General features: G+C 37.2%; 1 protein-coding gene across 1 annotated transcript; it reads left to right on the forward strand.

Moving 5' to 3' along the window:
• The first annotated feature begins 15,704 nt into the window (after positions 1-15,704).
• IRAK1BP1 (interleukin 1 receptor associated kinase 1 binding protein 1) lies at positions 15,705-52,326 on the forward strand. The gene is made up of 4 exons (XM_029224315.1): positions 15,705-16,044; positions 35,819-35,884; positions 51,699-51,829; positions 51,937-52,326. The coding sequence occupies exons 1-4, from the start codon at positions 15,730-15,732 to the stop codon at positions 52,205-52,207; spliced, it is 783 nt and encodes a 260-aa protein (XP_029080148.1). The 5' UTR covers positions 15,705-15,729; the 3' UTR covers positions 52,208-52,326.
• Positions 52,327-72,089: the final 19,763 nt, after the last annotated feature.

Here is a 72,089-nt window from a genome sequence, read left to right on the forward strand (position 1 = left end):
GTCTCCCAGAACAATAAGAATAATGCTATCCTCTCTCTACAAAGAAAATGTAGCACATGACTTTGAAGATTTTTTTTCAGAAGTGGTGATAGGTCTTTTCATTTGCCCATTCCCGAGCTGTCTAATATGGCAGCCATTATGCAAATGTGGCTATTGAACACTTGGAATCAGTCTAGTCTAAATCAAAACAGTCTGTTGGTGTAAAATACACACTGATCTCAAAGAATCAGCATGAAAAGAAGAATGCAAAGAATACTGATTACATGTTGAAATTTTAATGTTTTGGATATACTAGGTTAGATAATGAATTATTAAAATTAATTTCACCTGGGTTTTATTAAACTTTTCTAATGTAACTATCAATACTAGAAAATTTTAAATTATGTTTGTGGCTTGCATTGCATTTCTACTGAACAGCACTAGTCTAGTCTCTCTCCCCTGGATCCTAAATGGTATACAATCACAGTATAAAACATGTGACTTAAGTTAGGGGTATCACATGGTACAATGACAGAGAATAAAATGAACAGGCCAACAAAAGGATTAAATATGTGATGTCAAAATCTATAGCTGGATGTTGATTAGATGTATCGTGGTGATTGTTTCAATAAGTGCAAATATCGAATCATTTACATTGTATATCTGAAACTAATATAATGTTATATGTCAACTATAACTGAATTTAAAAATCTATAACTAAATGAATTAATCATTTATAATTCCAAGGAATCTGAGAAATATCAATGGGTCTAACTGTAAGAGTAGCAGCAAGAAGTCAGTCCTGCCAACTCAGATCCTGTCGGTCTGATCATTTGGGGGAATCCTGGTACCTGCAATGCCTGAATACTCACATGCTTATACATGTAAAGGATGATGGTGACAATAACTGTCATTTACTGAACACTTAATTTATGTCAGATACTTTATAAAGATTCCTCGTGTAATCTTTATAATAATCCTAAAGGTGTATTAGTTGGGGTAGGCTAACTGCTGAAACAAACATCCTCCAAGTTTCAGTGACTTACCAAAATAAATGTTATCTCTTGCTTATATCTGATGGGGTGGCAAAGGAGTGGCAGCAGGCTCTGTTCCAAGCTCCTTCTGTCTTAAAGTTCTTGTTTCTCATAGGTCTCTGGAGTCCTCCCCAGTAAGCCAGCAGATGGAGAAAATAAGAGAAGAGCGCACTTGGGGGATTTTTATAAGCCAAGCAGGAAGTGGTGCTTTTTCTTTCCATTTCAATCCATTGCCAGAATTCAGGCCTGGACACACCAGTCTGCAAGAGAGGCTAAAAATATTTATTGTGCCCAAGAATAAAAGGGAAACATTAGCAGTCTCTGCAGCAGGTCCATATTACTATCTCTATTTTACAGATAAGGACACTGAGTCTCTGAAACATTCAAATAAATTCCCTAAGGTCACAGATCTAGAAAACAACATTCAACCACAGGTCTGTAGGACCCAAAAGCCCATGCTCTTTCTAAGTAACACTGCAGAACTCACAGGAACTGTCACCACCTCAGTATACTGACCTCAGTGGGATGATTAAGCAAATGGTAAGGACAGAACATGAAGTGGTTAAGATGAAAGCAGAGTATTTTCTTCATAGGCAGATGCCTAGTGAGCTGGCTATGAAGGGTAGATAAAATTGTTATCTCCGTATAACAATTTTTATATATTTCTGTATACAAAAAGATATATATGGAAATCATTAAGCTAATTTGGCTATAAATGAGATAGAAATCAAGACACATCAAAAGATTAGATAGGCAAAAACTACTAGAACTACAAATAAGAAACATGGAGGTTCAAAGACTTGAAACTTGAATTTGATATGAAAGATCAGGCTGGGCTCTAAATTACTGATGCAAGTGAACAAATTTCTTTTAGTGGCCATTGAATTATGCAATTGGTTTGGGTGAGAAAGTCTAGAAGCAAACAGACAGGAAAGTTATCTAAAAGGATGGTAACTATGAGAGTGAAAAGGGGAAGAGCCAATAGTGCTAGTCATTTGCTATGTTTTTTTTCTCTATTTCTGTATTCATTGCATTTAGGAGCACTTCCATATCATGTTAGTCAGTATTCCTGACTCTACTAAATCTTACGAACACGTTTCTGAGAGAATATAATTTGTTTCCTTTTTCAGTTCTGTTGCCATTCTCAGAAGGTTACTTATCTAACCTTAACCCTCCTTGGGACAATCTTTTACTGTTCTCAAAAATATGATACTTTCTAAGCTTCATGTGACTCTACCATGTTTCTACAAATCTGGAAAAGGAAAAGATTACATGTCTTAATTCTATTCTTATGGGGACATGACTTGGGTTAGACCTTTTTCTGTATCTGGGTGAATGGCATTTTCAGATAGGCAATTTTCTGCCATGCTCTGTTAGGTACCGGGTAAGAGTTTTATTCCATCAGAGCTTCCCTACTACCTTACTCAGAGATAATCCTCAAAGCCAAGGCTGTCTCAGCTTGAAAAGTGAGGCAGGACTATAGAAGACCGTTGGAAGTTGTGTGTTTACTTAAATTTTTACTACCGTGTGTGCTGCACACCTTCAAATATCCCCATAATCGTCCTGTGAATCCAGTCATCTGATCTGTCAACTGGAACCTCATCCTCTCTTTGAGAAAGGCTCCTATGAGAAATTCCATTGCCCTTAGTCCCATGTACTTGCTTTCTTATGGTCAACCGTAGCTCTTACTTCTGCTGAACTACTGATTTCATACACCTCACCTCTTAGAGATGATTGCTTCTCTTTGTTCTGTACAGAGCTTCTTTCCTTGATTTCCCCCAAATCACATAGACACTGCAATGCCATGAGCTGTTACATTGTCAAAAGGCCTTTAAAGTTCTCAGCTACCATGCCACCATAGTGGCATAGGAATTTTTCTTTCTTTCTCCACAGATTCAGCCTGTTACCTATGTTTTATGGCCTTTTTTCTAACTCCATCCTCCCTTGTCTTTCTTCCTGGCATTCCTCCTCCACATCTATGTTCACTTCTTTATGCATAACTGCTTAGTTCTCTCTTTGTATTGCACTCTCCTTCTACACCTCACTGAAAAGGCCTCACCTTCCACAGTCATGGAAGTTTATCAAGACATTTTCCTAAATGAAGACAGTTCCCTAAGTGGAACTCTAGTACCAGTGGTTATTAATATTTTCTGAAATATATACATATATTTATACATATAATTCATTTAAATATAAAGCAACTAAGCTTCAGAGGACATAAATTTCCAGTTCATATCCTGACAATACATGTCACTTTACCCTAAATACCTTTGCCTTTTAAAATACTGTCAACACAACGCTGTTTTTCATTTTAATTAATCAACTGTATTTCTAGAGCAGTTTGAGGCCCAAAGCAAAATCATGCAGAACATACAGGGTTCCCATAGAAAGTCTGTCCCCATACACACACACAACCTTCCCATTATCGACGTCCTGCACCACAGTGGTAGATTCATTACAATTGATGAACCTACATTGACACAACACAATCACTCAAAGTTCATAGTTTACATTAGGGTTCACTTTTGGTTTTATACGTTCTATGGGTTTTGAAAAATGAATAATGACATGTATCTACGATTGTCTTATCATACAGGATAGTTTCCCCTAAAAATCCTCTGAGCTCTGCCTATTCATCCCTCCCTCCCTCCTAATCCCTGGCAACCACTGATCTTTTTAGTGTCTCCATAGTTTTGCCTTTTCCAGAATGCCATATAGTTGAGATCAAACAGTATGTAACTTTTCAGATTGGTTTATTTCACTTAGTAATATGGTTTCTCTGTATCTTTTCATGGTTTGGTAGCTCATTTCATTTTAGCACTGAATAGTGCTCCATTATCTGGATGTACCACAGTTTATTTTTCCAGTCATATACTGAAGGACATCTTGCTTGCTTCTAAATTTTGGCAATTATGTATAAAGCTGCTATAACATCCATGTGCAGGTTTTTGTGTGGACCTAAGTTTTTAACTCCTTTGGGTAAATACCAAGGGGCACAATTGCTGGATCATATGATAAAAAATGTTTAGTTTCAGAAGTAACTGTCAAACTGCCTTCCAAAGTGGCTGTACCATTTTGCATTCCCATCAACAACGAATGAGAGCTCCTGTTGTTTCACATGATCATCAACCCTTGGTGCTGTTATCAGAGTTCTGAATTTTGGCCATTCTAATTGGGATGTAGTGGTATCTCATTGTTGTTTAATTTGCAATTCCCTAAGGGCATATGATGTTGAACACCTTTTCATATGCCTACTTGCCATCTGTACATCTTCTTCGGTGAAGTGTCTGTTCAGACAATGCTGGCTTTTAAGATAAAAATTTATGACATCCATCATTTTATATTGTCATTGACCCAGCTTTTAAAAGTGAAAAAGAAGCTACTCTGGTTCTCTCATTTTACAAATAAGAAAACTGAGTCAGTAAAAGTGAAAACTGAATACATGAAAATAGTTACAAATTTAGACAGAAGAAGTAGGCTGAGGACTGAGTCAGTCAGAAAAAGAAGTCAGTAAAGTATACAGTATAAAAATGACCAGAGAAGGAAGTAAAACAAGAAGAATAGAGTGTTATAGAAGTCAAGAAAGGCTAGAGATGAAGCAGATTATTTGTTCATTTGCTTTGAAAAAGAGCTTTTACAATAGCAGTAGGCCTCTATGTAGCGCAGATAATCATTGATTGCTGGGAAGCAGCAAGGCACAGTAGAAAGATCATTAGATTGCCTCCACCCCATAATCTGGGGTATGTAAATTTAAACACTTTTTGGTTTGTTCTAGTATGTCCATCTGTAAAATCAGACTATGCTTCTTCTAGCTTCCAAATTCTGTGTTTTCTTTCCCATGGTATTTCTCTCTCTTACTTTATCAAATTTTTTACATCTTTTTTCTTTGATAATTGTGATGACTTTTTAGCATCTACCTCACTGTGCCCTGTTAGATCTCTAATGATTGACCACATCATAATCAAAACTTGTTATTTGTTGTCTTTTGGATAAAAGCCACTCTGACAGGTGTGAGGTAGTATCTCATGGTGGTTTTTATTTGCATTTCCCTGATGATTAGTGATGCTGCTCATTTTTTTATGTGTCTGTTCGCCACCTGTATGTCTTATTTGGGAAAATGTTTATTCAGTATTCAGGTCCTCTACCAATTTTTTTATCAAATCGTTTCTTCTTTTGATGTTGAGTTGCATGCATTATTTGTATATGTTGGATATTAACTCCTTATCAGATAAATCATTTGCAAATAACTTCTCTCATTCAGTAGGCTGCCTTTATATTTTATTGATGGTTTCCTTTGCTGTGAAAAACTTTTTAGTTTGATGTAGTCCCATTTGTTTATTTTTGCTTTTGTTTCTCTTTCCTGAGGAGACACATCCAAAAAAATATTGCTAAGGCTGATATCAAAGAGGGTGCTGCCTACATTTTCTTCTAGGAGTTTTATGGTTTTAGGTCTCAAATTTAAGTCTTGCTCACTTTGAGTTTATTTTTTTATATGGTGCAAGAAAATGGTCCAGTTTCATTCTTTTACATGTAGCTGTCCAGTTTTTCCAACACCATTTACTGAAGAGGCTGTCTTCTCCCCACTGTATATTCTTGCCTCCTTTGTTATAGATTAACTGACCATAGACATGTGGGTTTGCTTCTGGGTTTTCTGTTCTGTGCCATTGAGATATGTGTCTGTTTTTGTGCCAGTACCACTGATTATTATAGCTTTGTAGTATAGTTTGAAATAAAGGAGTGTGATACACCCAACTTTGCTCCTTGTTCTCAAGGTTGTTTTGCCTATTTGGGGTCTTTTCTGATTCCATACAATTTTTTAAATTATTTGTTTTAGTTCCATGAAAACTGCCATTGGTATTTACATAGGGATTGTATTGAATCTGTAAATTACCTTGGGTAGTATGGACATTTGAAAAATATTAATTGCTCCAATCCATGAGCACATTGTATCTTTCCATTTGTTTGTGTCATCTTCAAGTTCTTTTATTTATGTCTTACAATTTTCTAAGTACAGGTCTTTCACCTCCTTGGTTAAATTTATTCCTAGGTATTTTATTCTTTTTTGATGCGATTGTGAGATTGTTTTCTTAATTGCTCTTTCTGATAGTTCATTACTAGTGTATATAAATGCAACAGATTTCTGTATATTGATTTTGTATCCAGCTCTTTTACTTAATTCATTCACTATTCCTAATAGTTTTTTTGGTATGTACTTACAGTTTTCTACAAATAATATCACTGCAAACAGTGACAGTTTTGCTTCTTCCTTTCCAATTTGGATTGGAAGAACTCCTTTGGAGTTCTCCACCTCCTGACCTGCAAAGTTTCTGCTGAAAAATCAACTGGTTTTCTTATGGGTGTTCCCTTATATGTAACTAGTTGCTTTTCCTCTGCTGCTTTTTAGATTCTCTTTTATCTTTAATTTTTGCTGTTTTAATTAGAATGTACTATGGTGTGGCCCTCATTGGGTTCATCTTGCTTGGGACTGTCTGTGCTTCCTGGACATGAATTTGTTTGTTTCCTATATCAAGTTAGGGAAGTTTTCATCTATTTTTTCTTCACGTAAGTCCTCTGCCCCTTTCTTTCTCTCATCTCTTTCTTAGACCCCAATAATGCAAATGTTAGTATGCTTCATATTGTCACAAAGGTCTCTTAAAATGTTCTCATTTTTTAGAAACTTTTTTCTCTTCAGCTTGGGTAATTTTCACTACTTTGTCATCCAGTTCTCTGATCCATTCCATTATATCATCTAATCTACTTTTGATTCCTTCCAATGTATTTTTTTTTATTTCAGTTATTGTATTCTTCAGCTCTGTTTTCTAACTCTTCAGTAAAATTCCCACTATTTTTATCCATTCTTCTCCAAAGTTCGGTGAGCAACTTTATGATCACTACCTTGAACTCTTTATTGGGTAGATTGCTTATTTCCACTTTGTTTAGTTCTTTTTCTGAGGTTTTGTCTTGTTTCTCCATTTGGAACATATTCCAATGTCTCCTCATTTTGCCTAATTCTCAGTGTTTATTTCTATGTATTAGGTGAGTCAGTTACATTCTCTGATCTTGGAGAAGTGGCCTCATATAGGAGATGTCCTGTGGATCCCAGCAGCACACTCTGCTCTGGTCACCAGTGCTACATGCTCTAGGGGTGCCCTTTATGTGGGCTGTGTGGGCCCTTTTATTGTGGCAGGGCCAACTACTACAAATAGGCTGGTAGGTGGCTGTCCCACATTCCAGTTGGCTGCCAGACCCTGCCTTGTACTGTGGCTGCCGGCCCACTGGTGGGAAGGCTTCGGTCCTGGCACAGCTTGGCTAGGGGCACCTTGGGGCTAGTGCTGGCCTACTGGTGGGTGGGGCTTGGTCCTGGGGTGGCTCTAATTTGTAACTTTCAAGGTGAAGATATAATCATTAGACTTGGGAACTCTGTGTAAGTTGGGCAGGGGAGACAAGTAAATAAATATGACTGGCAGTAATCTCCATGGACACAGCACACACTATGCCCACTATCCTGTTCTACATATATCATTTCAGGTACCAGAAGATAAACATCTGCAACCTCTAATAAAGCAAAAAACAAACATGGAAATAATGAAAAAAGACAAAAAGGAGAGCTATTTGAAGTGTCTGGGGTATTTGTGAGATAAAATAGGATATTATCTCCCTTCATTTCTGGAAAGCCTGAATACAATTATTTTTTCTTAAAAAAGCAAAACAGAAGGCAGTATTAACTTAAGATAGTATTAACAAATATTTACCTTTTTCTAGTCACTCACTCATCCCTTAACCCTTGTCATTCAGTTCCTAGTGAAACAATCCTTTGAAAGTCACTAATGATCTTCTAAATATTATATTCAATAGACTTATCTCCATTCTCAAATTTTTTCCCATCTGTACCATTTGACGTTATTAAGCACCTTTCCCTTTTTGAAAATTTTATATCCTGTGGTTCTACTCACACAGAGATAAGAAATCCTTTTTAATAAGTAATTAATTTTCTCGACATATGTTATCAATTTCTGTGTTGTTGTTTCTTCTATGCCATGCCTTCCCTTTGGACTTACTAATTTTTTAATTAATTTATTTATTTATTGGCTGTGTTGGGTCTTTTTTGCTGCATGCAGGCTTTCTCTAGTTGTGGCAGGCAGGGGCTACTCTTTGTTGTGGTGCTCGGAGTTCTCATTATGGTGGCTTCTCTTGTTGCAGAGCACAAGCTCTAGGCACATGGGCTTCAGTAGTTATGGTGCATGGGCTCAGTAGTTGTGGCTTGCGGGCTCTAGAGTGCAGTCTCAGCAGTTGTGGCACATGGGCTTAGTTGCTCCACAGCATGTGGTATCTTCCCAGACCAGGGCTCACACCCGTGTCCCCTGCATTGGCAGGCAGATTCTTAACCACTGCGCCACCAGGGAAGTCCCTGGAATTACTAATACTACAGAGGCATATTCTATGATAATATTTTAGTGAGAGACTGTAACTGGTAAACTCCCTAAGTTTTTGTATGTCTGAAAAAATCTCTATTTTTCCCTCATTCTTGAGGGACAGTTTAACTAATACACACTTCATGTTCAATTTCACTTTTACCTCTGCATTTAGAATATACTACTCCATTCTCTTCTAACAGATTTTTTTTGAAGATGTACAGAATTGCCCATCTAAAGATGGGTCCTGTCAGACACTCCAAAACATACAATCAGTCCAGCAGAAATCCATCAAAAGATAAAAATAGTATATCTGGGACACCAAGCATGAGCAGGACAAGAGGCTCTGCCCCTTCATCTCCAGCCCTACCTCCTACCAAGGTGACAGCTTCCAGCAAACCTTGGGGAAAGACTGACTCATGCTCATGTCAGATCCAGCTCTTCCAACAAAGCCACTGGATACATACAGACAGTACAGGTACATTCCCATACAAGGACACTCCTTCAAGACCACAATAGGTTAACTGTTTGAAAAAATTTCACAGAGACAGAGAAAGTTAAGCAAAATGAGAAGACAGAAATTTTTCAATTGAAAGAACAAGAGCAAACTCCTGAAAAAACAATTAATGAAACAGAAATGAAAAATTTACCATATAAAGAGTTCAAAGCATGAATAATAAGAATGCTAGCTGAATAAGGGAAAATAATAGATGAACACAATGAGAATTTTAACAAGGAACTAGAAAATATAAAAAAGAACCATTCAGAACTGAATACAATAATGGAAATGAAAAACACACGAAAAGGAATTAACAGCAGACTAGGTGATACAGAAGAACTCATAAGTGATCTGGAAGATAGAATAATGGAAATCACCCATAAGAACAGCAAAAAGAAAAACAAATTTTTAAAAATAGTCTAAGGGACCTGTGGGACAACAACACAGTACCAATATTCACATTATAGGGGGTCCCAAAAGGAGAAGCAATAAAGGGCCAAAAATGCATTTGATAAAATTATGGCTGAAAACTTCCTGAACCTGAAGAACAGATAGTGAGGTACAGGAAACACAGAGGGTCCCAAACAAGATGAACCCAAACAGACATCATCAAAGACATATCGTAATTAAAATGACAAAAGATAAAGAGATAATTTGAAAGGCAGCAAGAGAAAAACAGAGTCATATACAAGAGAAGCCCAATAAGGCTATTTTTCTGCAGAAAATTTGCAGGCCAGAAAAGAGTGGCATGGTATATTTAAAGTGCTAAACAGGGAAAACCTCCAACTTAGGAAAATCTACCCAGCAAGATAATCACTTAGAATTGAAGTAGAGATAAAGAACTTCTCAGACAAGGAAAAACTAAGAGTTCATCAATATTGAACCTACCATAAAAGAAGTGTTAAAGGATCTACTCTAAGTGGAAAAGAAAAGGCTATAACAAGAAATATCTGTAGGAAAGGAAAAATCCCACCAGCAAAGGCAAATATATAGTAAAGGCTGAGGATGAATCAGATAAATAAGCTAGTATTAAAAGACAAAAAATGTAAAAATCAACTATAATTACAACAAATAATACAGGGATAAACATGAAGGTTAAAATATATCAAGAACAAAAAATGTGAGGGAAGGGAGTAAAAATGGTAGATCTTTCAGAATGTGTTTAAACTAAAATGACTACTAGTTTAAAACAAGTAGACATATTTATAAGTCAACGTATATGAACCCCATGATAATCTCAAAAACCTACAATAGATACACAAAAACAAGACAGAAAGGGACACAAGCATAGCGCTAAAGAAAATCATCAAACCACAAGAACCTAAAGAAAAGAACAGTAAAGAACTACAGAAACAACTAGAAAATAAGTAGCAAAAGGGCAATAAGTACATATACCTATCAATAATCACTTTAAATGTCAATGGACTAAATGCTCCAATCAAAAGACATAGGGCGGCTGATTGGATAAATTTTTTTAAAAGACCCATTTACACACTGCTTATAAGAGACTCACTTCAGAACTAAAGTCACACACAGACTAAAAGTGATATAATTGAAAACGATATTTCATGGAAATGACAAGAAAGAAGCAGGAGCAATACTCATAACAGACAAAAAAGACTTTAAAACAAAGTCTATAACAAAAGATGAAGAAGGGAAATATATAATGATAAAGGGATCATGATAAAGAAGAGAATATAACATTTGTTAACATATATGCACGTAATATAGGAGCATCTAAATATATAAGGCAAATATTAGCAGACATAAAGAAAGAAATTGACAGTAACACAATAATAGTGGAGGACTTTAACACCCCACTTATGTCAACAGACAGATCATCCAGACATAAAATCAATAAGGAAACATCGGTCTTAAATGACATGTTATAAAATAGATAGTTAGTGGGAAGCAGCCACATAGCACAGGGAGATCAGCTGGGTGCTTTGTAACCACCTGGAGGGATGGGATAGGGAGGATGGGAGGGAGACACAAGAGGGAGGAGATATGGGGATATATGTACATGTATAGCTGATTCACTTTGTTATAAAGCAGAAACAAACACAGCATTGTAAAGCAATTATACTCCAATAAAAATGTTTATAAAAATGACATATTAGACCAACTGGACTTAATAGATATCTACAGGACATTCCATCCAAAAACAGCAGAATACACATTCTTTTCAAATGCACATGGAATGTTCTCCAGGATAGATCACATGCTAGGCCACAAGACAATTCTCAACAAATTTAAGAGGATAGCAATTATATCAAACATCTTTTCTGACCACAGTGATACGAAACTAGAACTCAATTATAGAAAGAAAAATGGGAAAAACACAAACATGTAGAGACTAAACAACATGCTACTAAAAAACTATTTGGTCAATGAATAAATGAAAAAGAAAATCAGAAAATACCTGAAGATAAATGAAAATAGAAACACAATTTTCCAAAATCTATCAGATACAGCAAAAGCAGTTCTAAGAGGGAGGTTTACAGTGATATAGGCCTACCTCAGTAAGCAAGAAAAATCTCAAATAAACAACCTAACTTACTATCTAAAGGAATTAGAAAAAGAAGAACAAACAAAGCCCAAAGTCAGCAGAATGAAGGAAATAATAAAGTTCACAGAGTAAATAAAATAGAGACCAAAAAAAAATTGAAAATATCAATGAAACCAAGAGATGGTTTTTTGAAAAGATAAACAAAACTGATAAAGTTTTAGCCAGGCTCATCGAGAAAAAAAGAGAGAGAATCCAAATAAACAAACTGAGAAGTGAAAGAGGAGAAATAACTGATATCAGAGATCCAAAAAGTCATGAGAATACTATGAACAGTTATACGCCAAAAAATTGGACAACCTAGAAGAAATGGATAAATTTCTAAAAACATACAACCACTCAAGACTGAATCAGGAAGAAATAGACAATCTGAACAGACCAATCACTAGTGAAACTGAACTTGTAATAAAATAAATACATAAATAAATAAATAACACAACTCTCAGCAAATTCCATGACCAGACAGCTTCAGAGGGGAATTCTACCAAATATAAAAAGGAGAGCTAATACCTATCTTTCTCAAACTAGTCCAAAAAATTGAAAAGGAGGCAACACTCCCATTTTCATTCTACAAGGTCACATTATCATTAATTATTATTAATTAATTACCATTACCCTGACACCAAAAACAAAGACACTACAAAACAGAAAATTACAGGCCAATGTCTCTGATGAATATAGATGCAAAAATCCTCAACAAATATTAGCAAGCTGAATTCAACAATATACAAAAAGGATCATACACCATTGTCAGGTGGGATTTATTTCAGGGATGCAAGGATGGTTCAATATCTGCAAATCAATCAATGTGATACATCACATTAACAAAAGGAAGGATGACCAGGACCAGAGGACATAAGCAAGCTCAATGAAGAGGTTACTCAGACTCCCATGCCACTCACCAAGGTTGCACTATAACACCATTCTCAGCTCATACCAATGGTTATATAGGGCTTCTTGTATAAAATGCTAAAGGAAGAGGGAAAAGCCTGTGGTTTTATGGATAGGTTTATGGGTAGGCTGCCTAGATAAACAGGTTCTAGTTGGAAATGCAAAATAGCTGCATGACAATCATTCAACTGAATGACAGTGAAAAGCAAAATTTTCTCCAAGAGTGAAGCTTTAAACTGTGCACCTAATGATCCACTTTGTGTGGTGCTCTATAAATTCCTTATGGCTGAAAGCTATATAAGTGTTCTTTGAATTCTCCTCTATTATCCACTGTTATCAGTCAAAATGCTTAGTTTTAAGATAACATAAAACTCAATCAACCTACTTATGCATTAAAAAAAAGGCAGGTGAGATTCTACGATAAGGATACAGGAATATTTTATAGAACTCCAGGAATGAAGACAGGACTAAGGAAAATTCTATAAACATAAATTGGAACTGCATTTGGATTCTTAATCTCATCTCTGCTCCTCTCTGAGTGACTTCCTCTCTCTTTTCTTTCCTTTTCTCTATACATTGACACACTGACATTTTCTGCTTCTGTACTAGAAATGGTATGTGAAAAATGGCAAATCTATTATCTCTCAAAGTTATGTGTGTGTGTGTGTGTGTGTGTGTGTCATGGTCCACCATCTGAGAGATTGAATTTTTAAAATTTGGTGTAAATATAGATTCCCATGAATAATAAAAACAAAAAACCTCTAACTGGCCTAGCTGGAATCAAGTGCCTATTCTGCATCTAATCAAATTGTGTAAAGTACATCTAATCAAATTGTGTAAAGTACAAAGTCAAGAGTCATGTTATTAAAAATGATTGCTAGAGGCTCAGCATTGACTCTAAAGGAGAACTAGGTCATTGTTAGCTGAACAATGGACATACTCTTATCATTCTCATTTTCCCAGTTCTCCTGACTAGAAACCTTAGTCAGCTTTGGTTTATCCTTCTCTTTTATTTACTATATAGTTCTTTCACCATGAACTATTCCATTCTTCTTTCAAAATTAATCTTTTATCTATTCCATCTCCATTCCTACTTCTTTTGTCATTTTCCAAAATGACAGTCCAACAAAAAGGATATTTATTGTAAAATCTGCATTTTTTAACTACTAAATTTTTTTTCTCGTTATAGACTACTGGTGTTTCTGCATTACTAGCTTGTGTTTTAGACTGAATTGTGTCCCCACCACCACCCAAATTCATACGTTGAGGTGCTAACCCCCAATATGATTATTTAGAGACAGGGTCTTTCAAGAGGAGATTAAGGTTCAATAAAGTCATTAGGGTAGAGCTCTAATCCAACAGAACTGGCATTCTTATAAGAAGACAAAGAAACAGCAGGGATGCTTGCACACATAGGAAAGGCATGTGAGGACACAGTAAGAAGGCTGTCAGCAAACCAAGGAGAGAGGCCTCAGGAGACACTAAACCTGTCAACACCTTCATCTTGGATTTCTAGCCTCCAGAGAAAGCAAATTTCTGTTAAGCCATCCACTCCATGGTATTTTATTATGGCAGCCCTGACTAACCAGCGGTTTGCCTCTGTGTTCATTATGCAGTTTTCTTTCATTTTATTCTGGTAAGAGCTCACTAAACATTGACTATTCGCTTTTTACACAAATATTTTCCCCTATTTATTTGCCCCCTCATCTTTTTGTTTTGTTTCACATACTGAAGTTGTTTCAGTGTAGTCAAATTTTTCAGACCTTTTCTTACAGTTGCTGCATTTGAAATCATTCCTAGAAAGTTCTTCTCATTTCCAGAATTATATATATATTCACCCATGTTCTCTTACTATTTTTTTGTCATCTGAATTTTATTTTTAGTGCATGATGTAAGATCCAGATCAATTCTTTTTTCACATAGCCAACCAATTATCCCTGTACCACTTACTCATTTTCCCATTTATTTAAAACCTACTTTTATCATACCCTAAATATTTATATGCACTTAAAACTCCTACTGCTTCTTACTTATGACATTCATTCATTCAATAGTTCATTTTGGAGATTATATTTTTCCACATTTATCATTAAAGAAAAAGAATTTTCTACGAAATTCAAGAAACATTATTTTGGGTGACCCAAATTACTTAAAAAATTATGGTGGGAAAGTTTTTAAATTAAAATACTAACATATAATTGTTTTTAGCTAATAATAAACATCAAAATAAATATATACAAAACTACTTCACCCAGTAATGAGCCAAATGAAGGTGGGGGGGTACCATCTGATTTAATTGAATTATACTAATTAGAAATAAAAGAAAAATGATAGAAAGGAAACTACCTGAAGATTGTCAGTTGGCTTGTTCAGGCTCCTTTCAAGAGAACAGTTGTCCTTTTTTTTAAATTAGTTATCCAAAAAAAAATTTTTTTCCTCATGGTATAGGAGGTCTATTTTTGTACATCATTACTTATTGATAAGAAGAAAACCTACTTAATGCAGGTCACTGGGTTAAGGATTCTGTTGTTGTGCCAAGCAAAGGGTATTGACAAGAACTAAGTAGTACAGGCCCTGTAATGTCCATGTTGTATGTGCTTTGCTACCGCTTGAGTTTCGCCTCTCCTTATTCAAGGCCAGAACCACTCCAGGAATTTTAGAGAAAATTCAAGAGACTTGAAAAGCATGCCAAAGCTTTAGCTATTACTACTATCCATTATTTTCTGCTTTCCATATGGCAAACACTTTATAACCACACTGCAAATGTGAATGTATTATCAACACGGCTTTATAGACGAGGAAACTGAGATTCGAGGAATCATCAACTTCCAAGATCAAACTAGTAAAGAGCTGTTCATTCCAACACAAATCTCTGGCGATCCAAGGTGCTGCGCGGTCCAAAAAGCTGTGCCCAAGTAAAATGGTAAAGTCAGACAAAAGGAAAGACAAAGCTGTGACAATCGCAGACTGGCATCAGAGAAAGATAAAAGCGCCGCGGGGCCTATGAGGAAACTTCCGAGGCCGGCAAGGTTCGTGGCCGGCCGAGGCCGACGGAGCGCGTGGAAATGGGAGCTCACTGAGAGGAAGGCCGCAGAGAAACCTCGCTACGGTTTATAAAGGCCGTAAGGTAAACAAGTTAAAAACCAGAGCGACCCGCTCAGCCAACAACTTGTAAAGGAGACGCTTTAAGATGCTCCGCAAGGATTTAAGTACCTCGCGCCACGAGCTCCTGGACCTCCAACCTCATCCCGGCATTCTTTGCGCCGCGCAGGAGCAATCCCTGACGCGCTTGGACCCCTGCGGCCGCCGTAGGCTCTGAGTTGCTATGGAAACCCAGCTGCCCTCACTATGTCGGTGCAACAGGCCCCTCAGTCCCGGGTATTCGTGGAACTGGTTCCCTGGGCTGACCGGGGCCGGGAGAACTATCTGCTCTCGGGCGGAGAGACGCTGCCTGGCCTCCGCCGCCCTCTCTCCTCAGCGCAGACCCAGACTGCCACCCGCGAGGTGCATGTAAGCGGCACTGCGGAGGTGTCTGCGACCCCCGACCGGGCGCAGGTGGTCGTGCAGATGAGCAGCACCAAGGAGGCGGCAGCCGAGGCCAAGAAGAGCGTTTGCCGCCGCCTGGACTACATCACGCAGACCCTCCAGCAGCAGGGCGTGCAGGTGAGAGCTCCGCGGGCGAGGAGCTTCTGGCCTGCCCAAGAAAACCCGGCGGCGGGGGTTAGGGGGTGGGGAGCGTCTGGGACACTTTTGTGTCATCGGTGGCATTAGAAGGCGCGAGTACCTGGCAGAGTGAATCTTTGGCCCATCCTTCTTTTTTTTTTTTTTTTTTTAATTGGAGTATAATTGCTTTACAATGGTATGTTAGTTTCAGCTTCACAACAAAATGAATCAGTTATATATATATATATATATATACATATGTTCCCATATCTCTTCCCGCTTGCGTCTCCCTCCCTCCCACCCTCCCTATCCCACCCCTCCAGGCGGTCACAAAGCACCGAGCTGATCTCCCTGTGCTATACGGCTGCTTCCCACTAGCTGTCTACCTTTCGTTCGGTAGTGTATATATGTCCATGCCTCTCTCTCGCTTTGTCACAGTTTACCCTTCCCCCTCCCCATATCCTCAAGTCCATTCTCTAGTAAGTCTGTGTCTTTATTCCTGTTTCACCCCTAGGTTCATCATGACATTTTTTTTCTTAAATTCCATATATATGTGTTAGCATACGGTATTTGTCTCTCTCTTTCTGACTTACTTCACTCTGTATGACAGACTCTAGGTCTATCCACCTCATTACACATACCTCAATTTCGTTTCTTTTTATGGCTGAGTAATATTCCATTGTATATATGTGCCACATCTTCTTTATCCATTCATCCGATGATGGACACTTAGGTTGTTTCCATCTCCGGGCTATTGTAAATAGAGCTGCAATGAACATTTTGGTACATGACTCTTTTTGAATTATGGTTTTCTCAGGGTATATGCCCAGTAGTGGGATTGCTGGGTCATATGGTAGTTCTATTTTTAGTTTTTTAAGGAACCTCCATACTGTTCTCCACAGTGGCTGTATCAATTTACATTCCCACCAACAGTGTAAGAGGGTTCCCTTTTCTCCACACCCTCTCCAGCATTTATTGTTTCTAGATTTTTTGATGATGGCCATTCTGACCGGTGTGAGATGATACCTCATTGTAGTTTTGATTTGCATTTCTCTAATGATGTAGAGCATTCTTTCATGTGTTTGTTGGCAGTCTGTATATCTTCTTTGGAGAAATGTCTATTTAGGTCTTCTGCCCATTTTTGGATTGGGTTGTTTGTTTTTTTGTTATTAAGCTGCCTGAGCTGCTTATAAATTTTGGAGATTAATCCTTTGTCAGTTGCTTCATTTGCAAATATTTTCTCCCATTCTGAGGGTTGTCTTTTGGTCTTGTTTATGGTTTCCTTTGCTGTACAAAAGCTTTGAAGTTTCATTAGGTCCCATTTGTTTATTTTTGTTTTTATTTCCATTTCTCTAGGAGGTGTGGCCCATCCTTCTTGATGAAAGTAATTATCAGCTGCAGAGACTTGTAAAATAAAAGAATTCAAATTGAATGGGGTTTTATTTGGCGATATTTGCTGCAATAATTTTGTTTTTAACGTTGAAATGACGAAGTGTTAAACATGAAATATTAGATGTAAATGCTTGCCTAAGTAGTGTGCTAGACACCAAATCATTTGTTTTATTCTGCACCACGGAATTAGCAAGTGAAAAACAGGGCTTCCTCCCAACCTGGTAAAGCTTTTTTTTTTTTTTAACCATCTTTATTGGAGTATAATTGCTTTACAATGGTGTGTTAGTTTCTGCTTTATAACAAAGTGAATCACCTATACATATAAATATATACCCATATCTCCTCCCTCTTGCGGCTCCCTCCCACCCTCCCTATCCCACACCTCTAGGGGGTCACAAAGCACCGAGCTGATCTCCCTGTGCTATGCAGCTGCTTCCCACTAGCTATCTATTTTACATTTCGTAGTGTATATATGTCCATGCCACTCTCTCACTTCGTCCCAGCTTACCCTTCCCCCTCCCCGTGTCCTCAAGTCCATTCTCTACGTCTGCGTCTTTATTCCTGTCCTGCCCCTAGGTTCTTCAGAACTTTTTTCTTTTTTAGATTCCATATATATGTATTAGCATATGGTATTTGTTTTTCTCTTTCTGACTTACTTCACTCTGTATGACAGACTCTAGGTCCATCCACCTCACTACAAATAACTCAATTTCGTTTCATTTTATGGCTGAGTAATGTTCCATTGTATATATGTGCCACATCTTCTTTATCTATTCATCTGTCGATGGACACTTAGGTTGCTTCCATGTCCTGGCTATCGTAAATAGAGCTGCAATGAACATTGTGGTACATGACTCTTTTTGAATTATGGTTTTCTCAGGGTATATGCCCAGTAGTGGGATTGCTGGGTCATATGGTAGTTCTATTTTTAGTTTTTTAAGGAACCTCCATACTGTTCTCCATAGTGGCTGTATCAATTTACATTCCCACCAACAGTGCAAGAGGGTTCCCTTTTCTCCACACCCTCTGCAGCATTTATTGTTTGTAGATTTTTTGATGATGGCCATTCTGACAGGTGTGAGAAGATATCTCATTGTAGTTTTGATTTCCATTTCTCTCATGATTAATGATGTTGAGCATTCTTTCATGTGTTTGTTGGCAATCTGTGTATCTTCTTTGGACAAATGTCTATTTAGGCCTTCTGCCCATTTTTGGATTGGGTTGTTTCTTTTTTTGATATTGAGCTGCATGGGTTGCTTGTATGTTTTGGAGATTAATCCTTTGTCAGTTGCTTCTTTGCAAATATTTTCTCCCATTCTGAGGGTTGTATTTTCATCTTGTTTATGGTTTCCTTTGCTGTTCAAAAGCTTTTGAGTTTCATTAGGTCCCATTTGTTTATTTTTGTTTTTATTTCAATTTTTCTAGGAGGTGGGTCAGAAAGGATCTTGCTGTCATTTATGTCATAGAGTGTTCTGCCTATGTTTTCCTCTAAGAGTTTGATGGTGTCTGGCCTTACATTTAGGTCTTTAATCCATTTTGAGTTTATTTTTGTGTATGGTGTTAGGGCGTGTTCTAATTTCATTCTTTTACGTGTAGCTGTCCAGTTTTCCCAACACCACTTATTAAAGAGGCTGTCTTTTCTCCATTGTATATTCTTGCCTCCTTTGTCAAAAATGTGACCATATGTGCATGGGTTTATCTCTGGGCTTTCTATCCTGTTCCATTGATCTATATTTCTGTTTTTGTTCCAGTACCATACTCTCTTGATTATTGTAGCTTTGTAGTAGTCTGAAGTCAGGGAGCCTGATTCCTCCACCTCCATTTTTCTTTCTCAAAATTGCTTTGGCTGTTCAGGGTCTTTTGTGTTTCCATACAAATTGTGAAATTTTTTGTTCTAGTTCTGTGAACAATGCCATTAGTAGTTTGACAGGGATTGCACTGAATCTGTAGATTGCTGTGGGTAGTATAGTCATTTTCACAATGTTGATTCTTCCAATCCAAGAACATGGTATATCTCTCCATCTATTTGTATCACTTTAATTTCTTTCATCAGTGTCTCATAGTTTTCTGCATACAGGTCTTTTGTCTCCTTAGGTAGGTTTATTCCTAGGTATTTTATTCTGTTTGTTGCAATGGTAAATGGGAGTGTTTCCTTAATTTCTCTTTCAGATTTTTCATCATTAGTGTATAGGAATGCAAGAGATTTCTGTGCATTAATTTTGTATCCTGCCACTTTACCAAATTCATTGATTAGCTCTAGTAGTGTCCTGGTAGCATCTTTAGGATTCTCTATGTCATCTGCAAACAGTGACAAGTTTACTTTTTCTTTTCCAATTTGGATTCCTTTTATTTCTTTTTCTTCTCTGATTGCTGTGGCTAAAACTTCCAAAACTATGTTGAATAATAGTGGTGAGAGTGGGCAACCTTGTCTTGTTCCTGATCTTAGAGGAAATGGTTTCTGTTTTTCACCATTGAGAACGATGTTGGCTGTGGGTTTGTCATATATGGCCTTTATTGTATTGAGGTAAGTTCCCTCTATGCCCACTTTCTGGAGGGTTCTTATAATAAATCGGTGTTGAATTTTGTCGAAAGCTTTTTCTGTATCTATTGAGATGATCATATGGTTTTTCTCCTTCAGTTTGTTAATATGGTTTATCAGAATGATTGATATTGCGTATATTGAAGAATCCTTGCATTCCTAGGATAAACCCAATGTGATCATGGTGTATGATCCTTTTAATGTGGTGTTGGATCCTGTTTGCTAGTATTTTGTTGAGGATGTTTGCATATGGGTTCATTAGTGATATTGGCCTGTAGTTTTCTTTCTTCGTAACATCTTTGTCTGGTTTTGGTGTCAGTGTGATGGTGGCCTCATAGGGTGAGTTTGAGAGTGTTCCTCCCTCTGCTATATTTTGGAAGAGTTTGAGGATAGGTGTTAGCTCTTCTCTAAATGTTTGAAAGAATTTGCCTGTGAAGCCATCTGGTCCTGGGCTTTTGTTTGTTGGAAGATTTTTAATCACAGTTTCAATTTCAGTGCTTGTGATTGGTCTGTTTATATTTTGTATTTCTTCCTGGTTCAGTCTTGGAAGGTTGTGCTTTTCTAAGAATTTGTCCATTTCTTCCAAGTTATCCATTTTATTGTTATGTAGTTGCTTGTAGTAATCTCTCATGATCCTTTGTATTTCTGCAGTGTCAGTTGTAACTTCTCCTTTTTCATTTCTAAATCTGTTGATTTGAGTCTTCTCCCTTTTTTTCTTGATGAGTCTGGCTAATGGTTTATAAATTTTATCTTGTCAAAGAACCAGCTTTTAGTTTTATTGATCTTTGCTATCATTTCTTTTTCATTTATTTCTGATATGACCTTTATGATTTCTTTCCTTCTGCTAACTCTGGGTTTTTTTTTTGTTCTTCTCTCTCTAATTGCTGTAGATGTAAGGTTACGTTGTTTATTTGAGATGTTTCTTGTTTCTTGAGGTAGGATTGTATTGCTATAAACTTCCCTCTTAGAACTGCTGTTGTTGCATCCCATAGGTTTTTGGTCATCGTGTTTTCATTGTCATTTGTTTCTAGGTATTTTTTGGTTTCCTCAGTGATCTCTTGGTTATTTAGTAGTGTATTGTTTAGCCTACATGTGTTTGTATTCTTTACAGATTTTTTCCTGTAATTGATATCTAGTCTCATAGCATCGTGGTTGGAAAAGATAGTTGATATGATTTCAATTTTCTTAAATTTACCAAGGCTTGATTTGTGACCCAAGATATGATCTATCCTGGAGAATGTTCCATGAGCACTTGAGAAAAAGTTTTATTCTGTTGTTTTTGGATGGAATGTCCTATAAATATCAATTAATTCCATCTTGTTTAATGTATCATGTAAAGTTTGTGTTTCCTTATTTATTTTCATTTTGGATGATCTGTCCATTGGTGAAAGTGGGGTATTAAAGTCCCCTACTATGACTGTGTTACTGCCGATTTCCCCTTTTGTGGCTGTTAGCATTTGCCTTATGTATTGAGGTCCTCCTGTGTTGGGTGCATAAATATTTACAATTGTTATATCTTCTTGGATTGATCCCCTTGATCATTATGTAGTGTCCTTCTTTGTCTCTTGTAATAGTCTTTATTTTAAAGTCTATTTTGTCTGAGATGAGAATTGCTACTCTAGCTTTCTTTTGATTTCCATTTGCATGGAATATCTTTTTCCATCCTCTCACTTTCTGTATGTGTCCCTAGGTCTGAAGTCGGTCTCTTGTAGACAGCATATATACGGGTCTTGTTTTTGTATCCATTCAGTCAGTCTTATGTGTTTTGGTTGGAGCATTTAATCCCTTTACATTTAAGGTAGTTATCGATATGTATGTTCCTATTACCATTTTCTTAATTGTTTTTGGGTTTGATTTTGTAGGTCTTTTCCCTCTCTTGTGTTTCCTGTCTAGATAAGTTCCTTTAGCATTTGTTGTAAAGCTGGTTTGGTGGTGCTGAATTCTCTTATCTTTTGCTTGTCTGTAAAGGTTTTAATTTCTCCATTGAATCTGAATGAGATCCTTGCTGGATAGAGTAATTTTGCTTGTAGGTTTTTCCCTTTCATCACTTTAAATATGTCCTGCCACTCCCATCTAGCTTGCAGAGTTTCTGCTGAAAGATCAGCTGTTAACCTTATGGGCATTCCCTTGTATGTTATTTGTTGTTTTTCCCTTGCTGCTTTTATTAGTTTTTCTTTGTATTTAATTTTTGATAGTTTGATTAATATGCATCTTGGTGTGTTTCTCCTTGGATTTATCCTGTATGGGACTCTCTGTGCTTTCTGGACTTGATTGACTATTTCCTTTCCCATATTAGGGAAGTTTTCAACTATGATCTCTTCAAATATTTTTAGTCCCTTTCTTTTTCTGTTCTTTTTCTGGGACCCCTGTAATTCCAATATTGGTGCGTTTAATGTTGTCCCATAGGTCTCTAAGACTGTCCTCAGTTCTTTTCATTGTTTTCTCTTTATTCTGCTCTGCAGTAGTTATTTCCACTCTTTTATCTTCCAGGTCACTTATCCGTTCTTCTGCCTCAGTTATTCTGCTATTGATTCCTTCTAGAGAATTTTTAATTTCTTTCGTTGTGTTGTTCATCATTGTTTGTTTGCTCTTTAGTTCTTCTAGGTCCTTGTTAAATGCTTCTTGTATTCTCCATTCTGTTTACAAGATTTTGGATCATCTTTACTATCATTACTCTGAATTCTTTTTCATGTAGACTGCCTATTTCCTCTTCATTTGTTAGGTGTGGTGGGTTTTTATCTTGCTCCTTCATCTGCTGTGTGTTTCTCTGTCTTCTTATTTTACTTAACTTACTGTGTTTGGAGTCTCCTTTTCTCAGGCTTCAAGTTCGTAGTTCCCATTGTTTTTGGTGTCTGCTCCCAGTGGCTAAGGTTGGTTCAGTACGTTGTGTAGGCTTCCTCCTGGAGGGCACTGGTGCCTGTGTTCTGGTAGATGAGGCTGGATCTTGTCTTTCTGGTTGGCAGGACTTCGTCCAGTGGTGTGTTTTGGGGTGTCTGTGACCTTATTATGATTTTAGGCAGCTTCTCTGTTAATGGGTGGGGTTGTGTTCCTGTCTTGCTAGTTGTTTGGCATAGGGTGTCCAGCACTGTAGCTTGCTGGTTGTTGAGTGGAGCTGGGTCCTAGCATTGAGATGGAGATCTCTAGGAGAGCTTTTGTCCTTTGATATTACATGGAGCCGGGAGGTCTCTGGTGCACCAGTGTCCTGAACTCAGCTCTCCACCTCAGAGACATAGGCTGACTCCCCACCGGAGCACCAAGACCCTTTTGGGAAGTCTGAGGTCTTCTGCCATCATCCAGTAGGTGTTCTGTAGGAGTTGTTCCACATGTAGGTGTATTTCTGATGTATTTGTGGGGAGGAAGGTGATCTTCACGTCTTACTCTTCCGTCATCTTGAAGGTCTTCCCCCGGTAAAGCTTTGCATGAAGTGATACTTCAGTATTTTTATGCAAACAATAACGTGGGGCCCGCGAGGGGGTGTGGAATTGCACCCATTTTCTTTTTATAAAGACTCAAAAAATCTCTCCAAATTTTTTCTTTTGTAGCTTAAAAAGAAAATTAAGCCAGTATATTGTAGATGCCACATATATGAAATACTTCTACTTACCAGAGATGTCCATGAGACACATAGCTAAATAAATCTTGTTTTAAGCCTACTTCTAAGAAAAGAAGAAAAAAATGAACCAGCCTTATTTAATCAGCACAACAGCCCTGTTAGGCAGGTTTTAATATCCCCACTTTGCAGATTTAAGGAAGTTAAGTAATGCTCTGAACTTCAGCCAGGGCTGTATTTGAACTTCTGTGTTCCTGAAACCAAAATCTATGTTTCTTCCAACTAGCCTAGGCTCCGGATAATTAGAATGAAAGAGAATGAGAAAGCACAGCATGGGTCATTGTCTCAGTTCACTCATTTTAGAGAGTAGGACTCTAAAGGCCAGAGCTGTGATTTATGCCCTCCGAACATTGAGTTCATGAAAGTGCTTTTGTTAGAAATGACACACCCTGAAAAAGCAAGTCTTTATTTTAAGGAGAAAATACATTTGTACTGCATCTATAAACATAGAGTTATTTTAAAAGACATTTTGAAAAGATGTCTCTAAATGATTTTACAGTTTAGAAGAATTCTAATGCTAATTATAAATTATGTGAATAAAGTGAATTAATATATAGAAAAATATTTTCTCAAAAAAGCTGCTGCCAGTGCTACAGGCCTGTTTGAATAATGTAACTAAATCTTAAGTTATTTACTTAAAATGTACACGGAGCTCACATGGCTGTAACTTCTAATATGTAAAACCAAGTAAATCACTACATCCAATTTATAATTACATTTAGACTTAGTGCTCAAGACAAGACATACAAAGGTCATTAATCTCCCAGTTATCTCTGCTGATGGAGGAAAGCAGTCATGTAAATAATTTGTTCAGTAGATATGCAAAAATTAATTTATATTACTTTCCAGGATGAATTATAATGTGTCTTCACAAAGTCTTTATTCATTTTAAACTTTAAAATCTGGGTTTATAAACATCACTCCCCTGCTTAAAGGGCCCCTCATATTCCAAATTCTTTTGCTTAATAGATGGAGCCTAACTTTCTGTCATTTCCTGTCATCTCTCTCCCCTCGTTAACTGACTCCCATTTTTTTCCTTTAAAATCCAGCCCAAGTTCACCTCCTTAGCACTTTTTTCCTAACGTAGCACTAGTCCCTGCCATACCACACTCCATTTCCCACCTTTAATAAAACGTATCACTCTATATTATAATTGTTGCTCTCCTTGTCTCTCCTCCAAATTCTGAAGCTCTCCAGAGCACAGACCGTTTTGTCTCTTGTTTGCTTTGTATTGATGGATTATGTTTCATACATATCACATAATGTGTACTTAGAAAATGGTTTTTAAATGAATAAAAGAAAAAAATGAATGAAGCACTAAATGAATAAACTATTAGTTCAACAATCGTGTAGATCATATAGTTTTATGGTGATATATAGTTTCACATGTGAAGGCATAACCCTCATTTTTAGTGTTGTTTTCATGGAAAAATGTTTTAAAGTTCTAAGCAGTATTTACCATTCAACCATAAAACATTTATTAAACATTCTCTATCACTTCATTTTTAAATAGCATTTAACACGACATGTAATTATTTTGTTTTCTGGTTTGTATGTTCCCCCCATAGGCTGTAAGCTCCAATGTTTGCCTGTTCATAATTGTATTTTTTGATAAATGTGTAATGGATGCCTCAGGCATGTTGCTAGACACCAGAAATAGAGAATGAGTAAAACTTAGGCACTGTGCTGAAGGAGTCTCATTACAGGACTAGACTAATATGTAGTGTTGTGATGAAAGTATGTACGTGATACAGTACAGCAGAGTAAGAAAGGGAATAATGTTCATTTTACTTGAGGAATTCCAGAAAGATTTCATAGTGGAAGTGACACTTGTATCAAGTCTTAAACAATGGCTGAAGGGAAAGCATTTCAGTTCCACCCTAGAATGCAGCAAGCGTATGTGTTCAAAGCACTATATGCAGTTCGGCATGGCTAGAACACAGGAGTGCCTGGAGAAAATGCAGGGCAATTACGAGATCAGACTGAGGGGGAAAGCTGTAGGCAGAGCACGGAGGAAGGCCTTGTGTGCCATACTTAGCGGTTGGATATTATGGATAATAAAAAACTGCTTACTATTGCTAGACTTTCTACAAATGTTATCTCATTTGATGTTCACTCCTGCTATATGAGACTGGTATCTCAGTGACTGTTTTACAGATGAGAACTCTCGGGACCAGAGTGATTATTAGCAGGTAGCTTGACCAAGATCACCTAGGTAGGAAGGGGTAGAGTTTAGACTCCTGTCAAGAACTTTGACCTCAGGGCCCACGCTCTTTAACCACTATACCATGTTGCTGCTTTATTGTCTTGGCAGCAGGTGACTGAGGTTCAGGTAGAGGGTGCAGCGGATGCTGTTGATACCCCACATTTGCTTCCCTTGGCTCTTCACATTGGTGCACGTGCAGGCCCGCCTTATATCTGCCAACACTTGTGCATTCTCTGACAGCTTTCCCTGGCTGCAGGAAGCCACTCTACCTACAGGTGGGCCCGAAAACACTACCAGAAAATTAGCAGCCCCTCCCCCTGCTCCAGCAGCCTTCAACTAACAGCTGAGGGTAGTGAGTGGAAAGAGACTCCAGATTCCTTCACCCTTGGGGAGGATAGCTCTAAGGCATGTGTTCTACCCCAGCTCCCAGAGTTTCTCTGCAGGAGTAAGTTTCAGTTGCCCACAGTAGTGACTGCTTGACAACACACCCTTCAACGGCTTTCTTTCCTTCTCTGTTTCACTTCCTACTCCGCTGTGGTGTTTCTTGGAATCATCTTAAAAATTAACTGCTTGTACTCAAATCCTTGTCTCAGAGTCTTTCTGGGTGCACCCAAATAAAGATAGGGAGTGGTGGGAATAGACTGAACATATCATATGAGTTGGCTTCAGTTTTTCATTATTAAAAATGGTGACAAAATGAATATCCTTGTTAGGTATTTGTACATGTTATTCATTATGTTCTTTTGACATTAGTTCCTGGCTTATGCATATTTTTAAGGCTTATGAAAAGTTACACTCAAGGAAGAAATATATTCTTCACTAGAAATATATCCTTGGCACAGTAGGCATTATTTTCTTCTTAACTTTGCCAGTTCAGTAGTCCAAAAAATGTTGTTATTTCTTATGCTTTGGTTTTTTTACATTTGAGGTTAAAATTTTTTCATGTAATTGCCAGTTCATAATATTTTGCCAATTTTCTCTTATCTTTTCTTTACTAATTTATGAGAACTTTAAAAATTAAGATTATCAATAGCCCTCATATAGTGCAAACATTTTCCCAATTTCATATTTGCCATGTAACTTTGTTTACGGTATTAAACGTTCAAAATTTTAAAGATTTATTTAGTCAAATTCATTAATGTTTTCAATATGTTCTCTGACTTTGGTGTAATGCTTATTGGGTCCTTCCCAAGCCTGAGGCCATAAAACCATTAACTAATATTTCCTGGAAATTTTAGGGACCCTTTGTAGTACATTAAATATTTACTACATTTGGAATTTATTTTGTTATAAGGAAAAGGGTTTTGTTTTCTCCTAAATGGGTAAGTTGCTGTACTAACCGAAATCATTTTTTGAAGTCTGTATTTCTATATCGAAATCATTTATTGAAGTCTATCTTTCCCTTACTGCATGTGCAAGAATGTAACTCAACTGCCCTTAAAAATAAAAATTATTGCTTTTTTTGACCTTATGGTCAAGTTGTATTATGGTTTTCACTTATGCAATGGTCAAGGCTCTATTTTGATGTAGTTCTCTTGGCTTTACCTGCAGCTTTCTGTATGATACCAAAATGACTGCCCCACTCCCAAGCCTTTCATGACATACGGTACCATAAAGAGAAAGACAATGGTTCTTATTTCCTGCAACCACGTAAAAATAAAAATTCCTGTAGTTCACTCTAAGTGGACAACCTCAACTTGTCTTTGTGGCCAGAGAAATGCTATACACTAATTAGATTAGATTTCATTTCTGCCCATTTTTTAACGTAATTCTGTGGCAAGTTAGATGTGTAATCCTGAATGGTTTAGACCTGTCAGGGCTTACCTTGAACCACATAGTTGCTGCTCAGAGAGAGTAGGGGCAGAATGTAGACATGAGGATTCCATATTGTTTGTTGTGCCTATTGTTTTGAAATGTTACTGGTATTATATTTGTGGTATTCAGACATTCTTTATTTCAGATTTTTTTAGTTCTTTTGGTCACCTTGTTGTGTTAGTACCACATTAAATTATTACATCTTTGTAAAACATTTGTAGGGCAAGTTCTCCCCTCATTACTCTTCTACTGAAAAGGTTTCCTGCAAGGGACATGTTAAATGACACCATGGGGATGTTATCAGGAAATCCAGACAATGGAAAATTCTATATTTTATTCTATAAATAAAATATCTGTTCATATTTTGTATTGTTTATATATTAATTTCAGGAGAATTGCTGAGTTTACAGTAGTTTTCCTAGTCCATTTGAGCTTTTTTTCTGTAAACTTTTATGGTTTTCTTTTGTTTACCCTTTTTAAGTTTATTCCTATAATAACATGCGGTTTTTTATGGCTATTTAGAATGTTACCTTGCTTCTTTCATAGATTTAAATAGTTATTCTTATATTGACCATTTTGTATTTTAAAACTCTGTCTTTTGTATTTAAATATAAAATATCAGTAGCTTACTTGGGAAAACTTAATGGACTAGGTTTGTATATTTTAATATTTTTTAGTTTATCACCAGTATGGCAGGATTTCCCAATGTCGGCACTATTATTAACATCTTGGACTAGATAATTCTTTGTTGGGAGGGGCTGTCCTGTGCACTGTAGAATATTTTAGCTGCATTCCTGGCCACTACCTATAAGGTGACCAACTTATCCCAGTTTACCTAGGACTGTCCCAGTTTTACAACTGAAAGCCCCATGTCTCAGGAATCTCCTCAGTTCCTGGTAAACAAGGACACTTGTTCACTTTGTCTAATCACTGCATCACAGCCATGTACTCTCCCAACCCATTGTGACAATCAAGTATATCTCCAGACATAGCAAATGTCCTGTGGGGAGCAAAAGCACCCTCTGGTTGAGTTCCACTGCCCTATAGATAAAAAAAAAAATCTCATGCTTTGTGTGGGATCCCACCAGCTAAACACATCAGGAATATATCTGTAGCGAAACAAATTTAGGTTTATTTAGCATGATGTAGCAAACAAGAATGCATCTCAAAGGACCTTAAGAGTGTTTCAGAAAGGGGGAGTAAGGAGAGACCTCTTATAGGTTTTGGACTTGTGCTGTGAGTGGTTCTAAGGAAGGATCAGTGAAGAAGGGGCAGTTTGGTGATTGGCTATTTTATTCATTTTTTTCACAGGAAACCCAGAGGATTAAAGTTAGGATAGAGTTGGCTTCTGTAAAGGCAGCAATCAAGCAGAGAAAGAATGTTAATCACTTCTGCTGTTGCAGTTCAGTTAGTTTCTGTTAGAAACTTTGGTTCTGTCTGTGTCGTGTTGAAAACTGCTTATATTCTGATTGCCAAGAGGCAATTTTTATTTCCTTATTCCCTATAATATTTGGAATTTCAGTGTTTATTAAATATGTTACTACATTTATAAGCAAGGTAACTATCTTACGTATATTGCTTTTAAACTACACACATTTGCTTTAAGAGTCACTGGGATAAACTAAACGAAATTGCTTCTAAGAATTTTTTCCTCCTCAGAGAGGAAAACACTAGGGGTATAAATGCAATTCAGCAGAGTTAGGAGAGTCTTTTCAACAAATGGTGTCATAACAGTTGAATGTCCATATGCAAAAAGTGAACCTCAACAAGTACTTCACATCTTACACAAAAATGTGTTCAAAATGGATCATAGGCCTAAATGTAAAACATAAAGAAGAAGAAAGTAAAGGAGAAAATCTATGTGACCTTGGGTTTGAAAATGACTTTTTAGTTACATTACCAAAAGCACAATCCATGAAAAAACAAACAAAAATGTAAATTGAACTTTATCAAAATTAAAAACTTTTGCTTTGTGAAAGAAATTGTTAAGAAAATGAAAAGACAATCCAGTTGCCAAAACTTGGGAGCAACAAAGATGTCCTTCAGAAGCTGACTGGATAAATAAACTGACAATGGAGTATTTTTCAGTGCCAAAATGCAATGAGGTATCAAGCCATGAAAAGACATCGGAGAAATTTAAATGGATGTTACTGAGTGAAAGAAGCCAATCTGAAAAGGCTACATATGGTAATGTTTCAACTATATGACATGTCTACAAAAGGCAAACTATAGAGACATTAAAAAGATCAGGGTTTGGGAGAGAGGGAGGAATAAAGAGTCAGAGCACAGAGAATTTTTAGGGTGGTGAAAATACTGTTTGCTACAATAGTGGTGGATACATATTATGATACATTTGTCCAAACCCACAGAATATACAACACCAAGAGTGAACCCTAATGTAAACTATGGACTTTGGGTGATCATGATGTGTCAGTGTAGGTTCATCAGTTGTGACCAATGCGCCACTCTAGTGGGGATGCTGATAATGGGGAGGCTGTGCATGTGGGGGTCAGGGGGCGTATGCGAAATCTCTGTACTTTCCACTTAATTTTGCTGTGAACCTAAAACTGCACCAAAAAATAAAGTCTTAAAAAAGACATTCTACAGCCTGGGAGAAAATAATTTGCAAATTACATATCTGATAAAGGACTTGCATCAAGAATATATAAAGAACTCAATTCAATAATAAAAAAACAAGTAGCTCAATTAAAAAGCACAAAATATCTGAACATATACTTCACCAAGGAATATATACAGATGGCAAGTAAACACATGAAAAGATCCTCCACATTGTCATTAAAGAAATGCAAATTAAAACCACAATGAGATGGCACTATGCACCTATTAGAATGACTGAAATCCAATATCATTGATGATAGCAAATGCGGGCAAAGATGTAGAACAACAGAAATTTTCATTCATTTCTGGTGAGATTGCAAAATGGTACAGCCACTTCGAAAGAGTCTTACAGTTCCTTATAAAGTTAGACTACCATGGGAACCATTAACCCACAAGAGAATCAAAGACTTATGTTCACATATAAATTTGTGCAAGCAGTTTATAGCGGCTTTATTCATCAATTGCTAAAACTAAAACTTTAGAACTTGGAAGCGACCAAGATGTCTTCAACAGGGGAATGGATAACTGTTACATCCGTGCATTGGAAAATTTTTCAGCAATAAAGAGGTACAGGCTATTGATTGACAGAAGAACATGGGCAAATCTTAGATATTATAAGTGAAAGGAGCCAGATCCAAAAGGTTTATATTTTATGATCCATTCATGTGACATTCTGGAAAAGGGAAAACTATAGGGACATAAATCAGTGGACAGGGGTTGTTGGATGGCAAAGTTGTTGACTATAAAGGAGATGCACAGAGGAACTTTTCAAGGGAAAGAACTATTCTTTGTGGTTCTGGGGTGGTGAATACATTTGTCAAAACCCATAAAACTGTAAATCACAAAGAGTGAACATGAATGTATGCAAATTGAAAAAAAAAAGACATCGAAAAAAGATCAGTTCCAGGACAAAATCCAGACTGTGACAGATGAACCTAACTCTATTACAAATGAGTGAAATAACTGCACTGAACATGGGGGTGGGAGGTGAGAGGAGTGTCCTAAGTCAGTCTGGAAAATTGTGTTTTACTAGAAACTAAGGATAAAGATGAAAGATACGTAAATACTATCCTCCAGTTAGTAAATTTGTTTTCCAAGGGGATGCTGGTTAACAGTTCTGAAACTGCTTTATATGTATAGTAGGCTTGAAAAATAGTAAGTGGTTGGTGGGTGATGGGAGCCAGGTTTCTCACTATTGTAGAGGGAAGTTACAGATAAGAAAGGAAGTTTAGAATGAACTCTGTGGTTCTTAATGAGAGTTGGAAACATCAAGGTGAACTCATGTTTAGCTTGGAATATGTGCAGATGGATAGATACAGAAACAATTGTAGATATATGTGTATATGTGAGTTTGTACACATAAATGTATTATCAAACTCTGTCCACTGAGAGGGCCTACACAGAATGACACTTGAGTAGTGATGAGCAGTCTCAACACCCAGGTCTTGATTCTAAATAGCAATCTCAAAGAAAAGGTGGTAAGCTTCTTAGTGAAGTGGCTGATTCTAGGGCTGGGCAGGGAAACCACAACATGAGCCCATAGCATCTTGCACCAGAAAGTAAGGAAGTGCTCAAAAAATAAAAGGATGGATGGATGTCAAAGGGATATAAGATCCAACCTGAAAGAAATCTCAATAGCCAAAGCTAGAACAATTTGAGCAACAAAATAAATAATGTAGTATTTATTGAGTGAATATGGGCTAGACTTAGTGACTTGCCTTCTATGAATAAAACATGGAAAGGGAAAAATAGTACCTTTACAGTAAAGGACCCTGTCAGACATTACCTTAACCAAGTGATCAAGGTTAACATCATGAGTAATGTCACATGGATATCATGTACCCCCCTGATATGTTGCAATGAGAAGGGCGCTTCACCTCTGTGATATTCTTTCCTAAAGCCTATAACCGTGGTCTGACCATGAGGAAGAGCTACCAAACAAACCCAAATTGAGGGACATCCTGCAAAATACCTGATCAAAACCTTCAAGTTTATGAAAACAAGAGAAGACTGAGAAATTCTCTTAGATTACAGGAGACATGATGAATTAATGCAATGTGGTATCACGGATTGGATTCTGAAATAGTAAAAGAACATTAATAGAAAAATTGGTGAAATGCAAGTAAAGTTTGGAGTTTAGTTAATGGTTATATACCAATGATGGTTTTTTAGTTTGACAGATGCACCATGGTAATAAAAGATGATAACATCAGAGAAATCTGAAACTGAGCTATATGGAACTGTATACTATCTTAGCAACTTTTCTGTAGATTTTAATTTTTTCTAAAATAAAGGTTATTAAAAGGTTACAGAACAGCATGTAGAGTATAATTTCATTTATGGAAAAGTCTATACATAGACAGACTATACATAGATATGTTTATATGCATTGATAGATGACTTAAAATGTTTACTGAAATTTTTTTTTTTTTTTTTTTGCGGTACGCGGGCCTCTCACTGTTGTGGCCTCTCCCGTTGCGGAGCACAGGCTCCGGACGTGCAGGCTCAGCGGCCATGGTTCACGGGCCCGTGTCCCCTGCATCAGCAGGCGGACTCTCAACCACTGCGCCACCAGGGAAGCCCTGAAATTTTAATACTGCTGGGTTTAGAGACTTATTACTTTGTTCTTTTCTCTAGTATTAGATATTCATTAATTAGCATATATTATTTTTATAAAAGCAATAACATTGTTAAGTGCAACAGTAAAAGCTACTTTCTTTTCAGCTACCTTTCCTAAAATTATTTCTCTAATAATTTTTTAATCAGAAGTTTTATATGTATTTATTAAGTGAAGTGGGGGAAAAATGAAAAAAAGACATCCAAGAAAATAGAAGATATGTTTACATGTCATAAGAGAATATTAAATGACAGAAATGCTTTATGTTTCAAGTTTCATGTTTTCAACTTCAAACAATGTATACAGTACTGGTTTATTTTATCTATATCCATATTGTAATTTTTCTACAATGAGTAAATATTACGTTCATCATAAAAAATGAATATTTTCATGGTAACAGACATCAGAGCTATAATTAGAACTTAAGTTCAGATTTTCAGGTTAAAGCTTTTTAGAATTTTCTAGGTCATATAATGGCTTGAAATTAGTGTATACCTTAAAATTCAGGTGCAGCTAAATCCCTTACCAAATAACTTATAATTAAATCATTATTGGGCATAATATTCTTTATTTAGCATATATTTTTAAAGATACAAAAATTTGGGGGAAGGGTGAGCTGTGACAGGGTGAGAGAGAGTCATGGACATATATACACTAACAAACGTAAGGTAGATAGCTAGTGGGAAGCAGCCGCATGGCACAGGGATATTGGCTCGGTGCTTTGTGGCCGCCTGGAGGGGTGGGAGGGAGGGAGACGCAGGAGGGAAGCGATATGGGAACGTATGTATATGTATGACTGATTCACTTTGTTATGAAGCAGAAACTAGCACACCATTGTAAAGCAATTATACCCCAATAAAGATGTTAAAAAAAAAAAAAAGGATAGGCTCTTCAACAGTGGATTCTTTATCGAATGTTCACAATGGTGAATAGTCGCATGTAGAAGAATGAAACTGGACCCTTATCTCATACCATATACAAAAATCAACTCAAAATGGATTAGAGACTTAAATGTAAGACCTGAAACTATAAAACTACTAAAAGAAAACATAAGGGAAAGCTTCATGACAACCATTGGCAATAATATTGAGGGGTGTATCTATTTTTAATGTATTTTCTATGTAACTTTTGATATGTATTTTATGTATTTGACATGATTAAGCCAAAAAAATAATCCACCTAAGGGGAAATTGGTTGGCCAACATGCACTGAATAATTCCTATGTGTCACTCTTGGCAGTGACCTTACCAATGCCACAAAGGACCCATGATCTAAGAAACAAACTGCATTTAAAGACCAGTGGGGCCCAAGAGTTGACCATAGCTCCATCCCTGAAGTTCCAACATTGTATGATTGTAGCAAATATCATAACCTGTTCGATTTATTAGGGGTCAGCAAATAAAGCAATGCAATAGTGGGAAAAAAAAGATGCAAAAATTTATAAAATATAAGTTCTGTCTATCCCCAAGGATGGGAGTAGGTCAAGAATTCATTTCACTAAATTTTAAAACCCTTTTGAAATGTAAATAAGAAATTTAACTTTTTAACCAGAATTATATAACCTATACTTACCCAGAGAATCAAAAAGCATTAATATTACTTTTCTAAGGACAGACTGGCTTGGGTCCAGTATTTCAGGAAATATTTATATCATAATGGTATATAGCATGTGTGTTTGCTGAGTGCCTTCTGTGTCAAGCATTTTATTTACAACTTTTCATTAAATCCTCAAAACAGTCCCATGTGATCTTGGGGTAACAGCAGTGAATGGCAGCTTGAAGCAAGATCTTAGTTCCTTGCCTGGGAATTGAACCTGGGCTGCCTGGGTGAAAACGAGGAATCCTAACCACTAGACCACCAGGGGCTAGTGGCTAGAAGCAGAGCCCTCGCTCTTGACCTCTTTGAAAAACGAATTTTACAGAGACCAAGGTTGTAAAGCAGACACAGAGTTTATTAGAAGCACAGTACGTGTGGTAGAGCACAAAGAAAAGCAGTTTATTTAGGACAGAAGCAAAACAGAGCTACACACTCAGAGAAGAGTGTGGGCATCTTCGCTAATAAAGAGCGCTAAAGGCGTGGTTTAAATTGCTTATGTAGGGGCCATCTTCCAGGTCTTTGTTTTCCTCTGGCCAATCATCTTGCTTGTTCCCCATATCCGATCTGACTCAGGGTCCTGTCTAATGTGCATGCGCATCTTTTGGCCAAGATGGATTCCAGTGTGAGGGTCTCTAGGAGACTGGCAGAACATATTTTGGGTTAGCGCTCCCTCCCTTTTTGATCCCCTAGGAACTTTTCTGTACATGTGAAGTTGAGGAGGTCTCCTTGACCTGAAGAATGAAGACGTGGTCATCTTATCTTTTTACTGCAGCAGAGCTTAGTTCCTCTCTGCTCCTGCTGTTATCTTTTTCCTTGAAATGTCGTCAGGGGCCAGGGTGTGGTAGGGAGACAAGCTCCAATTGCTCAGTCTGACACACTCCAGCTGCTCAGCCTGGGGCCAGTCTACCTCCTACCTCACATGTAGTGTAACCTAATTTTATAAATGTGGAGACTAAATCTCAAAAATGTTGAGTAACTTGCCCAAAGTTGTGTACGATATGTTCAGTAAATTTGTATTATTTGTAAATTAAACATTTTTAAAACTCTAACATTCCTACAACATTCAGAATGCTTTATGTACAAATAATTCTTCATATATATATGTATACACCACCCTAAGTTCATACTTTTTGCACTAGCTAATGTAAAAATTACTACAAGTGTAGTGACAATTATATGAAATTTCAGCAAATATGTATAAGTTTCTGAATTTATTTTATGTTACTTTTAGGAAAGTTTTAAAACACCAGGCAAACCAGTTCTTTCTGCATATTTTGTCATTCTGATTTTAATAAGTTCAGGTTTATGCTTTATGTTTTAGAGTAATTGCATTTAGTAGCCAAACATTTAGTAATCATACTCTTGTACTTTCTGTTTCAGTCAGAAAATGTAACTGTGACAAAGGATTTTCAAAGGGTAGAAAATGCATATCACATGGAAGCAGAGGTATGTACTTATCTTAAATAATTGGAAACAGCACGACTTGTGGGGACAGTTTGCATTTAATTTTATTCTTGAAACTCAGTGTATATGAGAAATGCTTCTCATGGTACTGATAAAAGATCATTTTTCTCAATCATTTTTGGTGTTACATATCTGGGTGAGCTTTTAAAATAAATTTAATGAGATTTAAGAGAAATTGTTTTGAAGTGGAATAAAAATAGCAGAGGGAGGTAGCATTTAACTGCCACGTGAATAAAATTTTAGTAATGTTATCATCTAGTGAGCAGGAAGCACTACAAAAGAAAAGTTTCTTCTCCTCCGATAAATAGCAAATTAATAGTCATAGAATAAAGGATTGAAAGACTCTTCAACATTCTTTTGTTTCACAATGTAATTTTATTGTTTTGTGTTCAGGTTTATTTAAAAATAAAAACTACTCAACCTTTGCACAAATTAAAAAGAACAAAATATTTTTGTACACTCAATTAATGAAAACATTTAGTTCCTAAAACTGTCGAGCTTTTTACTTATCTTTAAAGATTGTATGATCAGGATTTTATGACACCAGAGTATGTTATATGTACTTGTGGCTAGGTTACAAGACTGCTCTCTCTCCCTGGCTCCAAACATCTTGGGGTACTTTGGGGCAGTCAGGCTGCCTCCTTTGCCCCAGGAAACAAACAGGAATGAGATTAGAATGGAATATTGTTTATCTAATCAGAGAATCTTTGCCATTAGAGGTGTAAAATACCTCAAGAAATCAACTAGTCCTACCTTCAGGCAGATAATAAATTATTTTTTCTAATTTTAAGGGTGTGACCTTAGGCTTAGATAGCTTAGGCTCAGATTTTTCAAAGATCATATTATAAGAATTAGAATGGAAATTAGGATCCTGGCTTCTTACCTCGTGAGATAGTAATTTCCATAACACGCTGTTGTCCCTATACTTACTTTAATAAATTTATAATTTCTTCACTTAAAATTTAACCATCTTATGATATTTTAGGGATCCATTTGGCAAATGTTATTCTGTAGTAGTGGGGACCAAAACATACCTTTCAAAACAGGATGAAGAGTGGTCTGGTAAGATTCCATGTTATGGAAGTCAAAGACTGGGAGTTGTTCTAGCATCCTCCAGTAGTCATTACCTGTTTGGACTTCAGGTTGTAGTGAACATAGATGGGCTCTGGTTATCTTAGTTAATGGGGTTTGTTGTGAGGGTACACTAGTAAGTACACGAGGAGGAAAAGGAACAGTCCCAGCAAACATTCAGCCAGGCTTCATGGAAAACTGGCCAGTTTTTCAGACTGATTTATTCTAGGGACTGACCCGCCACGTACAGAGTGTGCTTTAGAGCTGCTTATTTTGTTGTAAGACATGGCTAAGTGAGGACTTGGCTAAACTCTACTCCTCATCCTTTTGCTGTACTTACCTTTTTAATGTCTTGTATTTGAATTTCTTAAGAGAGAATCTGATTATATTTTGTATAGGGCTCCCCAGTAGCCAGAACTCTTATATAGTATAGTCTAATACATGATTGCCCTTAAGTCAGCATCAGCAGAGACCAGGACGGTAGGGTCATGAGGTATAAAGTATGCCAACCTGCGCATAAAGAACAATGTGTGGCTTTATGGCTATGGCTATAGTGAACACCAAAACCTAATATCTGATGTATACCAATATTCTCGCAGGTAGTTAAATATACAGACTAAGATTAGATGGTAGAACATTACTTTTCACATAATATCTGAAATTTTCATCCTGAAAGGCACTTCAGAGATTCTTTTTCTAACCTCCCGCCTACCCTGCTGCTTCAGCTTATTTTAAAGATAAGATATTGAAAGTTAGAAATTATCTAAGTGAGTTCTTTAAGGGTGGGTGGGTGTTTGTATGTTTGGGGTTGGAGTAAAACCTTGGCTTTGCAATTCTTATATCTCTATACTCTTTCCACTTCTCATGTTGTTTTCCTGTTACAATTTCAGTGTTGGAGGGATTTTAAAAACCTGGGATATAGTAGGCATTCAATAAAAGTCTATTAAATAGAAAAAATAGTATAACCAGTTTCCCCCCTCCTTTTCCTTGCATGTTTCCGTGTGTCAGGTGTTTTCCATACGTTATCTCATCTAATTTTCTTTTAACTCTTCATCTTTGTTGTGAAATATTTTATACATAGATAGGTATGAATATAAAAGGCCAATTCCATTTTCAGACATCTAATCAATATACAATTTTCTAACATTAAACCAATAATTGACTTACTAGTACTTATCCATTTTAATTACGTACCTCTCCAAAGACAAAACAAATATTTCTTCCTAGAAGTATATAATTGAGGTTCAGTATCATATTAATGCTACTTTTTTCTTCTCCAAGTGTAAGGATCCCCAGTTTCTTTGGTCATTTCTTAGATGACAAGCTCTCTCTTTTGTTAACCAATTTCCTCCTAAAGCATCTACAACTATCGTGTCCTAATTGTGATTCCATATTAGAGAAGGATGATTATCTTCCTTATTCTGGAATGTTCATTTCTAATAACACATATACGCCTGAACACTTTGGCACTTGCATCACATTCTTCCCTTCTGTTGAGCTTACAGTCATAAACAATGATTACAACTAAAACAGTGTCTTTCTCACTTGGGGCTTTTAAATCATATTTCTCCTATCTTATAGTTTGTTATTATCACCCTGTGTTCAGCAAAAATACTGCTCAAAATTGAAGGCCAACTATAGACTTTTTCAGAAAGCTGAAAGAATTCATTACCTGTAGACTTGCAATACAAGAAATGCTAAATGAAATGGGGTAGGTGGAATGAAATGGTACTAAAAAGGAATAGGAATCTACACAAAGGAATGAAGAGCACTGAAAATGGTAACTACACAGGTAGATATGATATTTTTCTTATATCATCTCTATATCTCTACATCTATATAAAAGATAATTGTTTGAGCAAAAATGACAATGACGAACTTTAGGAATTCTAACATATGTCAAAGTAAAACATACAACAGCAATAGCATGAAGGTCAAGAAGGGAGAAATAGAAGTAGAATATTGTAGGTTTCTTATATATGAAATGGTATATCTCCTGAAGGTAGATTGTGATAAACATGTATATACTATAAACTCTAAAGCAGACACTAAATTAACAACAACAACAAGAGTTATAGCAAAGAAGCCAATGAAGGATATCAAATAGAATAATAAAAATATACTCAATCCCCCCAAAAAAAGGCAGAAAATGGGGAGGGGGAAAAAAGAAAATATGAGACAAATAGTATAGCAAGATCAGAGGTTTAAATGTAACCATATCAATAATCACATTAAATATAAATATTCTAAATACCTCCATTAGAAGTCTTATATTTCAGATTGTATAAAAAAACACACCTCACCTGTAAGCTGCTTGCAACAAACATACTTTATTTTTTTTTCTTTTATTAATAGAATTTATTTTTTTGTATCTTTATTGGAGTATAATTGCTTTACAGTGGTGTGTTAGCTTCTGCTGTATAACACAGTGAATCAGCTATACATATACATATATCCCCATATCTCTTCCCTCTTGCATCTGCCTCCCTCCCACCCTCCCTATCCCACCCCTCTAGGTGGTCACAAAGCACCGAGCTGATCTCCCTGTGCTATGCAGCAATGAAGTGAGAGAGTAGCATTAACATATATGCACTACCAAATGTAAAATGGATGGCTAGTGGGAAGCTGCTACATAGGACAAATGTACTTTAAATATGAGGGCACCAACTGGTTAAAAGTAATGGCAGACTTTCAGTTTCTTAGTCTACGTGTTAGGAGCTTAGAAGTCACCACTGCATCCTAACAAGTAAAAAGCTGAAAGAAAACTGAAAAATCAACAACTCTTATAGGATCCATAAGAGAGGTGAGCATACAGGGCACACTGCTACCCCCCAAACTGGAGAGACAGACAGGCAAACACAGTGAGTCACAGCTTACTAGAGCAGAGACAACAGAAACCACCTCCAGAAACGGTGCCCGGGTAGGAAACTCTGAACCATAATTGACAAATTCCTGGAGGCTCAGTGTGGACAACTCTGAGAATTAAAACTCTAGAGGATCCAGTCATAGAGGGGGACCCACAGTTTTGTGAGATTTACCTCCACGTGCTCGACTAGGTTCTCACTGTGAAGATGGGAAAAAACTTCCCTAGTGTGTCTGGCAGAGGGAGGGGAAAAGGAACCGTTTTGAAATATGCCAGAGTACTCTGTTCTTCTTAAGGAAGTCTGTCCTCAGGAGAAACTAGTTAAGCAGACCCTAACCTGCTGGTATATTATCAGAGCCTAACTAACCAGAGGGAAGGGAAATACCGAAATCCAATCCACTCTAGCCATCTTCTACCTAAAGAGGAGGAGAAAACAACAACAACAACAACAACTCAGAAATACTTGTGAAGTTCAGTCTGGAGGCACTGGCTCACTAAAAAACTGAGAATCATAAAACAGTAGAACACTTTCCCTCTCCCTATATCTTACCACCACGTTACTAAAGACTTATTTACAGCAGTCCTTTTTACTCAATATATCATGTCCAGTTATCAAGGAAAAAATTACAAGGCACACCAAAAGGCAAAAAATGCAGTTTGATGAGACAGTGCAAGCATCAGAACTAGAGATGGTAGGGATGTTGGAACTATCAGACTGAGAATTTAAAACAAATATGATTAATGTGCTAAGAGCTCTAATGGATAAGTAGACACCATGCAAGAACAGATGGGCAACATAAGCAGAGAGATTGAAATCCTAAGACCCAAAAAGTAATACTAGAGATCAAAAACACTGTTAACAGAAACAAAGAATGCTTCTGATGGGCTTTTTAGTGGACTGGATGCAGTAGAGGAAAGAATCTCTAGGCTTGAGGGTATCTCAATAGAAACCTCAAAAACTGAAAAGCAAAGAGAACAAAAACTGGGGAAAAATAACCCCCAGAATATCCAAGGACTATGGGACAACTACAGAAGGTATAACATACACATAATGAGAGTACCAGAAAGAGAAGAGAGAAAGGAACAGAAGAAATATTTGAAGCAATAATGACAGAGAATTTCCCCAATAAATGCCCAGAAAGACCCCTACTGGTGAGCATATTATTTTCAAACTACAAAAAATCAGAGATAAAGAAGAAAACGTGAAAGAAGCCAGAGGTAAAAACACTTTACCTATAGAGGAAGAAAAACAGAATTATATCTGACTTTTCCTCTGAAACCATACAAGAAAAGAGAGAGTGGAGTTTAAACACTTAAAGTGTTGAGAGAAAAAAAAAACCCAACCTAGAGTTCTCTACACAGTATCCTTCAAAATTGAAGGAGAAATAAAGACTTTCTCAGACAAAAATTGAGGGAATTTGACTAAGACTGTTTTTGCGGGGGGTGGGGGTGTTTTTTGGTTTTTGTTTTCTGGCCGCACCATGCAATTTGCAGGATCTTTCCCAACCAGGGATTGAACCAAGGCCACTGCAGTGAAAGCCCGGACTCCTAACCACTAGGCCAGCAGGGAAGTCCAAAAATTGAGGGAATTTGTTACCATTAGGGCTGCCTTGCAACAACTGTTAGAAGAAGTTCTTTGGAAAGAAGGAAAATAATATAGATCAGAAACCTGGATCTATGTAAAGAAAAGAAGAACATCAAAAAAGGAGTAAGTGAAGGTAAAATACTTTTATTTTTCTTATTCTTTTTCTTAACTTCTTATTTTATATTATAGTTGATTAACAATGTTGCATTAGTTTCAGGTGTACAGCAAAGTGATTCAGTTATACAGATACATGTATCTCTTCTTTTTCAAATTCTTTTCCCATTTAGGTTGTTACATAATATGGAGCAGAGTTCCCTGTGTTATAGATATTTTTCTTATTCTTAATCAATCTAGTGAATACCAGTTTGTTTAAAGTAATAGCAACAGTATATTCAATTTTGTATGCTTATGCATGTTTCTTATATATATACTTGTGTATGCTGATATATAAGTGAAATGAATGACTGTAATGATACAAGAGATGGGATGGAGGAATTAGGATTATTTTGTTATTATAAGGTACTCACACAACCCATAAAGTGGTATAGTGTTATTTAAAAGTGGACTTGGATTAGCTGTAAATATGTATTGCATACTTTAGAGAAACCACTAAAAAAGCTTAAAAATATATAACTGATATGCTAAGAAAGGAGAAAAAAGGGAACCATGAAATGCTCAGTTAAAATCACAAGGGCTTCCCTGGTGGCACAGTGGTTAAGAATCCACTTGCCAGTGCAGGGGAAATGGGTTCAAGCCCTGATCCAGGAAGATCCCACATGCCGCAGAGCAACTAAGCCTGTGTGCCACAGCTACTGAGCCTGCGCTCTAGAGCCCACGAGCCACATCTACTGAGCCCGTGTGCCATAATTACTGAAACCCGTGCACCTAGAGCCTGTGCTCTGCAACAAGAGAAGCCACCGCAACGAGAAGCCTGTGCACTGCAACAAAGAGTACTCCCTGCTTGCAGCAACTAGAGAAAGCCCACACACAGCAGCGAAGACCCAACACAGCCAAAATAAATAAATAAATGAAAATTTTTTTAAAAGCACAAAAGGCAGAAGACAGAACTTAGAAAAAGGAACAAGGGCAACAAATAAACAGTAAAGAATAGGGTGGATATTAATCCAACTATATCAGTAATGCTTTGAACATCAGTGGTCTAAACGCAGCAATTAAAAGACAGAGATTGTCAAAGTGCATCAAAAAACACTACCCAACTATATGTTACCTATGAGAAATCCATTTTAAATATAAAGACATATATAGATTAAAAGTAAATCCATGGAGAAAAATTAATCATGCTAACACTAATCAAAAGAAAGCAAGAGTCACTATTGTAATTTCAGACACAACAGACCTCATAACAAGGAGTTATCAGGGATACAGAAGGGCATTAGGTAATGATACAGGGGCAATTTTCCCAGAGCCATAACAATCCCTGGGGACTTCTCTGGCAGTCCTGTGGTTAAGACTCTGCACTTCCAGTGCAGGGAGCATGGGTTCGATCCCTGGTTGGGGAACTAAGATCCCACATGCTGCGTGGTGGCACAGCCAAAAAAAAAACTCCTTAACGTGCATTCCCCAACTACATGAGGCAAAAACTAATAGAACTGCTAGGAGAAATAGATGAGTCCACTATCATAGTTGGAGTCTCCAATTCCCTTTATCAAGAAGGGACAGATTCAGCAGGCATAAATCAGTAAGGACCTAGTTGAACTTAACAGTACCATCAATTCACTGGATAGAATGGACATCTATAAATTACTTCCTCCAAAAACAGTATTCTTCTTCTCAAGCTCTCATGGAGCATTCACCAAGATAGAACACATTTGGAGTTTGGGTCTTTTGAGCACAATCCACCCATTCCCATTGCTTGGCCCTGCAGTAAACCTTTACTTCCCCCCCCCCACCAAAAAATACATTTTAGGCCAAAACTTATACCTTAACAAATTTAAAAGGATAGATCATATAATGTCTGCTCTCTGACCACAGTGGCATTAACCTAGAAATCAATAACAGAAACATAATTGGAAAATCCCAAAATACGTGGAGATTAAACAACACACTTCTAAATAACATGGGTCAATGAAGAAATCTTAAGAGAAATTTTAAAATATTTAGAACTAAATGAAAATGAAAATACAGCTTATCAAAATGTGTGAGATACAGTGAAAGCAGCTTAGAGAGAAATTTTAGCATTGAATGCATATAGTAAAAAGAAGAAAAATCTAAAATAAATAATGTTTCCACCTTAGGAAACTAGAAAAAGAAGAGCAAATTAAGTCCAAAGTAAGCAGAAGAAAAATAATAAGAACTAGAGCAGAAATCAGTGAAATTGAAAACAGGAAATCAATAGAGAAAATTAGTGAAACCAAAAGCTAGTTCTCTGAAAATATCAATAAGATTGATAAGCTTCTGGCCAAACTAAAGGGGGAAAAAAAAGAGAAGGAACAAATTACTAATATCAGAACTGAAAAAGGAGACATCACCACAAATCCTATGGAAATGCATTACAAGATAAGAAAACTACAGACCAATCTCTCATGAATATAGAGGCAAAAATATTCAACAAAATATTTCCTACATACCAGCAACAAACAAGTAGAATTTGAAATTAAAAACAATTTTCCATAGCACCCCAAAACATGAAATACTTGGGTGTATATCTAACAACATATATGTACAAGATTTATATGAGGAAAACTTTGACACTCTGATGAATTAGATCAAAGAAGAGCTAAATAAATGGAGAGATATTCCATGTTCATGGATAGAAAGACTCAATATGGTCAGGATGTCAGTTCTTCTGAGCTAGATCTATAGATTTGATGCAGTCTCAACCAAACTCCCAGTAAGTTATTTTGGGGATATTGAAAAAAAAAATGATTCAAGTTTATATGGAGACGCAAAAGAACCAGAATAGCCAATACAGTATTGAAGGAGAAGAACAAAGTTGGAGAAATGACATTCCCTGACTTCAAGGCTTACTAAAAGGCTTCAAAAATCAAGATAGTGTAGTAGTGTTTGAAGAACAGACAAACAGATCAATGGAACAGAATAGAGAGCCAAGAAATAGACTCCTGTATAATCAACTGATTTTTGAGAAAGAAGCAAAGGCAGTACAATGGGGCACAATCAACTTTTCAACAATTGGTGCTGGAACAACAAGACATCCACATACAAAAAAAAAGTATCTAGATACAGACCTTGCACGCTTCAAAAAATTAACTCAGAATGTATCATAGACCTAAAGGTAAAACACAAAACTATAAACGTATGAGAAAACCTAGATGGCCTTGAGTATCACACTGACTTTGTAGATACAACACCAAAGGCATTGATCCATGAAAGAAATAATTGGTAAGCTGGACTTCATTACAGTTAAAAACTTCTGCTCTGTGAAAGACAATGTCAGGAGAATAATAAGAAAAGTCACAGACCCAGAGAAAATATTTGCAAAACACACTTATTTTAAAGGACTGCTATCCAAAATACACAAAGAACTCTTAACCTCAAAAGTAAGAAAAGAAAAATTAAAAATAAACCAAAGACCTTAACAGATGCCTCACTAAAAAAGATATATAGATGGTAAATAAGCATATGAAAAGCTGATACACATCATATGTTATTAGCCAGATGCAAATTAAAACAAAAATGAAATGTCACTGCACAGTTATTAGAATGGCCAAAATCTGGAATGCTGACAACACCAAATGCTGACAAGGTTGTGGAACAAGAGGAGCTCTCACTCATTCCTGGTGGGAATGCAAAATGGTGCAGTCATTTTGGGAGACAAAGTTTCCTATAAAACTAAACATATTCCTACCACATGATGCAGCAATCATGCTCCTTAGTATGTACCCAAAGGAGGTGAAAATGTATGCTCACATAGAAACGTGCACATGGATATTTATAGCAGCTTTATTCATAATCGCAAAATTTGGAAGCAACAAAGATGTCCTTCAGTAGGCGAATGGATACATAAACTGGTACATCCAGAAAATGGAATATTATTCATCACTAAAAAGAAATAAGCTCTCAAGCCATGAAAATAGGTATGAACCTTAAATGCCTATTACTAAGACAATCAGAAAAGGCTACAAACTGTATGACTCCAACTATATGACATTCTGGGAGAAGAAAAACTATGGAGACAGTAAAAGGATCAATGGTTGCCAGCAGTTAGGGGGAGGGTGGGATGAATAGGGGGTGCACAGAGGAATTTTAGGGCAGTGAGAGTATTCTGTATGAAACTGTAATGATAGATGCATGTCATCATACATTTGTACAAACCCAGTGAATATAAAACACCAAGAATGAACTCTAATGTAAACTATGGACTTCTGGTCATTATGCTGTGTCAGTGTATTGGGTTGGCCAAAGGTGTTATGGAAAAACCTGAAAGAACTTTTTGGTCAACCCAGTAGGTACACATATTGTAACAAATGTACCAGTCTGGTGGGGAATGTTGATTATGGTGAGGGGGGACTATGTGTGTGTGGGGTAGAAGGGTATATATATGGAAAACCTCTGTTCCTTCCTGTCAATTTTGCTGTGTGCCTAAAACTTCTCTAAAAAAATAAAGTTTTAGAAAAACAGATCAATGTGTTATTTAAGGCCTGTGTTTCCTTATTCATTTTCAGCCTAGATTATCTGTCCATTGATGTTAGTGGGATTTAAAGTCCCCTACAATTATTGTGTTACCATTGATTTCTCCTTTTATGTCTGTTAGTATTTGCCTTTTATATATATAGGTACTCCTATGTTGAGTGCATATATATTTACAATTGTTATATCTTCTCCAACACATTAGTCCAAATGGACTTAATTGATATATACAGAGCATTCCAGTAGAAAGCAGCAAAATACACATTCTTTTCAAGTGCACATGGTTCCGTGTGCACATTCTCCAGGATAAATTACATGCTAGGCCACAAAACAAGTCTCAGTAAATTTAAGAAAATTGAAATTGTATCAGGCATCTTTTCTGACCACAATGCTATACGACTAGAAATCAACTATTTAGAAAAACTGCAAAAAAACACAAACGTGGAGGTTAAACAATATGCTACTAAACAAGCAGTGGATCACTGAAGAAATCAAAGAGGAAGTCAAAATATACCTAGAGACAAATGAAAATGAAAACATGACAATCCAAAACTTATGGGACACAGCAAAAGCAGTTCTAAGAGGGAAGTTTACAGCAATACAAGCTTACCTCAGTAAACAAGAAAACTCTCAAGTAAACAACCTAACCTTACATCTAAAGCAAAAGAACTAACAAAACCCAAAGTTAGTAGAAGGAAAGAAATCACAAAGATCAGAGCAGGAATAAATGAAATAGAAATGAAGAAAACAATAGAAAAGATCAATGAAACTAAAAGCTGGTTCTTTGAAAAAATAAATAAAATTGATAAACCTTTAGCGACACTCATCAAGAAAAGAAAGGAGAGGGCCCAAATCAAAATCAGAAATGAAAAAGAAGTTACAACTGATACCACAGAAATACAAAGGATCATAAGAGACTACTGTGAACAACTATATGCCAATAAAATGGACAACCTAGAAGAAATGGACAAATTCTTAGAAAGGCACAATCTCCTAAGACTGAACCAGGAAGAAATAGAAAATATAAACAGACCAATTACAGTAACGAGCTTGAATCAGTAATTTTAAAACTCACAACAAACAAAAGTCCAGGACCAGGTGGCTTCACAGGTGAATTCTACCAAACATTTAGAGAAGAGTTAACACCTGTCCTCTGAAACTATTCCAAAAAATTGCAGAGGAGTGAACACTTCGGAACTCATTCTGTGAGGCTAGCATCACTCTGATACCAAAACCAGACAAAGATATCACACACAAAAAAAGAAAATTACAGGCCAATATCACTAATTAACATAAATTCAAAAATCCCCAACAAAATATTAGCAAACCGAATCCAACAGTACATCAAAAAGATCATATACCATGATCAAGTGGAATTTATCCCAGGGATGCAAGGATTTTTCAATATCTGCAAATCAATCCATGTGACACACCACATTAACGAATTGGAGAATAAAACCCACATAATCATCTCAATAGGTGCAGGAAAAGCTTTTGATAAAATTCAACATCCATTTATATTAAAAACCCTCCAGAAAGCAGGCATAGAGGAAACATACCTCAACATGATAAAGGCCATATATGACAAACCCACCACTAACATCATTCTCAACAGTGAAAAGCTGAAAACATTTCCTCTAAGATCAGGAGTAAGACAAGGACGTCCACTCTTGTCACTTTTATTCAACATAGTTTTGGAAGCCCTAGCCACAGCAATCAGAGAAGATAAAGAAATAAAAGGAATCCATGTTGGAAAGGAGGAAGTAAAACTGTCACTGTTTGCAGATGACATGATACTATACATAGAAAATCCTAAAGATGCCATCAGAAAACTACTAGAGTTCATCAATTAATTTAGTAAAGTTACAGGATACAAAATTAATACACAGAAATCTGTTGCATTTCTATACACTAACAATGACATATCAGAAAGGGGAATTAAGGAAACAGTCCTATTTACCATCTCATCAAAAAGAATAAAATACCTAGGAATAAATCTACCTAAGGAGGAAAAACACCTATACTCTGTTCTTGAATTGGAAGAATCAATATTGTGAAAATGACTGTACTACCCAAGGCAATCTACAGATTCAATGCAATCCCTATCAAGATACCAATGGCGTTTTTCACAGAACTAGAACAAATAATTTTAAAATTTGTATGGAAACACAGAAGATCCCTAGTAGCCAAAACAATCTTAAGAATGAGGAACAGAGCTGGAGGAATCATGCTCCCTGACTTCAGACTATACTACAAACCTACAGTAATCAAAATAGTATGGCTCTGGCACAAAAACAGACACATCCATGAAACAGGATAGACAGCCCAGAAATAAACCCTGCACTTATAGTCAATTAACCTACAACAAAGGAGGCAAAAATATACAGTGGAAAAAAGACAGTCTCTTCAATAAGTGGTGCTGGGAAAACTGGCAGCTACATATAAAAGAATGAAATTAGAACATTCTCTAACACCATGTACAAAAATAAACTCAAAATTGATTAAAGACCTAAATGTAGGACTGGATAGCATAAAACTCCTAGAGGAAAACATAGGCAGAAAACTCTTTGACATAAATCACAGCAATATTTTTTGATCCGTCTCCTAAAGTAAAGGAAATAAAGGTAAAAATAAACAAATGAGACCAAATTAAACTTAAAAGCTTTTGCACAGCAAAGGTAACCATTGACAAAATGAAAAGACAACCTACTGAATGGGAGAAAATATTTGCAAATGATAAAACTACCATATTACCTAGCAGTTCCACTCCTGGGTATATATCTGGAAAAAACAAAAACACTAATTCAAAAAGATACATGCATCCCAGTGTTCATCCAGCATTATTTGTAACTGCCAAGATACGGAAGCAACCTAAGTGTCCATCAACAGATGAGTGAATAAAGAAGCTATGGTGTATATATATATGTGTATGTGTATGTGTGTGTGTGTGTGTGTGTGTGTGTGTACACAATGGAATACTGCTGAGCCATAAAAAAGAATGAAATTTTGCCATTTGCAGCAACATGGATGGACTTGGAGGGCATTATGCTAAGTGAAATAAGTCAGACAAAGAAAGACAAACACTGTATATCACTTACATGTGAAGTCTAAAAAATATAAAAAGCTAGTGAATAAAACAAAAAAGAAGCAGACTCACAGATATAGAGAACAAACTAATGGTTAGCAGTGTTGGGGGGCAGAGGCAATATAGGAGTGGGAGAGTGGAAGGTACAGACTATTGGGTATAAGATAGGCTCAAGGACATAGAGTTACAACACAAGGAATAGAGCCAATATTTTGTAGTAACTGTAAATGGAAAGTAACCTTTTAAATTGTCCAAAAAATAAAAAATTAAATTAAAAAAATTAATTGCAACTATTTAAAAAAAAACAGATCTGTGGCTTTCAGGGGCTGGGATGTGGGGAGCACAGGGGAATTTGAGGAAGTTGATGGGACTGATCATAATGGTAGCTACATGAGTAAATGCATCTGTCAAAATTCATAGAACGTATACTAAAAGGAGTGTATTTTGCTCTCTATAAGTTATGCCTTAATAAACCTGCCTTTAAAAAAAACCAGGGCTTCCCTGGTGGCGCAGTGGTTGAGAGTCTGCCTGCCATTGCAGGGGACACGGGTTCGTGCCCTGGTCCGGGAAGATCCCACATGCCGCGGAGCGGCTGGGCCCGTGAGCCATGGCCGCTGGGCCTGCGCATCCGGAGCCTGTGCTCCGCAACGGGAGAGGCCACAACAGTGAGAGGCCCACGTACTGCAAAAAAAAAAAAAAAATCGAAGGGGTGCATAAAGATATACCATGCTAACAATAACCAAAAGAAAGTTGTAGTGGCTATGATAATATCAGACAGAGGAGATTTCAAAGCAAAGAGTATTACCCAGATAAAGATGATTTTATAATGATAAATGGGTCAATCAAGACTATAACAGTCTTAAACACTTATACATTTAATATTAAAGCTTCAAAATACTTAAAGCAAAAATGATAGAACTGAAATATTTGAAATTTAAATAACCTACTTCTCAATAACCCATGGGTCAAAGGAGAAGTTAAAAGAGAAATTAAAAAGTGCATACATTTAAGGGAGAATTTATGCCAATTCTGTACAAACCTTTCCAGAAAATGAAGAAGCTGGAATACTTTCCAACTCATTATTTGGAACCAGAAGATAACAAAACCGGTGGGGGAGGGGGGAAGGGCAGGGGGACATTACAAGCAAAGAAAACTACAGACCAGTGTCCATCATAAACTTATGTGCAGAAATTATAAACAAAACTTTAGCAAATCAAATCCAGTGATATATAAAAAGGATAATATATAATGACCAAGTATGGTTCATCCCTGGAATAAAAGGTTGGTTCAACATTCAAAAACTGGTCAATCTAGTTTATCATATTAACAAGAAAGAAACATATGATGATCTCAGTAGATGAAGAAAAACATTTAACAAAGTCCAACATCCATTCCTAATAAAAATTCTCAGCAAACTAGAAATAGTAGGAAACTTCCTCAAAATTACGAAGGGAACCTATGAAAAATCTACAGTTACCATCATATTTATTGATGAAACACTGATTGCTTTGTGCCTAAGATCAGGAACAAGACAAACGTATCTACTCTCACAACTTCTATCCCACATTGTACTTGAAGTTCTAGCCAGTGCACTGAGGCATGAAAAAGAAATAAAAGGCATCCATACTGGAAAGTAAGAAGTAAACTGTCTTTATTCATGGACAGCATGACCATCAATGTAGAAAATCTAATGGTAATAAACATCAGAAATATAAAATACCTAGGGATAAATCTGATCTTTTAACTGTGTATGCTGAAAACTACAAAATATTGCTAAGAGAAATTAAAGAAGACCTAAATAAATGAAGAAACATACCTTGTTCCTGATTTGGAAGACTCAGTATCATTAAGGTATCAGGTCTTCCTTAATCTATATTTAGAGTCATTGCAATCCCACTCAAAATCCCAGTCAGCTTTAAAAAAAAAAAAAAAAAAGAAATTGACAAACTGATTATAAAAGACATTATTCACTTAGTATTGAAACCAGATAGAACATCAGTCTTCCCTGGATAACATTTATGATTAAAGGCAACTGTTCTTCAGTGTATAAGATGACTCAGGAGGTTACCTCATCCCTCTCTTTCTCTTTGCTGCTTCCACATATTTAAAGGCAGAGGACATAGTGAAAGAGATGAACTTCTGCATATAGATCTGAAAATAACTTTTGGAAGAAGAAACATACCTCAAATGACAGCAGTGAAGTATGAAGTAATTACCGCTAATGAGGAAGCTAACTAATGGCATAGATGACTAAAGAGTCATGAAACATTTATCAGGGTTAGAATTTAGCTGAATAATAAAGTTGAAGGGGAAACCCTCCAGTTCTCTTTCATAAAAAGTCTCTGATTTAAAATGAAGTTTTAAATGTTCAAGTCAACATTAGATAAATTTCAAAATTAATAAGCAAAAATAAATTTAATAACAAAATTTTGTTATAAGTACCAAGTAGGTCTTTCATATCTGTTACATACTATAAAATGACCTCATTGTAACCTGGCTTTACTTTTTTTAACTCACATTTAGAGAAAGATTTGAAATAAAGCATCAGACATGAAAATAATTTCAATTGTCATTTCATTTATAGGTCTGCATTACATTTACTGAATTTGGAAAAATGCAAAATATTTGTAACTTTCTTGTTGAAAAGCTAGATAGCTCTGTTGTCATCAGCCAACCCCAGTTCTATCATACTCCAGGTTCTATTGAGAATCTTCGGTAAGTTAAGCACGTCTTTAAATTAATTATCAACCAATTAAACAAAACTATTCAGTGCTGCGGTTTGTTGACTGTCGTATTAATAATCTCTGCATTTAATTCCTAAGACGGCAAGCCTGTGTCGTTGCTGTAGAAAATGCATGGCGCAAAGCTCAAGAAGTCTGTAATCTTGTTGGCCAAACTCTAGGAAAACCTTTATTAATCAAAGAAGAAGAAATGAAAGAATGGGAAGGCCAAATAGATGATCACCAGTCATCCAGACTCTCAGGTTCGTTAACTGTACAACAAAAAATCAAAAGTGCAACAATACATGCTGCTTCCAAAGTATTTATAACTTTTGAAGTAAAGGGGAGAGAGAAGAAAAAAAAACATATCTGAAATTCTGACCAAAATATACTGTGTTTGTATCTTTTTGTCTATTTTTATACTTTTTATAATGTTTGCTTTTGTCCTGAATATATGTATATTGTGTAGTATATAAAGTGTTTCTCCCCCAAGCCTGTCAATCCTTGAATATAGTTCCACAGAATACTTATGTTTACTTTCTGTTTTTGAAAACTTACTATGGGAAATACTCTTTGGGAATAAATGTGTTATATGTGCACACTTGCATAGTGACAGTTCATATAAGTGTATGTGTAAATAATTTTATATTCCTACTACAGGACAAAATATTGACACAGTTATTAACATGATTCTTAACATTCATAGAAAGAATGATGAGCAATACATAACTTTTGATAAAAGGGTAATGAGATATATACTAAGAAAATATTTTGATGACAGAAATAAAAGATAATATATGGACCAGACTCTCTTCACTAGGGCTCCTTTGATTATACCAGCACTCTCCAGTACAAATATATATAATGCAATCCATATATGTAATTTAAAATTTCCTAGTAGATACATTTTTTAAAAAGTGAAAAACAGTTGAAGCTAATTTTAATATTTTATTTAACCCAGTATATCCAAAATATTATCATTTCAGCATGTAATTATTCTTAAAATAATTAATGGATATTGTATATTCTTTTTTATACTAAGTTTTCAAAATCCAGTGTGTATTTTATATTACAGCACATCTCAATTCAGATGCTAAATTTTCATCAGAAATACTTGATCTGTATTTAAGTTTCTTAAAATATAGGTGGAAAAAATAGATTCACACACCCAGTTGTTCCAGACATTCTTGAAAGATCTAGTAACTGGATCACGTGTCAGTTTTTAAATTAAAAATGTTTTTTTAATTTAAAATTCAGTTCCTTAGTTGCACTAGCCACACTTCACGGACTCGAAAGCCATAAGTAGGTAATGGCTACCGTGTTGGACAGTGCAGGGCCATACACTGAGAAAATACTGATCCTTAAGGCTATCTGAGCAAGTACATATCATTGCTATTGCATTATACACCATCTGCAGGTGTGTCTACCTAAGCCAAGTCTGTTATGCAGCACAGGCTTTCCATTCCCTGCCATACAGCTAAGCCCTAGGGTTTTTCCTTTGATAGAGCTTGACACTCATATACCAATGTTTCTTTCCTATAACGTATTCCAGTATGTAGTTTTCATCCCCACCCACTTTCTTAAGTGGCACTAAAACCGCTTAATCTATCTCTTCTGTAGTATCCTTGGTGGGAAGGAGTGTGGAAGCTAAGAAGAAAAATTTTAGAATCCAACACCGCTATTTTAAAATCCTGATTTTACTACTAGAATGTAAGCTCCTTTGGAATGGAGATTTTGTCCTTCTCATTCACAGCTGCATTCTCAGTCTTAGCATAGTGACAGGGCCAACGCAGAGTAGGCTCTCAAATATCTGCTGAGCAAAGTACTGGTTATAGAAACTTGGCAAGGCACTTTAATTTCTTTAAGCTTCTCTTTCCTCACCAATGAAATGAGGCTAATAATACCTACCGTGCAGTGTTACTATAAGGATTAAAGCTGATAACTGTAAGACCACAAGAATAATGCCTAGCACATAGCAGTTACTTGGTAAATGGTAGCCACTATACCAGCTGCATTCTTTGATTATTGTCAACCCAAGTAAAAGTTGGCTTTTCCAAATCTATCATTAAGATGAATTTTTAAATAGTCATATTAAAAATAAACTTATCAGAAAACCAGTTTAAGGTATGTTGAAGTTTTATTTCCCAAAAGAGTTAAATAAATTATATTTTAGCTTTTATTTATCCAGTTGGGTAGAAAAGTACTATTGAGTCTGTACATCAAGAAAAAAATTGTTCATACTCAATAAAATTTAATCACGGGGGCTGATTTTTCTTAGCCATGGCTTCGTTGTATCTTTGGTTCCATCATATTTGGTAAAGAAGGTTTTCAACTTAGCAATAAATACCTAAAAACAAATTTTAAGTTAGCAAACACTTTTTAGAATTTACAGGCATTTTTAAAGATGTTGCCTCAAAAAAATCCTATAAAATGGACAGTCCTACAATTCTGTAGAGCATCTAAGAGAAGTAATCCTTCAAAGATTGGACTGGTTTATGTATGACATCCTGTGTACTTTAAGACTAAGGGTATCAAATTTAGTTGTCAGTTAATGGCAAGTTAATTTCTGACACATGGCAGATACTGGAGTATCACAGTGAATTACTTAGGGGACCTGTGCCACAAAGCCTGCTAGAATAAACCTATCCCGAACTTAATCCTTAATCCTGACAGTTTCTTTCTTCTGAACCCCTTTTTAAAGAAAATCTTTCAAGAAAGCAAAAAATTGCAATTGCTGTTTTCTGAAAGAAAATTTCTTTCTAATTAGGATATTTGAAACAAACCCACTATGTTCCAAGCTCCTTTTTAGAAGGAAATACTATTAAAATAAGGTTTCTGAATATTACTGATAAAATTTAGGATTCCATTCAGCTACATGCTAAAGATTACATTTTTTGTAGTATTTACCTTACTTATATCAGTATTCTTATTTGACAGTTAATTTGAGTTCAATGCAAATGAGACCTGGAAAAATATTTTTTAACTTAAGATTCTGTGCCTCATATTCCATAAATATTGTTATGACCTCCTTGGAAATGTAGGTTTAGGAGACGCAAATTCTGTCAGACTTGTTGATGAGAATTTGATAATGAGGAATTCTTCTCACTGGCCTACAAACAATAAAAACATGAATTATGAGGTCAAAAGTGGGAGTTAACATATTATCTACATTACAAAATTTTGTGGAAGACAAATGTATTATGATTCATTCCAGAAAAAAACTATATAAATCGGTTTAATCAAAATAAAAAACATTTATTATTTTATTCATATTATATTTGCAGCCAAATAGTTTCTAATAGCCATAAAATCTCCTGTGGCCTAAATCACTTTAACATGTTCAGTTACGTTAAAAGACTAGAATTAACAGTGGCTTATCCAAGTCAAACACTTCTCAGGGTGAGGTAATAGATACTTTTCAAGAGGAATTATTTGTACTATTTTATTAAAAAGAATAACATCCTTTTATAACCTGTTTAGCAGGGGGATATTCTCTGGAGCCCTGGCTTCAGTGTCCCAACCAAAAGTACTCCCAAATAGCCATGCCACTTATGGATGCTCACCAGTCCCACCTCAGAATGAGCAAATGCTGGCTTTGGACTTCAAATGTAAGTTGGTACTGTCGTAACAGTGAAAAAACAAAACAGCTCATCAAAAACATATTATTTGCTACACAGAGTTTGATTTATCAGGGTTTCATATGCTTGATACAATTAGTAAGGCAAATAAGTGAACCAAAAACTAAAATCAGTTTCCACACTAAGAGATTAAAAGCCTAGGTGGCAGGAGAAAGTACTAATCTAAATGATCCTGAAACAAGGCAGTGATCCCTGAATTTTAAAAAAAATCCTCCAAATATCACGTTGCCATCTGGTGGCAGTGGGGGGGGTGTGCGTGTGTGTCCATTTTTTTAAATACAGAGATTCTGTCATCCTCTCTGCTCCTTCCCTTCTACAAACGATTTTGCACAAAAGACCCAAAAACAGGTAAATAGTTCCAATACTTCAAACAGAAAAATCTACACTAATCACATTCATTACATCCTAATTCTTCATCAGTTTCTATACAAGACTATGAACTCCTCAAGGGTAGGGCTATGTCTTAAACATTTCCTAGTACCTGGCTAATAAAAGGCTAAGAGGAGGAAAAGCTGGTTGTCAGTGATTCTGCTTTATTCCCAAATCAGAAGGATAGCATTTATAGCGGAGTACCTCAATGTTGGTACACATGGACATGGGGAAGGGAAATGCAGGGCACTGATTCCAGAGACAAGTACAAATATGATTTTCTATAACAGGCTTTGAAAATTAATGGTAATGGAAACAAATTCAATTTAAACATCTATTTATTAAAAGTTTTAACTGAATTTATTAGATGCGGTTTTATAGTAGTTGCAGTCAGAATTTCAAAAGCAACTTTCCCTGAGAGTGTGCTATGGGCTGTTTTTTTGTTTTCTGTTGTTGTTTGGCTCTAGTTCACTGTTTTTATTTACATAACCACCTTTCTCCCAGACAAGCAACATTAGCAAAACTTAAGGCAAAGATGCCTTGTTGGTGACCATCCTGTTCAATTTTCTTCCGCGGAGGGTCTTCTCAGTGACCAGTTACCACATGGAGTTCATGCTGTGTTTGCATATTTTCTACTGGATCAGCTCTAAGTGAGGACCTTTGCCCTACCCTCCTGTCACCACTGAGAGTGATTATGCTTGTGCCACACATTGCTCACCAACAGGCCATGACAAACTCTCAGGGAAAGTTGCTTTCTTTGAAATTCTGACTGCAACCGCTGTAAAACTGCATCTAATAAATTCAGTTAACTTACAACTTCTAATAAACAGATGCTTAAATTGAATGTTTCCATTAATTTTACTTTCAAAACCTATTTTAGAAGGTTGATAGCAATAATGAATTTTTATCTCATACAAAAACAGTTTTTATGCTTTTTCTTTTTACCAAATCAGCCATGTTTATTGTAGTGGGACAGGGAGGGTGGGAGGGAGGGAGACGCAGGAGGGAAGAGATATGGGAACATGTGTATATGTATAACTGATTCACTTTGTTATAAAGCAGAAACTAACACACAATTGTAAAGCAATTATACTCCAATAAAGATGTTTAAAAAAAAAAAAGAGTGAGTGTAATGATTCAGATAAATCAAGTCTAGCCCAAGTAAGTAAATAGCATCAAAAGAAAATTTTTCTTAGTTTATGCTAAACTAATGATGAAAGGTCTAAAGTATTACATTCTATATTGGAGTAGGAGGTGAGGTATAATTAACTTAAAGTTGAATGTCAATCAAATACAATACAAAATTATTTTAATATAGCAAATGTTCCACTAGCTCAATACCTGCAAGGAAAGCACAGATTTCTTCTTCAATGTACCTATTCCTAAAATGATAAAGATGCAGTGATGTAGACTGATGTGTTCTGCAAAGAATCTATTATGAATATGCATCTGAAACCTTTGAAAATTTTGCAAACCACAGAGATCGGCATATATTTGAGGAATGACTATATTTGTTTCATTCTGTAGGAATGTTGAGAATTCATAGCATCCCCAAATGTTACTACTCTTAAACGTTGCATTCATTTAAAGTATTCAGGGACTTCCTTGGTGGTCCAGTGGCTAACACTCCACACTCCCAATGCAGGGGACCCGGGTTCTATCCCTGGCCAGGGAACTAGATCCCATATGCCACAACTAAGAGTTCTCATGCTGCAACTAAAGATTCCGCATGCTGCAACTAAAGATCCTGCATGCTGCAACTAAAAGATCCCGCATGCCACAACTAAAAGATCACACATGCTGCAACTAAAGATCCTGCATGTGCAACTAAAAAGATCATGCATGCTGCAACTAAAAGATCTCGCATGCTGCAATGAGGATCCCGCACACGGCAACGAAGATCCCTCATGCTGCAACTAAGACCCAGTGCACCCAAATAAATAAAAAAATAAAACTTATTTTAGTAAATAAATAAAATATTCAACTGTTCATTTGAATAAATAGAGAATTGATGATCTCACTAACATTAAATCCAACACTTTAGACATGTTTATCTAAATGATTAGACATTTCATTGTCCAATATTAACTAATGGTTTTTCATATTATTTGGTGACAACTCTGGAAACATAACCCTGCAATAACCACACGACTGAATAAGTATGAGAACACCTGCAGCTCTGAGACTTGGAGAGATTCTAACCCTCACTCCACCACCGCAGCCCTGACGGTAAGAAGAGCAGAAACCCCAGCAGTGTCTATAGAGCCACCCAACTACTGCTTCTCTATGTGTTCAGAAAGGAATATGGGGGTTGAGAGAATAATGAACTTCTTGGAAGATAGCAGTCATGATAGAGGCTGTCACATCACTCCCAGAAGTATATGTGGAGGCAGTTCCTTCAATGCTTAGTTTGCAGTTTGCAGCCTGCTACCTGCCAGAGCTTATTACGACTAGAAAGAAACATGTAAAGTCTGAATACAAAGAATTTTTTAAAATCATGATCAGGAATGTGTGTAGTTGTAATGCTACACTTGCAAGCAACATCATTTAAGAAGAAGGGACAAAAGCTAAAATTAAAATGCTTGAAATTAATAAAACATAAGAAATCAAAGTTTTGTTTCGGTTTTTATCTATAAAAAAAAAAAAGAATTCTGAATACTCTTCTCCCCTTCCTACCCTGTCTCACATACAAACTGCTATTTCTCATGAATGCTCTCTCTCCAGTCATACATAGTCAAGATAAACAGCCCAAAATCTTGCACATAGGTGCCCTTAACTGAGTCTGCATATCGCAAATAAAGCCTGACATCTTTTCATTTTTGCCACTGAGAAGATGAATTATCATGGATGGTGAGGTTTTCATGACTTATTTGGGGAAAAGTGGATTATGTGTTAAAAAAACTTTTATCAAGTCTTAATAACAGTTATATTAGGTTATATTTTGCTACCTGCATCATAATTCTTTTTTCATACCCTGTCCAAAATATATCCCCTTTCCAGCCAAGCCTAAAACAGTCCAGGACAAATGTTCGAATAAATGTCAAGTTACAATTATTTCTTACAGTTTTTCTCATTCTTTTTCATTAAAAAAAAAAAATCAGTATTGAAACAGCATGAAAATGTCAAAAATAAATGACTTTTATTTTCAAGGTTTGAAATGAACTTTGGATAATCTTCTTACACCTGTAGAATCCCTTAAACCATTCTGTTTGCTAGATGTCTGTGGTCAGTTATATCCCTATGCCAATTACTATTTTTAGAACACTTCTTATTCTCAAGTGGCCTTGATGCTTTTAAATTCATGGTTTTACACTGTTATCTGAAAAATCTTATAAACATTTGTATATATAGATGTAGATACATAGATATATAAATTATCAAAATAAAAGGGACTACTCCTTTGCCACTTCCCTATTACTACTAACAGTATAGTTTTTTAAAAAATGAGGGGCTTCCCTGGTGGTGCAGTGGTTAAGAATCCGCCTGCCAATGCAGGGGACACAGGTTCGAGCCCTGGCCCGGAATGATCCCACATGCCACAAAGCAACTGAGCCCGTGTGCCCATAACTACTGAGCCTGCACTCTAGCGCCCATGAGCCACAACTACTGAGCCCAAGTCCCACAACTACTGAAGCCTGTGCGCCTAGAGCCCGTGCTCTGCAACAACAGAAGCCACCCAATGAGAAGCCCATGCACCGCAACGAAGAGTAGCCCCCGCTCGCTGCAACTAGAGAAAGCCCGCGCACGGCAACAAAGACCCAACACAGCCAAAAATAAAAATAAATAAAATAAATAAATTTATTTAAAAAATGAATCTGTCTCCTTTTTTTAAATAGGAAGTAATTATCCCTACTCTTAGCTCCCCGGCCTTTAAAATATTTATTCAGGAATAACATGGAATTAATAAGTTTTACATAGATTACTAGAAGCCTGGTGAATCTTCTAGATGGTCAGAAAAGACCATTCCTAACTTCCTTTATTTTATACACGGCATCGTAGTTCAAAATATATTTTGGAAAGAGTATGTGCAAACCAGGAGTCAGATTAGGCAAAATTTGAAAGCAGATTTATAAATGCTCCCACCTTGTCTTTAACAACCAGCGCTTCATGTGAGTCATCCATGCCTTCATTCTCTGGGATGACCATCTAAAACCATTCCAACAGTCAGAAAGCCTTAAAAAGAAAGAAATAAAATGCTTTTAAAACAACAAATGGCATAACGCATATTAATATATAGCAAATGACGTTTCTTGTTACCTAAGTCTAGCTATCATGTCTGAGAGAGGAACTTGTCTTTTATCCAACCATGTTGAGTTTATCTGTGTAAAAGTTAGAGAAAATAGACCTCTTCCATGAAACAAGAGTATTAAAATACATAAAACACACACACACACACACACACACACACACAGTCCATATCATACCCAGTAAGTTTTCTGTTGTGTGAGAAATCAGGTGTCAGAACTATAGGTTATTTTATCTTAAGAATGTAATTTTTTAATCAGAAAAGTATAATCTAGCTACATAGTCTTTTTCTGCATTTTTATTACAGTTTTATTATCCATTAGAGCCAATTTCTCTTTTCCACAAAGGATCTTTTTCTCATTTTGTACATGTTTAAAAGGAATATACATCAGACAAAATTTATTGTTTAGAAAAAACTTTTATGAGCACACTATTTTTAAAAAGTGTAATATACCTTATGGGGCAATCAGTCACCTCTGGAATACTGTGGAGCTTTTCACCCTGTAGGGTCAAAATTGAGCTAATAGTAAAAAGGAATTCTAAAGTCTTATATACCAATATTCAGCATTGATATGTGATTTTATAATAATATTTTACTACAGTTCTCTGATGTCCCAAGAGTTCACAAAACTACAAAAAAGAAAAAAGAAAGAAAGAAAGCAAAAGAAAACTCAGGGTAAAATCCAGATTTGGCGAGGCCAAAAAACTGACTGCAATCCCCCACCTCAGCCCTCACTGATGTGACATACAGGATCTGTCTGAAATAGGGAGAGTAACTCAGTAATTTCTTTCCCCCAAAAGGTAAGGAGAGTATACACCAATAAAAAGCTGAGAGTAAGACATGTATGCTGCAATAAACTACCCTCGAGTATATGGAATGCTAAATATTCTTTTTTTACTAAATAATCTGGTTTCTTTTCCAACTATATAGGGAAATGATATGTGAAAGTGGGCAAAGAACAGACTAAGATCATGTTCCCATTACCCTCATAGTCTTGCTTCATTTTCCTTGAGATAAAGCTAAAAAGTAAATACTTTTCAGAAGTTACACTTTGTCATCCAAGGTAACCCACCTGACTTTATTTTTCTCCAAAATTGTTTTGAGCCCCCATTTGCCCATCCGTGCTCAAGCTAGTTTTCTAAAAAGATTTTAAGAAGAGTTCCTGTTTGTTCTTAAAGCTAATTGCAATTTTCAAGTATTCTTATCAACCAAATGTTATTGAAAAGTACCGTGCTAATCTCAATAAGTAGAGGTAGTGTTATAATTTATTGAGCCACCCTCCCAATCCCCCCCTCCAAGAAAAAGATAAGGAGGGAAGATTTAATTACGGAGCTTCCACTACAAAAGGAGAATGCGTACTGATCTTTATTCATTTTTGTTTTTTTTTTAATATTTACAGAAGGATGACTATATCATTGTGTTAAGGGATTTCTATTCTTGGACTTTACTTTTCAACACTTTTGTGCACATGTTGTTTAATATCTTTTATTTGCCAAAAGACACTACATTGAGTAACCCATTTTCTGCTCCCACAATCCCAAAATATTATCTTAAATGATGTGTAAGGTTCTCCCCTGAAGGACGGTAGCTATTTTTTTTAAGGATGAAAGAAAATACAAGAATTACAGTACAGTACAACCCTTTGATTCCTTGAAGACTCTAAGCAGGACCCTTGGCATACCTGAGTCAGTAGAGTCTCTAGAGGCGTTCAGCCTACAGAACCATCAGTACACCATCTTCAGGAATCTCCACCGTGAGAAGTCTGCCAGGATGCTTCTCTATGTAGTATATCAGGCAAAAAGAAAAATATGTTCATTCACCTTCACTGTGCAAACTCCTTTAGCTAGATTTACATATGAAACACTAGAGGTTTTTTAATTACCACCTCTGAACTCAATAACTTACTACTTTTTATTTTGGGGTATTGGATTGAAAGCTAACTAGAAGCATTACCAGGTCATTAGGTTTCTTCCCAGCTACAACTACTCTTCTTAAAATGAATGATAAATAGCATAATTTATTTCCCCTAATTCAAGCACCCGACTTTCCACAAAACTTGGGTTCATTTAACAGGTTTCTTACATTTGTGAGCCCAGATAAAAGCTCACTTGATAAACTTGGTAAAAGTAGCTTAAAGAGAAATCTTAGACTGCAAGAAAAGCTTCCTTCAGTAGGAAAAGAATATCCTTTCTTAAGGGTAACTTGAAATTCCTAAGACCAATTTAATCCACAGTTAAAACAATAAAAGGTTAGAAGTTGGCACTGAGAATGTTTATTTTGTATATGTGTAGAACACACACATACAGAAAAAAAAAATATTGAGATAGCCTAATTTGGACTTTTTTGCTGAATTGGGCTATTCTCAGTCTGAGTTAGCTAGCACTTGTTGTTGATCAGTGTAATGCAGGTGCCTACATTACCACTGCAGTGTGTACATCTACCAGAAGAACTTCTGGATTTAGACACGTCGTGGGGCAGAAACAATGTGCACTAAATTTTTAAGCCGCCATCTGCTGACTCTTCACCGGCAGAGGTCTGACTGGTTTTTCTTCCTTTCAATTTCTTTCCCAGCATCAGGTTTGTTTCCTGATTTACCTGCACTCTAGAGCTGGACCATAGAGGTCAACTCTGGGTCCACTTTCTACCTAAACCCAAACTTCTTCTACAGCATCTCTGATGAGTGGTCAGCCAGTCTTTGGTATTAGAGCATTGGTAGAAAATTAGAAAGAATGATAGCATGAAGGCCAGTTTGGGGACGAGAGAGAAAGTATGAAATGGGAAGAGGGAAAAGTGTATATTGAAGAAGAGGAAAACTACTGACTTAAGAAGGGAAAGCAGTCAAGTAACACACTGGCTGAGAGGTTGCACATCCCTGCAATGTAAAGATTCTAACCTAGCTTCTCGCAGCAAATCCACTGTGTGTGTGTGTGTGTGTGTGTTTTGTTTTTGTTTTTATTTACTTGGCTGCATCGGGTCTTAGTAGTGACGCTCAGGCTATAAATCGCGCGGGCTTAGTTGCCCCTTGGCATACGGGATCGTAGGTCCCTGACCAGAGGTTGAACCCGCGTCCCCTCCATTGGAAGGCGGGTTCTTAACCACTGGACCACCAGGGAAGTCCCACATGTGTATGTTTTTCAAGTACATCAAGGATGCCGCTGAATGAGTTTTGTCTCTGTATGCTCTCTTCCACTTTCTGATTCCAAGCCAAAATGCTGGGCTCTTAAAGGCATACAAAATGCCGAGGAATTCCACAACTCTAAGTCCAGACATCACTGGTGAGTCCAGTTCACCCTCTAGGAAAAGGTCCTTAAAAAGGTAATAATTTACTTCAGTAACGGCAGAAAGTGGTCCAGAGGCTGAGATGAAGTCCAGATGGAGGGGAACTTAGGAATTACTTAAGATATATTAACCAATTATTTGGAGCTTATTTGGATCCTGATTCAAACAAACTAAACAAAACTAGAGCGGGAGACATTTGGAAATTTAAATACCAGATGTTTGATGTTATTTCTATGTGTTTTCTCTTTTTCATAATATGGTTGTTTGAAATGGCATCTTTCCATTACTGCATGCTGTTTCCAGTAACAACACAAGAGAAGAGAACGAAAAGAATGTGAAGGCTTGGGTGGGTCACAAAGGATGGACATGCAGAGTCTGAAAGGCAGGCTGAAAAGCCAGGTGCCCAAACCTTGACATTTATTCAAGTGCTACTAAGGATGGGCCTGAGGAGTTTCTCGGGAGAGGGGTTGCTAGACCATAATGCGAGAAACTGGTGTTGCTAGTTAGGAGGCAGGGCAGGATCTGTGAGAGGGAATGCGGGCATGCTTGGGGGTGGGGGGGCTTTCTAATCAGGTCACAAGAGGAATGAGAAGAGGATACTGCTTTCTCTCTGCATACAAAAGTGACAGATCAATTAAAATGACCTTCACTTATTCGCTGAGATAGGTTTGTTAAACCAACTTAACTTCATTATCTCAATCGCTAGCTGCTGCATATGAGTGCATGCGAAGGAATATAAAAGATTTTCATTAAAAAGTGCTGAAAACTTCTAAGGTAAAATGGTGTGTTGAGTCAGAACACAGAATCTTTTGAGATAAATAAAAAAACAAAAGAATTACATTATGAATCTTAAAAAGTGACAGATTATCAAGAATATATTGAAAGGCAACTGTGTGCCTACCACACTCCTGGGCCTTATGGAACATTCTAGAGAAATACAAATCCCAGAATTTAGCTCGTGAATCAGCATCAGAACATAATCGCCTGAGTAAACTATTCACGTAAAGTAGTTAGTTTGGTGACAACATTTGACAGAAAAAAAAAAAAAAGAAATCCACTTCTGGTAAAGTCAATAGTTACCGTTTGAAGAATCATAAATATACAGGGGTAGACAGGTTGTGTAACAGCTCCAAGATGCCTAAAGAAAGTGAAGAATGGGTGACAGCAAAGGAGGAAACATGACATCAAACAAAAGAGGGAAAGATGCAGACGACAAAGGACAAACCGAACCAGAGCTAACCTCGACAAACACTTGCCCTCCCCCAGGTCCTTCTTCCTCGACCCCAAAACACCTAAAATGACGCAAGGCGAAGGAGAAGGAGCCGCCCTCGCCCTGGTTCCGCCTCAATCCAGTTACCGTCCAGCAGTCCCGGAGCGGAGGCCCAGGCGTCGCCGCGCTGCGACGCGGGCTCTCCATCCACACGGAGCGGCGCGGGCCTGTTCCCCGGGGAAGCCGGGATCCCGGCCGGCGCGCCGGGAGAGCCCCCTCCCGGGCTGGGATCAGCCCCCGGGGCGACGCGCTCCGTCCCCGCGGTCGGCTCCCCGAGCGGGCGCTCTGTGGGCAGGGCTGCTGGGGGCGCGCTGCGCTGGGAGCGCTCCGCCCGGTCGTTCGCGGTCCCAGGCGCCGCGCCAGCGCGACCTCGGCCTGCAGGCCTCCGGCGTTTCAGGCTCACCGGCCCTCGGCGGGATCTGCTGTAGTCCACCCAGAGCCCCCGTCTCGTGCTGAGACCCCCAGCCCTAGGCCGTGCCATTTCCCTGCTTTGCCCACTGTTCGCGCAAAAGGTCAGGATGGCTTTCGTGTCCTCCGCACCCTTCACCCTCCTAACGCCGGCAAGGGCCGTGGTTTTTATCTCTTTTTCAACCTTTCTTCTCAGGCCTTTTACTCCGTTTCTATTGCAGCTGCCTGATCCCAGGCCACCGTCCCTACTGATCACCCTCCTCCCGTCTCAAATCACCGCAAAGCCACACCAGGATGCAGTGACCCAACGTAAACGCGACCCTGATCGCCTTCTTCCCAGCTTAAAACCTTTTGGTGGCTCCTGGTGGCCAGCAGCATTAAAGGCCACCCCCCTTGCGTGGTTTCAAGGCCCCTCAAGATCTGACCCCTGTGCTCTCCGCAATCTCACCCCTCCTTCTCCTCGCGCGCTCCAGAAGAATTCCAGACTCCGTCTCTGCGATGTTCCCCACCCCCAATGCCTACCAGGCTTATCTGGCTAATTTACTCACCTTTGTGTTAAAAAGTCGCCTCTGACATCACATCCTCCAGGACTGCCATCCCAGCCAGCAGAGTGAGATGACCCTCAGAGCACCTGCATGTTTCTCTCCATTGTAGCAAACATCACTACTCCAGCTACGTAGTTACCGGTTTTCCCCACCCCACTCCCAGCAGTTCATCACCTGCTACTTTGTACCAGGCACGGGGCTAAGCAGGTGTTACGAATTATTTAATACTTACAACCACCCTATGAAGTAGCTTCTGTTATTCCCATCATACACATGCAGCATAGGCTAAGAGCTTAAAAAATGTGTCTCATCTCGCATGGCCAGGATGTAGGGGACTCAGGCATCCATATTTTTTAAACTTACACTCCCGGTGATTCCCGTATGCAGCCATGATTGAGAATCACTGTGTGGCTTGTGAGGTCTTTTAGGACAAGGGGGCCATCCATGCTTCTGGACCTAGCACAGTGACTGAGACACAGTAGGTGTTTGTGGAATGAATGGAGGTTTTATTTGATCCTCTACACCAGTCTAGAAGGCAGGGCCATTCAGAACTCGTAACTGCCTTGTTTTTAGATGTGCAGAGAGATCCAGAAAGTCGAGTGACTTTACAGTTCATAAATGGCAGTGCATGTTCCAGACGAGGAACATCTGACTCCCCTGGGCTCTTTTCACCATCGTAGCTTTTTCTGGGACAGCCTCCCAAAGAAAGATTTCCTTTTGATTCTTCCTGGAAAACTTTGGTGATAAGAGATTCATTTTCACCTCTGATCAGATTTAGAGCATCTGTAGTGCCAGAGTACAAAGGGACAGGGTAGGTTCCGCTGCCAGAAAGAAAGAGGAGTAGCAACCTGAGCAACGTCGATCTTTGATGTTTATCCTTAAAAGGAATTGCTTCAGTTACTGGAGTTATCTCGAGATTATTCCAGGTCATCTGGAATATTATTCCAGGTGGTTCTGCTAAGCCTCTAGGTTGAAGGATTTTTAAGTGAAAGAGTAACATCAGAATTGGATTTACTGAACACACACACACACACACACACACACACACACGCCACCAGCAACAGTGCAGGGGATGGGTTGTCAAGGGACAAAAGCAAACACAGGAAATGATGTCCATAGCAGGGTTGTTAATAACAACAAAAGGCTGGAAACAACCACCATGTCTAATGGCAAACAGAATGGTTCAATTGTGATGTTCACACAATAAATATTATACATAAGTGGAAATGAATGAATTATACCTTGTGTAAAACATGAGTAAATCTTGGAAGTATTACAAAATTACAGTCGTATGAAGAAACAGCCAAAGAACGTAGGAAGAAAGCAGCCACCAAAAATGTAGGAATAAAAGATATGAGAGAGTACTCAGGCTCCTTATTTGTTAAACAACAATGTGATATCCATGTATACACTTGCATACAATATATGCAATTTATTTCACAGATATTTGGATGTTTATAACCCACAATGCCTCTACAAGCACATGTATATGCATGCTATATAAGCACATTATACAACTGGTATACAATGGACTGTGAAACATGATTGATGGCACAAATGTTTTTACTATGGAGGTGATTGCATCTTTAAAATAGAGTTTAGCAGTATGGAGCTTCCTCAAAAAATTAAAAACAGAACTACCACGTGATCCAGAAATCCCACTTCTGGGTATATATCCAAAGGAAATGAAATTATTATCTCAAAGAGATATCTGCACCCCCCCATGTTAATTGCAGTATTATTCACAATAGCCAAGATACGGAAACAGCGCAAGTGCCCATCAACGAATGGATAAAGCAAATATGGTACCTATATACAAGGGGATATTATTCAGCCACCCAAAAGAAGGAAATCCTGCCATTTGTGACAACATGGATGAAACTGGCGGACATTATGCTAAGTGAAATAAGACAGAGGAAGAAAGATAAATACCGTATGATCTCACTTATTATATGTGGAATCTAAAAAAGTCAAACTCAGACAGTCGAGTGGTGGTTTCCAGGAGCTGGGGAGGAGGTGGGAATGGGGAGAGGTTGGTCAAAGGGTACAAACTTTCATTTATGAGATGAATAAGTTCTGGGGATCTCACGTACAGCATGGTGATTCTACTTAATAATATTGTGTTGTATACTTGAAATTTGCTAAGAGAGTAGATCTTTACTGTTCTCACCACACCAAAAACAAAGAAAGAAAAAGATAATTATGTGAGGTGATGGATGTATGAGCAAATTTGTGGTAATCATTTCACAGTGTGTATATCAAACTATCATGTTGTACACCTTAAATATATACAATTTTTATTTGTTAATTATACTTTAATAAGTCTGGGGAAAATAAAAGAATTTAAAATAAAAAATAAAATAGAGTTTAAAGATAAAATAGATCAAAAAGTGATGAGAATGACTAAGACTTAGTTAAATGAAATGGCCTCTTCTTTTTTCTAGCAATATTTCAATGATTTCTGTCAAACGAGTAAAAAAATAGCATTTCTTAGATTTTGGGGGGAAGAAAACTGACATTAGGTAAAATAGTAAGTAAAATAGGGAGAAGTAAATAGGAAGTGAGCAGATGACATAACCTTATGTCTTTTGACATTTTCCAGCTGCTCCTTAGTGACAAAAGTTAAAATCTATATTTGTAACTGTAACAATATATACCATGCCAAAAAGCCTGAGTCATATGAAATGTCCCCAAATAAAATTTCATTTGTAATATAAGACATTTTAACCATTCTTCTAAATGAAAAGAAACTTGATTTAATTAGAGATCAACTAATTAATATATTTGTTATCTAACTCCTAGGTAATTTCTAGGAGAAATTACCTAGGAGAAATTACCTAGGAGAATTACTCCTAGGTAATTTCTCTTACAAGTAAGAGAGAATTATTTTTCTCAAAATTCAAGGAAAATTGTGTCTCTCTTAACTTTCCTCTCAAATAACAAGAATTATGAAAAGGGTGACCCAGAGGGTAGCTTCTTTTAAAGTTTTGACTGAAATGAATGTTAAGTTTATAGATAAGCCATTATCTGAGTTTTGGTATTGCCAATATCCAGCACATTAAAGTTATTTATTATAAGCCTTCATGTTTCCAAAATAAAATGTCTGGCTTTTGCACACCACAGCAAGCATCCACACTGAGTGAAAAAAATAATAATATTAATGTTTCTCAGGCTGAAAAGCTCTGTTTATGAAGTTGGAATCTGATATTTCTGTTTTATGTTCAGTGGAGCCACTTTGCCTACATTGCCTGTCTGCAGTCTTCTGGTTGATGACCTCTTTCATGTAAAAAATTAATTCAAGGCAACACCCCTAACAATTTCAAAGCTTGCTGTGAAATATGGCATATATAGAACTACTTTCAAGATTTTCAATGAATCACCCATTACCTATCTGTGATAATGGAAAACTCTCTTACCAGGTGATTATGACATTTGGCTTCAGAAGCTGAATACATTTTATTGGTACCAATTAATTCTAACAATTAGGTTATAGTTTTCATAGCTTAGCTATTATTGGCAGAATTGTCGTCATGCTCCACATTTCCTTCCGTAGGATCATATGGATCCTTGTATACTGGGTCGCATATCATGCATTAAAAACAACTGAGATAGGCAGAGAAAATTATTCAGGGATGGCCAGTCAGCATTCCTAACAATGTATACATCAAGCGATTAGAATCAATGGCAATCATGTAAGTAGAAGTGTTACATTGACCTCATGATTAAAATAAAGCCCCAAACTCTTAAGCATGTCATGGTAGCCATGAGAATGGGGCTTGAAGAACTCCATCTACAGGGAACCTAGACCGGAGCCCCAGAAGCTGCACTCTGAATTCCATCGCTGCATTTGTGCCGTGCATTCACACTTCCCTGGGCAACTTTGACACAAGGACTTCCCATTTGTCCAGCTGAACCTTTCTTAGACAGCACAGCAGTTGGGATGCTTTCACCCCACCTTACTTCCCTTTCTGCTTCACTGGGGTCAGACTTACACTGCAGTCTGATGGATCTCCCTGCCTCTCCTGGCTCCTTCCCAATTTTCTTTCATAGCACTTCCTTATTCACATCCTTGTATGTTTAATCCCAACTTGTCATCTATTTCTTGGAAGGCCTGGACATATGTCTAGAAATATCTGCTGGGTATTCAATTAAAAGGGTAATAGTGAAGAACATTTGTATTCTATTACAAGTTAATCACTAAAGGGATGTTGCCTATATGCTTAAATTACACATCGTGACCCATATCTGGGAACCCTGCCTCCCAGGTAATGAGCATTAAGCTAAAGTACCTTTGTTTAGCTCACGGGAAACATCCTGACCAGGCCCACCTGTGAATGACTGCAGGGAGGAAGAACTAAACACATCCCATCTGGAGGCTGATGGGAACCAGGAAATGTTTGACTTTACTCCCTCCCCTTTTGGTATAAAAGATGCCCGAATTCTAATGCAGGCGAGATGGTTCTCTGAGACGTGACTGGGTCTGCTAGCTGTCTGATTAAGGTTGCTATATTCCTTTGCCTCAAAAAGGAATAATGTCAACTCGTCTCTCAATTTATTGGCCTGTCCTGTGGCAAGCAGTACCAGCTTGGACTTGGTAACAAATGTTGGCAAAGCCAGCTAGAAGCCTTGCTACTCAGGGCCAGACAGCCCCAGTTAGGGAATTTTGGGGTAAGGCCCAAGCAGCTGCCAGGACCACTTGTCCTGTGGATCTTCCCTTCAAAATTCCCCAAAGTGCCACCGGCTGCCCCAGCACTTGGCAGTGGGAGCAAAGAGTTTTCATCTGGGAGCTGACGAGTTCCATACAGTAGGGTAAGTTACTCCAGTGTGTACAACCAGAAACTTTGTGTCCTCTCCATTTGGGTTTTTTTCTCCAGAATAAGCCAATTTTTCCCTAATTTCAGCAGGTTACCCTGTTACAGAAAGGAAATAGTTGCTGGACTTTTACCCAGTTTGTGTACCAGTTTGCTTGTTTCTTTGGATGCTAGCATTTGTGTGTGCCTTTTTGTTTGTTTGTTTGTCCTGTATTTGTGTCTTTAAAAATTGGGGAATGTTTCAACTACCCCTGAAGAAAGTCCTTTGAGGCCCATTTTGGATAAGTGATCTGATTACAGCTATGAACTAATGAGTGAGAGGAAGATGGTATTTTATTGTGAGATTGTGTGGCCACAGTACTTGTTAGGATCTCCACAAGGGGTTTAGGCAGGGTTATCTTGGGACCCTGTGCACCGTGTACCGTCAGCCTTGCTGTGTTAATTACGTCATCTGTGGTCTTCTGTGTCATTTGTATATGTAAAACCCCAAGACCAAACTTGAGGATTTATTTAGGGTTTCCTGTTTGTCCTCTGGGTATTTTGTTTCATTTTGTTTTGGACCATTTCTCCAGTTACAGCCAAGTCAGTTTTATGATGTTTAAAACTTCTACTGATGTCAAATGGAGGAAAGGAACAGGACAAAAACAAAAAACAAACAAACCAAAAAACCTGTCCTTGTTTGTTTCTTTTCCCAGGGAGAAAAGAAAGATTCCGCTAGGCTCCTAAGATCGATAAAAGCCCCATCCCAGAATTCAGCCCGGTTTGTTGATGGCAAGCCAAAAAGGCACACTTCGAATAGTTAGAGATGACCAGTCGCTATTTATGGTTTTCCAGTGGCTTTTGAATGGCTCTATAGCTATTCTGTGAAGAGGTGGAGAAAAATGATGAAATCCTTTATGTGCGAGCTTTTGTGCCGTTACATCAGGGAAAATAAGAAAAGGAAGGGAATGAGAGTGAGGATATATTGCTTCAGACCTTAACTCCTCCAGCCGAGCTGACTGTCTCAGCTGCTCTGGCCACTGTGCCAATATATCTACCCCTTGCACCACCTCCCCTTCCTATCCAGCCCCAATTCCTGATACTGGGGCTCAGGACTCCACTCTCCTTCTAGGGAACAATTAGAAAAGCCTGTGTTAATTTCTGGGGCACAGGGACCTGATCTGGTATTGCCACCATCTAAGATCCAACAGGGCACCCAATTTGGGCCAGGAGCCACTCCCAAAGCAGGCCAATTTCCCTTACACTGTTATCTCCTAGGGGGCTTAATGTAAATGACCAGCTGGCTGGTTTTCTCAGGCTTCTTTAATTGGAAGAGTTGCAACACTCCTTATAGACAGGATCCTCTACACCTGAAGCTCACTTGGCAGTACGCACAGCTGAACCAAATTGGGACCTCAGGGAGGGAACAATGCCCTTATTAGAGCCCTACTTGTTAGTTGGCAGGGCTTTGAAAGGGGGAACCAAAGCAAAAGAGTTTGAAAAAAATTCAAGGAATTCAGCAAAAAAAAATGAATACCCCTCTGAATTTTTGGAAAAGATCTATCATGTCTCGACATTATACTAGTGCAGATCCTGAGGCCCCTGAACATACTAAAATGGTAAATTTGACCTTTTTGGAGGGCAAAGCGCCTCAGATATCAGGAAAAAGTTGCAACAATTAGATGCTGCTTTTGGAATGAGCCCTTATCA

Source organism: Monodon monoceros, unplaced genomic scaffold, assembly GCF_005190385.1.
Source record: "Monodon monoceros isolate NGI ecotype Baffin Bay Population unplaced genomic scaffold, NGI_Narwhal_1 Super_Scaffold_15, whole genome shotgun sequence".
NCBI classification, from domain to species: Eukaryota; Metazoa; Chordata; class Mammalia; order Artiodactyla; family Monodontidae; genus Monodon; species Monodon monoceros.

Excerpts from the sequence above, each read along its gene's own strand:
- IRAK1BP1 (XM_029224315.1), top strand. The coding sequence starts at position 15,730 with ATGTCGGTGCAACAGGCCCCTCAGTCCCGGGTATTCGTGGAACTGGTT. Across the intron at positions 16,045-35,818 it reads TCCAGCAGCAGGGCGTGCAG|TCAGAAAATGTAACTGTGAC; the intron begins GTGAGAGCTCCG and ends TTTCTGTTTCAG. Across the intron at positions 35,885-51,698 it reads CATATCACATGGAAGCAGAG|GTCTGCATTACATTTACTGA; the intron begins GTATGTACTTAT and ends TTTCATTTATAG.